At 47.1% G+C, this 70244-nt stretch overlaps 2 protein-coding genes across 5 annotated transcripts in view; one reads left to right on the top strand and one right to left on the bottom strand.

Moving 5' to 3' along the window:
- The window catches only part of HIGD1B (HIG1 hypoxia inducible domain family member 1B), a 3848-nt gene extending 1405 nt beyond the window's left edge, over nucleotides 1–2443 (bottom strand). The window contains exons 1-2 of the mRNA XM_025363817.1: nucleotides 2370–2443; nucleotides 832–1024 (exon numbers count right to left, since the gene is read on the bottom strand). Coding sequence (XP_025219602.1) covers nucleotides 832–931 — 100 coding nt within the window. The 5' untranslated portion in view covers nucleotides 932–1024; nucleotides 2370–2443. The remainder of the gene's footprint in view (nucleotides 1–831; nucleotides 1025–2369) is intronic.
- Nucleotides 2444–17878: 15435 nt separating this feature from the next.
- GJC1 (gap junction protein gamma 1) lies at nucleotides 17879–45607 on the top strand. Of its 4 annotated transcripts, none has more exons than XM_025363810.1 (3): nucleotides 17879–18070; nucleotides 40850–40925; nucleotides 42800–45607. In XM_025363810.1, exon 3 carries the CDS (start codon nucleotides 42820–42822, stop codon nucleotides 44008–44010), a length of 1191 nt encoding a protein of 396 aa, XP_025219595.1. In that variant the 5' UTR covers nucleotides 17879–18070; nucleotides 40850–40925; nucleotides 42800–42819; the 3' UTR covers nucleotides 44011–45607. The 4 variants fall into 4 exon arrangements, with proteins under 4 accessions (XP_025219595.1, XP_025219597.1, XP_025219594.1 ...); XM_025363809.1 differs by lacking the exon at nucleotides 17879–18070 and adding an exon at nucleotides 18430–18645; XM_025363811.1 differs by lacking the exon at nucleotides 17879–18070 and adding an exon at nucleotides 19013–19165.
- Nucleotides 45608–70244: the final 24637 nt, after the last annotated feature.

Below are 70244 nucleotides of genomic sequence, written 5' to 3'. Positions count from 1 at the left end.
TGCCAGGGTGTGGTGGCTCATGCCTATAATCCCAGCACTTTTTTGAGACCAAGGCAGACAGCTCACCTGAGGTTGGGAATTAGAGACCAACCTGACCAACATGGAGAAACCCGGTCTCTACCAAAAATACAAAATTAGCCGGGTGTAGTGGTGCATGCCTGTAAATCCCAGCTACTCAGGAGGCTGATGCAGGAGAATCACTTGAACCCAGGAGGCGGAGGTTGTGGCGAGCTGAGATTGTGCCACTGCACTCCAGCTGGGGCAACAAGAGTGAAACTCCGTCTCAAAAAAAATAATAATATTGAGTTGTTGCCCTTCAATGGTGTTCTCAAAGTGGCTGCCTCCCTCCAGTGACGCCCCTCCCCCAAATACAAATAGCTGATCACCACCAGTGACGCCCCTCCCCCAAATACAAATAGCTGATCACCACGACACAGCCCCTGCCCACCAATTTGCTCCGCCCTGGGCCCTTCTCCAGCCACACTGCTGGCTCCCACCTCCTGGTACAGCTGTTTTCCTACTCTACCAGGTCCGTCAGGAAGGAAGCCCTGGGGGACCCCAAGGTGTTTCTCTGACCCTTCCCACTTTGTTGTTGGTGCTCCAGGTTCCTTGTATCCCATGTGCTCGGTTGGCCGCCACCTCCACCCGTCCAGACGTCCTCATTTCATTGTAAGGGTTTGCCCCTTGGCACCTTTGCTGTTGGTTCCCTTGTTCCGTGAGTAGGACCATTTGAGTTTTCTGACCTCTGCTTCATTCTCTTTGGAGGGTACCAGGAGACATGACTGCTCAGAGAAGGCCTCCTACTTGCACCCCATTCCTTTCTTCACTTACCTATAGGCACCAGGGGAGATTCCCGAGTCTTCCTCAGGAGCTTCTCAGACACACTGTCTTTGTCGTCAGGTGGTACCCACCAGCGTCTGTTAGCAGACATAATCCTGGACCTGGATGTAAGCAGCTGGGACTCCTAGGCTGCAGCCCGGTCCTAGAGAGAGGCACTCCATAATCAGAACTCTGATTCCTCAGTCTGGAGAGGAAAGGAAGGTTACCTGCTAAGACCCTCTCTCACCATGCCCTAACACAGCCTCTGCTTGAAAAGATGTCCCTCCCAGGTATCCCATCTCAGATGGTCGGGCCACTAGTGCCATTTCTCCATCTCCATTTCCTACCATCTGCCTCTTCCCCAGCTCGTTCTGACTTCACTGTTTTCTCAGCTTCCCCTTCCCCCATCTGCATCCCTATGGGTGTGATCCTTGGGCCAAGGAAAACAGCTGGAAAAATCCACAGATGGCGGTGGGAGAAACAGTCCTTGAGTGTTGCGGCCCCCGCTGGCCTTTGGTCTGTGATGGTTGCTCCTGTGGGAGCTACAGAGCAGGATCTGGCCCCAGGGAGCCAGAACCATCCTAGACCAGATAGTATCACAGCATTGGTTACCAAATTGCCAGAGATTATAATGATCGGACATTGATTTGCATGTAATTTAGAATATATTTTGCACGTGGTACTAAAGGAACACATTCTGGTTCCTGAGCTCCTCCCGTTTTTCCAGGTCCATCTCTTTCCAAACAGGTTCTTCACAATTACCAACTGGCTACTTTCATCCCTGGGCTGGAAACAGGGGTTCTGCCAATGGGATGCCTTCTGTTTTTTGTTTTTTGGTTTTTTTTTGAGACGGAGTCTCGCTCTGTAGCCCCAGCTGGAGTAGCCATCTCGGCTCACTGCAACCTCCACCTCCCTGTTCAAGCAGTTCCACCTCAGCCTCCTAAGTAGCTGGGATTACAGGTGTGCACCATGCCCAGGTAATTTTGTGTATTTTTTTAGTAGAGACAGGGTCTCACGCTGTTAGCCAGGCTGGTCTTGAACTCCAGACCTCTTGATCCGCCCACCTTGGCCTCCCAAAGTGCTGGGATTACAGGTATGAGCCACCATGCCCTGTCCAATGGGATGCCTTCTAAGCCTAACCATAGGACAAACTTTCTTTTATTTTTTTTTTTTTCTTTTTTTTCTTTTTTTTGAGGCAGGGTCTCACTTTGTCACTCAGGCTGGTGTGCTGTGGCAATCACTGCAAACTTGACCCTCCAGACTCAAGCAGTGCTTCCACCTCAGTGTCTCAAGTAGCTGGAACTACAGGTGCGTGCTACCATGCCCAACTAATTTTTGTATTTTTTATAGAGACAGTTTTGCCATGTTGCCCAGCCAGTCTTGAACTCCTGAGCTCAGATGATCTGCCCACCACGGCCTCCCAAAGTGCTGGGATTACAGGCATGAACCACTGTACCTGCCCTTGAGTCAGCTTCTATCCTAGTTATCCCTCCTTTCCTGGAGGAGCAAGGACTGGTGGCCCCCCAGGTCATTGGCATGCTGGTGCTTACCCTAGGAGATGGCTAGAACGAGGAGCACGAGCGGCCAGGCCACGGCTCAGCATCTGCTGTTTTGAACCGGCCAAAAGCTGAGATGGAGCTGCCACTATGGGGTCAGGGAAGCAGTGACTTGGGCTTTATGAAGACTTTGAAGTCAGGGATGGAGAGGGGAGGGGAAAGGACAGGGGATCGGTCTTAACCCCCAGTTCGCTGAGTCCCAAGTCAGAGCTCCAGGCGCTGCAAAGTAAGGAAAGACCAAATGGAGGGGGGCCCCTAACTGGATTCAGTCTTCTAATTCCCATGGAATTAAGTGTCTGGATCAGAGAGAGGCTTGATGTGGAGAATGGAGATGGAGATACAGGAACAAGGATGAGCAGAAAGCCTGGGTCCCCCAAGTTACACTCCTTCGGATACTCTTATGAACAATGTGGGATGTGAATAAAATACCCTAGTTGTGAGAGACAGGCTCTCTGGGCTGTCTTTTAGTTTGGGAATTTTTTTTTTTTTTCCCAAGACGGAGTCTTGCTCTGTCACCCAGGCTGGAGTGCAGTGGCACAATCTCAGCTCACTGCAACCTCCACCTCCTGGGTTCAAGCGATTCTCCTGCCTCAGCCTCCTGAGTAGCTGGGATTACAGGTGCACACCACCATACCCAGCTAATTTTTTTATTTTTAGTAGAGGTGGCGTTTCACCGTGTTGGCCGGGCTGGTCTCGAAATCCTGACCTCATGATCCACCCGCCTCACCTCCCAAAGTGCTGGGATTACAAGCATGAGCCACCACACCCAGCCAGTTTTTGGTGTTTTTTGTTTTGTTTTGTTTTTGAGATGGGGTCTCCCTCTGTCACCTAGGCTGTGTGATCTTGGCTCACTGCAGCCTCAAACTCCTAGGCTCAAGCAACCCTCCCAACTCAGCCTCCTAATTAGCTGGGACCACAGGCACATACCACCGCACTTGGCTCATTTTTATATTTTTGGTAGAGACAGAGTTTCACCATGTTACCCTGGCTGGTCTCAGAACTGACCTCCCAAAGTGCTGGGATTACAGATGGAAGCTACGGGGCCCAGCTTCCAGAACTCTTTATACTACCTATGAGGTGATGCTCACTCAGGTTGCAGGGATAACAGTGACCAGGATTGGGGCTCTTCTGTACTCAGTATATTTCTTTTCTTTTTTTTTTTTTTTTGAGACAGAGTTTCACTCTTGTTGCCTAGGCTGGAGTGCAAATAGCACCATCTCAGCTTACTGCAATCTCCACCTCCCGGGTTCAAGTGATTCTCCTGCTTCAGCCTCCCAAGTAGCTGGGATTACAGGCGCCTGCCACCACGCCCGGCTAATTTTTGTGTTTTTAATAGAGATGGGGTTTGGCCAGGCTGGTCTCGAACTCCTGACCTCAGCTGATCCATCCACCTCAGCCTCCCAAAGTGCTGGGATTACAGGCATGACCCCCACCGTGCCTAGCCCTGTACTCAGCATATTTCAAAACTCTCAGCTATTCTATATGGTAAATAGCAGTTTGTTCACAAAGGAATGGAGCTTCAGAGAGGCTTAATAACTTACCTGAAGATACACAGCTAGTACATGGCAGTTTTGTCATCTGAACCCAGGTCAGGCTGGCTCCAGTGTTTACACTCCTGACTGCAATGCTAACCTCCAGGGGGCTGGTTAAACGGAAACCCTTTCCAGATGAATACTGAAGCTTAGGAATGCTAGTATATCCTGGCACCCTTGTTTAGGAAAAGAAAAAGTACGTGCTAAGCAAATGGAAGAAGATAGGGTGTGCTAGGGAGATCCCACTCCATCCCAGGCCTTTGTTCCTTCCCTAGAATACTCAGCCCTGTGTGTTTATCCTAAAGGGGCTTTGCAGCACTGGAAATTTGTTCGGCAGCTGATGTCCTTTTTTCTGCCCAGCATTCACTGCTCTAGGCAGAGACCCAGGGTCACAGCAACTCCCCAGGGCCTTCACATGTCCCCAGTGTCCATGGGAACTCTCCTCCCAGCCTTTCACACACACCCTCCTGTGCTGCCTCTCCAGGTTCCAGAAGTGGCTTGAATTCTCAGGAGATGGACGGTATATTCCCTTACTGGTCTAGGTCAGAAGAAGGGGGATGAAAATGTCCAGATAGGACAGGGCAGGAAACAGGATCAACTCCAAGTCCTTTGAAGAACAGGAACCAAACCATGGATAGTGAAGTCCAGCTTCTCCCTACTGAAATGATGGTGATGTTCCTACAGCATCTCAGCCCAGAGCTGAGAAATAATAATAATTGCTATGATTTACTGAGCACCTTCTCTGGGCCAAGCAGTGTGCTAATTGCTTTGTTTTTGTTTTGTTTTGTTTTGAGACAGTCTCACTCTGTCACCCAGGCTGGAGTGCGGTGGTAATCATAGCACACTGCAGCCTCAAACTCCTGGGCTCAAGGGATCCTCCAGCCTCAGCTTCCTGAGTAGCTGGGATTACAGGTGCATGCCACCATGCCTGGCTAATTTTTGTATTTTTAGTAAAGATGGGGTTTCACCCTGTTGGCTAGGCTGGTGTCGAACTCCTGGCCTCAAAGTGATCCACCCACCTCGGCCTCCCAAAGTGCTGGGATTATAGGCGTGAGCCACCATGCCTGGCCTCCTTTGTGTAGATTAATCCTCACAATAGGAATGAGGTAGGTACTATTATTATCCCCACTTCACAGACAAAAAACTGGGGCTCCATTAAGCGTTTTGCCCAACAGTAAGTGATAGAAAAAAGGCCAGATTTCTAGCTCACTACTCAGGACTAACTTGAGAGAATGTAAAGTGGAGGGGAAGTCTTGAAATAGAAGAAGTAAAATTGCTTTGTATTTCAAAAACTTCTGAGAACATACAGTAACTAAAAAAAACTTCAAGGAACAGATTTTTGTAGAGTCCTGCTTTAGTAAACAGATAAGATAAAATTATGATAGCATCATTTTTGTGAACATGCCGAGACTTTAATGTTTTCCACTTATGCATTGCTACATTAGTAATTTGTTTAGTAGACCTCTTTTTCTTCCAAATCAGGTCACATCGATAGAAATTCTGATTTAGAGGGGCCTAAATCAATGATGCAGACAGACTTAGTGTAGGCCAAAGTCAGACATGGGATCAATTAGCCCACAGACCAACCACTCTAAATATTGGGTTATGCCATTTAATCTATTAGAGTCTATGGCTTCGTTGGTAAAAATCAAGGTAGCACCTGCCCATAGGATGATCGCAAGGGTTAAAAGAGAATTGTTAGAATTCTGCTAACTCCTGCTGCTCCTCTTCCTCCAGGAGCAAGTGTCAGGGAATGGGTAGCAGACTGGGGGAAAAGCAGAGAGTCCCTGACAACAGATGGCAAAGTTACCATATTCTGTGTGGTTCCGAATTCAGCACAGCCTTTCTCATTCCCTTCCCCCAGACCCCCTCCTTCTTGGGCTTGCCCACCCTAACTGGAAGCTTCAGGCTTGTTCTCCCTGTTGTGTTAAAGAGGAAAGGATGGGGGGAAGGGGGACTAAGTCTTGAAGCTCTCAACACGATCTAAGGCACAGCTATGCTATTTATAGCCCAAGGGAGCGAGTGACAGGGAGGGGAGGGACATGCAGCTTTTGCCTTGAGCTAATGGGAGCTGTGAGTGAGGGCATGATGGAGAATGAACTAGACTAGGGACAGAGGATGCTCCCAGTTGGAGTTGGAATGGGAAGACATGGGGTTGAAAGGCTGGGAGAATCAGAGGGGAGAAAACATTAGGGGATAGAGTTGTGTCTGGGGCACTGAAAGGGTAAGGAGTGGAGTAACAAGAACAGGCAGTGAAAGTTTCCAGATAATATGGCTAGGCTGAGGCCACTTTCTGGTGGAGGCAGTCTGTAACACCCCCACCCCCACCCCCCACCCTTTTATACAGGCATTGAGTTCCAAGGACCGCTTAGCATTTGTCCAAGGACAGCTCCAAGGGCCACAGGCCTGAAGCCAGAAAGTACCTTTGGTATCCACTAATCTTTCTGAGAAGACTTCACATATTTTTTAATTTAATTTTTTTTTTTTTTTCTGAGACAGAGTCTCACTCTGTCACCCAGGCTGGAGTGCAGTGGTGCTCATTGCAACCTCCGCCTCTCGGCTTCAAGCAATTCTCCTGCCTCAACCTCCCAAGTAGCTGGGACTACCTAGCCAATTTTTGTCTTTTTGCGTAGAGATGGTCACCATGTTGGCCAGGGTGGTCTTGAACTGCTGATCTCAGGTGATCCACCCGGCTTGGCCTCACAAAGTGCTGGGATTACAGGTGCGTACCACCACACCTGGCTAATTTTTTTCTATTTTTAGTAGAGAAGGGGTTTCACTATATTGGACAGACTGGTCTTGAACTCCTGACCTCATTATCCGCCCACCTCAGCCTCCCAGAGTGCTGGGATTACAGGCGTGAGGCACCGCACCCGGCAAGAGTAATCAATAACTTCTTTAGCAATTCTTATTATCCAGCCAGTCTGGGGCAGGCAGAACTCCCTGTTCCCAACAAGCAGCATTCTCAAAACTTTTTCTGGGCCGGGCTCAGTGGCTCACGCCTGTTATCCTAGCACTTTGAGAGGCTGAGGTGGGTGGATTGCCTGAGCTCAGGAGTTCAAGACCAGCCTGGGGAACACGGTGAAACCCCATCTCTACTAAAAATACAAAAAAATTAGCCAAATATGGCAGCATGCGCCTGTAATCCCAGCTACTTAGGAGTCTGAGGCAGGAGAATCGCTTGAACCCGGGAGGCGGAGGTTGCAGTGAGCCGAGATCCGCCATTGCACTCCAGACTGGGTGACAGAGCGAGACTCCATCTCAAAAAAATTTTTTTTTTTACCTCTCTGGGCCTGTTTCCATCTTCCAAGACAGAAGAATCTGCTCTGAGTTTACCAGCCAAGTGGGGACCCTGGAAAGTGTGTAATGGAAATAGTGACACATTGCAGCCTTCAGATTGACCCTACTGTTCCCAAACCACAGAGCCTCAGGGCAACTCTCAAGTTCTCAAATTGGGTTTTGATCCTTTCCTGCCTGAGCCCCATGTGGATTAAAAGTGATGTGGTTCTCACAGCACCCAGCTGTACCACTCCCTGCCAAAGGCTGGAAATGAGACCCATTTCCCTGTTTGAAACTTACAGCTTCTTTCCCCTTCCCTCCAGAAGCGCTCTGTCTTGTTCTAGGAATGGTGAGCCTTCATTCACTTATTCACTCAGCATATACTTCCTAAGTACCTACAATTTGCTGGCCTCTGTTCTAGGAGCTGGGACACAGTGCCTCTGCCTTTGGGGAGCTCACATTGTAGCAGACACCCGGGTTTGCTCCATATCCTGGCGAATGCCTGGACCCAAGAGCCTCTAGCCTGGAATTCTGACCTCAGTTTCTCCATCAGTAATGGGATTAAAGGAAATCACTAGCTGCCAAAGTGGTAGAGGAGAGAAAGAAGTCTTGACTAGAAGACAAGAGCCTTAGGTTATATTTTCAGTTTGGGGGTTTTGGGGTTTTTTACGTTTTTTGTTTGTTTGTTTTTGAGACAGGGCCTTGCTCTGCTCTGTTGCCTAGGCTAGAGTGCAGCCCCAGGCTAGAATGCAGGTTAACTTACTGGGCTCAAGTGATCCTCCCAAGTAGCTGGGACTACAGGTGCAGGCCACCACGCCTGTTCATTTTTACATTTTTTGTAGAGACAGGGTTTCACTACATTGCCCAGGGTGGTCTCAAACTCCTGGGCTTAAGCAATCCTCCCACTTTGGCCTCCCAAAGTGCTGAGATTATAAGCATGAGCCACCATGGCCAGCCTACTTGTTTTTTAAAGTATCTACAGGTAGCCAGGTAGATACTACATGGTGGCTCATGCCTATAATCCCAACACTGGGAGGCCGAGGTGGGTGGATCACCTGAGGTCAGGAGTTTGAAACCAGCCTGGCCAACGTGGCAAAATGCCATCTCTACTAAAAATACAAAATTAGTTGGCATGGTGGCGCATGCCTGTAGTATCAGCTATTCGGGAGGCTGAGGCAGGAGAATTGCTTGACCCCAGAAGGTGGAGGTTGCAGTGAGCTGAGATCACACTATTCCACTCCAGCCTGGGCAACAAGAGCAAAACTCGTCTCAAACAAACAAACAAAAAGGTGCTCTACCAGAAGAGAGAGAGCTGCAGGCTTGGTAATAAGGTAACAAATTAGAAAGTAAATGTATCACCAGGCACGGTGGCTCAAGCCTGCCTGTAATCAATCCTAGCACTTTGGGAGGCCAAGGTGGGCGGATCACAAGGTCAGGAGATTGAGACCATTTTGGCTAACACGGTGAAACCCCGTTTCTACTAAAAATACAAAAAATTAGCTGGGCGTGGTGGCAGGTGCCTGTAGTCCCAGCTACTCAGGAGGCTGAGGCAGGAGAATGGTGTGAACCCAGGAGGCGGAGCTTGCAGTGAGCCAAGATCATGCCACTGCACTCTAGCCTGGGCAACGGAGCCAGATTCCATCTCAAAAAAAAAAAAAAAAAGAAAGAAAGAAAGAAAAAAGAAAGTAAATGTATTGTTCCCAATCTCTAGGAAGAAAGAGTAGGCAATGCATTTTGGGAGGGGGAGACAGGAGGATTGACTGAGCTCAGAAGTTCGAGACCAGCCTGGACAACATAGGGAGACCTTGTCTCTATTAAAAATTAAAAAATTAGCCAGGCATGGTGGCGCATGCCTGTAGTTCCAGCTACTCGGAAGGCTGAAGTGGGAGGATCACTTGAGCCTGGGCGGTTGAGGCTGCGGTGAGCTGTGATCATGCTGCTGCATGTCCCTGTCTCAAAGAAAACAAAAAGAAAAAAATGTTTTAATACCATTTTGGCTCACTGCAACCTCCAACTCCCTGGTTCAAGTGATTCTCCTGTCTCAGCCTCCCGAGTAGCTGGGATTACAGGTGTGTGCCACCACGCCCATCTAATTTTTGTATTTTTAGTAGATACAGAGTTTCACCATGTTGGCCAGGATGGTCTCGAACTTCTGACCTCGTGATTCACCTGCCTTGGCCTCCCAAAGTGCTGGGATTACAGGCGTGAGCCACCGTGCCCGGCCAAGTTTTTTTTTTTTGAGACAGAGTCTCCCTCTGTTGCCCAAGCTGGAGTATAATGGTGTGATCTTGGCTCACTGCAACCAACCTCTGCCTCCCGGGTTCAAGCCATTGTCCTGCCTCAGCCTCCCGAGTAGCTGAGGCGTGCATCACCATGCCTGGCTAACTTTTTTGTATTTTTAGTAGACGGGGTTTTGCTGTGTTGGCCAGGCTGGTCTTGAACTCCTGAGCTCACTTGATATACCCGCCTTGGCCTCCCAAAGTGCTGGGATTATAGGCATGAGGCACTGTGCCTGGCCTTAAAGGTTTTCTTTTTTTTTTTTGAGATGGAGTCTCACGCCTGGACTAAAGGTTTTCATTTGTCTTAATATGCCACAGAAAAGCACACTATCAAAAGTGTGCAGCTCAGCCGGGTGTGGTGGCTCATGCATGTAATCCCAGCACTTTGGGAGGGGGGCAGCAGTGGGGCAGGGGGAAGATCACCTCTGGCCAACATGGTGAAACCCTGTATTTACTAAAATTACAAAAATTAGCTGGGCGTGGTGGCACACCTGTAATCAAGCTACTCAGGAGGCTAAGACAGGAGAATCAGTTGAACTCAGGAGGTGGAGGTTGCAGTGATCCCAGATGGAGCCACTGCACTCCAGCCTGGGTGATAGCATGAGACCCTGTCTCAAGAAAACAAACAGGCCAGGCTCAGTGGCTCACACGTGTAATCCTATCACTTTGGGAGGCCGAGGCAGGTGGATCACCTGAGGTCAGGAGTTTGAGACCATCCTGGCCAACATGGCGAAACCCCGGCTCTACTAAAAATACAAAAATTAGCTGGGTGTGGTGGTGCGCACCTGTAGTCCCCAGCTACTCAGGAGCCTGAGGCAGGAGAATCGCTTGAACCCGGGAGGCAGAGGTTGCAGTGAGCTGAGATTGCGCCATTGCACTCAAGCTTGGGCGATAGAATGAGAGTCCATCTCAAAAAAAAGAAGAAAAATAAAACAAATCAACCAAGTATGCAGTTCAGTGTACTAACTGAACACACCTGTGTATTCAGCTCCCAGATCAAGAACAGTGAACCACCCGAAGAGTTCATCTTGCCCGCTACCCAGAAAAGCTGATGCACTGCAAACAGCAGGTTTTCCCAATAGAGAAAGAATTTAATGAATGTAGAGGTGGCTACACGAGAGACTGGAGTTTATTACTGAAATCAGTCTCTCCCAAAATTCAGAGACTAGGGTTTTTTAAGGATAATTTGGCGGGCAGGGGGCTAGGGAGTGGGGAATGCTGATGGTTGGGTTGGGGATGAAATCATAGGGGGTTGAAGCTGTCTTCCATTCCTGGGTGGGATCCAGAACTAGTTGAGCCAGTTTACTGATCTGGGTGGTACCAGCTGGTGCCTCAGAATGCAGGATCTGAAAAAAATATCTCATACCAATCTCAGGATTTTTCTTTTTCTTTTTTTTTTTTTTGAGACAGGCTGTCACTCTGTCGCCCAGGCTGGGGTACAGTGGTGTGATCATGGCTCACTGCAGCCTCGACCTCCCTGGGCTTAGGAGATCCTCCCTGCTCTGCCTCCCAAGTATCTGGGACTACAGATGCATACCACCAAGCCCAGCTATTTTTGTATTTCTTTTGTAAAAACAGGGTTTCACCATATTGCCCAAGCTGGTATCGAACTCCTGGGCCCATGTGTTCCACTCACCCTGGCCTCTCAAAGCGTTGGGATTACATGCATGAGTCACCATGCTGGGCAATATTGTGTTTTATAATAGTAATGTCATCCATAGGAGCAAAGGAGCAATTGGAGATGTTAGGAATCTTATGGCCTCTGGCTGCATGACTGCTGACCCCTAATTTCTAATCTTGTGGCTGATTTGCTAGTTTTACAAAGGCAGTCTGTTCCCCAGGCAAAGAGGGGATTTATTTTGGGAAGAGACTGTTATTATCTTTGTTTCCAAATTAAACTATAAAGTCAATTCCTCCCATGAACTCAGCCTATTCCCAGGAATGAACAAAGGCAGTTTGGAGTTTAAAAGTAAGATGGAGTCGGTTAGATCAGATCTCTTTCACTGTTGTAATTTTCCTGTGTCAGATTTTTCTTTCTGTTGTTTTTTGAGACAGTCTCTCTTTTTTGCCCAGGCTAGAGTACAGTGGCGAGATCTTTGCTCACTGCAACCTCTGCCTCCCGGGTTCAAGCGATTCTCATGCTAAGTAGCTGGGATTACAGGCATGTGCAACCACTCCCGGCTACTTTTATTTTATTTTATTTATATATTTATTTTAGACAGAGTCTTGCTCTGTCACCCAGGCTGGAGTGCAATGGCGCAATCTTGGCTCATGCAACCTCCACCTCCTGGGTTCAAGCAATTCTCCTGCCTCAGCTTCCTGAGTAGCTGAGATTATAGATGCCCGCCACCACGCCTGGCTAATTTTTTGTATTTTTAGTAGAGACAGGGTCTCGCCATGTTGTCCAGGCTGGTCTCGAACTCCTGACCTCAGGTGATCCACCCGCCTCAGCCTCCCAAAGTGCTGGGATTACAGGCGTGAGCCACCGCACCCAGTCTTTTTTTGTATTTTTAGTAGAGACAGGGTTTCACCATGTTGGCCAGGCTGGTCTTGAACTCCTGATCTTAGGTGATCCACCCAACTTGGCCTCCCAAAAATGCTTGGGATTACAGGCGTGAGCTACTGTCCCCAGCCTGTGTCAGATTTTTCTCACTGTCATGATTTTTGCAAAGGCAATTTCAACAGAACAGGGCCAGCCCCCTTAAAACCCCGTCATGCTCCCTTCCAGTAACTATTCTGCCTGCCAGGTAACCACTATCCTTACTTCTTCTTTTTTGAGATAGAGTCTTGCTCTGTCACTCAGGCTGGAGTGCAGTGGCGGGATCTTGCCTCACTGCAACCCCTGCCTCCTGGGTTCAAGCAGTTCTCACAGGCACATGCACCACGCCTGGCTAATTTTTGTATTTTTAGTAGAGACAGAGTTTCACCACATTGGTCAGGCTGGTCTCAAACTCCTGACCTCAGGTGATCCACCTGCCTCATCCTCTCAGAGTGCTGGGATTACAGGTGTGAGCCACTGTGCCCAGCCCACTGTCCTTACTACTTCTTCTTCTTCTTTTTTTTTTTTTCTGAGACGGAGCCTTGCTCTATACCCAGCTGGAGTGCAGTGGCACAATCTCCGCTCACTGCAACCTCTGACTCCCTGGTTCAATCAATTATCCTGGCTCAGCCTCCCGAGTAGCTGGAATTACAGGCATGTGCCACCACACCCAGCTAATTTTTGTATTTTTAGTAGAGATGGGGTTTAGTGCTCGGATTACAGGTGTGAGCCACTGCATCCGGCCTATCCTTGTTGCTGCTGCTGCTTTTTTTTTTTTTTTTTTAGTTTCACTCTTGTTGCCCCAAGCTGGAGTGCAATGGCACGATCTCAGCTCACTGCAACCTCTACCTACTGGGTTCAAGCAATTCTCCTGCCTCAGCCTCCTGAGTAGCTGGGATTATAGGCGTGTGCCACCACACCCAGCTGATTTTTTTTTTTTTTTTTTTTTTTTTTTGAGACGGAGTCTCGCTCTGTCACCCAGGCTGGAGTGCAGTGGCCGGATCTCAGCTCACTGCAAGCTCCGCCTCCCGGGTTTACGCCATTCTCCTGCCTCAGCCTCCCGAGTAGCTGGGACTGCAGGCGCCCACCACCTCGCCCGGCTAGTTTTTTGTATTTTTTAGTAGAGACGGGGTTTCACCGGGTTAGCCAGGATGGTCTTGATCTCCTGACCTCATGATCCGCCCGTCTCGGCCTCCCAAAGTGCTGGGATTACAGGCTTGAGCCATCGCGCCCGGCCGATTTTTTTGTATTTTAAGTAGAAATGGGTTTTCACCATGTTAGCCAGGCTGGTCTCGAACTCCTGACCTCAGGTGATCTGCTCACCTCGGCCTCCCAGAGTGCTGGGATTACAGGCATGAGCCACCGCGTCCGGCCAACTGTCCTGACTTCTTTTTTTGTTTGTTTGTTTGTTTTGTTTTGTTTTGAGACGGAGTCTCACTCTGTTGCCCAGGCTGGAGTGCAGTGGCACAATCTCAACTCACTGCAACCTCTGCCTCCCAGGTTCAAGTGATTCTCCTGCCTCAGTCTTTCGAGTAGCTGGGACTATGAGGCACCCGCTCACCACGCCCGGCTAATTTTTTGTATTTTTGATAGAGACGGGGTTTTGCCGTATTAGCCAGGATGGTCTCGATTTCCTGACCTCGTGATCCGCCCACCTCAGCCTCCCAAAGTGCTGGGATTACAGGCGTGAGCCACCGTGCCCGACTTTTTAAAATTATTTTGTTTGTTTGTTTGTTTATTTATTTATTTATTTTGAGACAGAGTCTCACTCTGTTGCCGAGGCTAGAGTGCACAATCTCGGCTCACTGCAAGCTCCGCCTCCCGAGTTCATGCCATTCTCTTGCCTCAGCCTCTGGAGTAGCTGGGACTACAGGCGCCCGCCACCATGCCTGGCTAAATTTTTTTGTATTTTTAGTACAGATGGGGTTTCATTATGTTAGCCAGGATGGTCTCGATCTCCTGACCTCATGATCCACCTGTCTTGGCCTCCCAAAGTGCTGGGATTATAGGTGTGAGCCACCGCACCCGGCCAACTGTCCTTACTTCTAACTGCATGGATTAGTTTTGCCTGTTTTTTTGTTTTTGTTTTTGTTTTTAAACACGGTCTTGCTCGGTCACTCAGGCTGGAATGCAGTGGTGCAGTGGCGTGATCACAGCTCACTGCAGCCTCAACTTCCCCAGGCTCAAGTGATCCTCCCACCTCAGCCTCTGGAGTAGCTGAGACTCCAGACATGTGCCACCATGCCTGGCTAATTTTTGTATTTTTTGTAGAGGTAAGGTTTTGCCACATTGCCAAGGCTGGTCTTGAACTACTGAGCTCAAGTGATCCGCCCACCTTGGCCTCCCTAAGTGCTGGGATAACAGGCATGAGTCACTGCACCTGGCCTGTTTTGCCTGTTTTTGAACTTTTTGTAAATGGAAACTTTTGTGAGATCCATCTTGTGTGTAAATGTAGATTGTTCATATTCATTGCAGCATAATGTACTATTATGTGAACATAACACAATTTATCTAGCCATTCTACGGTTGACAGGCATTTTGGGTAGTTTCTAGTTTTTTGGCTTATTATAAATAGTGCTGCTATGAATACTCTAGGACAAGTATTTTGGTGAACATTTGTACACATTTTTGTGGAATTGCCATAGAATTCCAAAGTCATAGTATATTCATAGGTTCAGCTTTAGTAGTGTAGTGGCGGAAAGGTGTGATACCTTTCCTCATCCATCATAAGGGTCATAGCTGACACTCCTATAACAAAAGCCAGATTAACAAGAGAAGGGCATAACCAAGTTATTTAACCAAAGTTTTATGTAACACAAGAGCCTTCAGAAATGAAGACCTCAAAGGGCCAGGTGCGGTGGCTCATGCCTGTAATCCCAGCACTTTGGGAGGCCGAGGCGGGTGGATCAGGAGGTCAGAAGTTCAAGACCAGCCTGGCCAACATAGTGAAAACCAGTCTCTACTAAAAATACAAAAAAAATTAGCTGGACATGGTGGCGGACACCTGTAGTCCCAGCTACTTGGGAGGCTGAGGCAGGAGAATCGCGTGAACCTGGGAGGCGGAGGTTGCAGTGAGCTGAGATTGCACTACCGCACTCCAGCCTGGGCAACAGAGTAAGACTCTGTCTCAGAAAAGAATAAAAATAGAAGACCTCAAAGGGCCGGGTGCGGTGGCTCACACCTGTAATCCCAGCACTTTGGGAGGCTGAGGCAGGCGGCTCACCTGAGGCAGGCAGATCAGGAGTTCGAGACCAGCCTGGCCAACATGGTGAAACCCCATCCCTACAAAAAATACAAAAAGTTATCCAGGCGTGGTGATGTGCTCCTGTAGTCCCAGCTGCTTGGGAGGGTGAGGCATGAGAATCAGTTAAATATGGGAGGCGGAAGTTGCAGTGAGCTGAGATCATGCCACTGCACTTCAGCCTGGGCGATGGAGAGAGACCCTGTTTCACCAAAAAAAAACAAAACAAGGCCGGGCGCGGTGGCTCACGCCTGTAATCCCAGCACTTTGGGAGGCCGAGACGGGTGGATCCTGAGGTCAGGAGATCAAGACCATCCTGGCTAACACGGCAAAACCCCGTCTCTACTAAAAATACAAAAATTAGCTGGGCGCGGTGGCAGGCGCCTGTAGTCCCAGCTACATGGGAGGCTGAGGTGGGAGAATGGTGTGAACCTGGGAGGCAGAGCTTGCAGTGAGTGGAGATTGCGCCACTGCACTCCAGCCTGGGCGACAGAGCGAGATTCCATCTCAAAAAAAAAAAAAAAAAAAAATCTCAAGACCCAAGGACAATTGTCAGCTTTTATGCTTAGGTTCAATGCAGAATGGACACGCCGTGTAGAAATGTGATCAGACAAAAGGGGTATGATGTAATGTAACAGACTGAGCGGGGAACCCAACAAGGCTTGTCAGTTCAAATTCTTCTTGGCCTCCCAGTGTAACATTCCTTCCTCCGGGGTATTCCTTCCTGGTTCCTCTGGAATGAGGGTCTTCAAGGGGGAAGAGAGAGGGGGAAAGTGACCTTTCTGGTTTCATGGCTTGCTTTGGGGGAGAGGGGTTCTAGTTTCTGTGACCTGCCTTGGGGAAGAGGAAATTTTATTTCTATGACTCGCTTCAGGGAGAAAGGGGCGGGAGACACGAGGGCAGGAGAAGGTCAGAGAGAGACTTTGCTTCTGAGGCCTTCCAATCTCCTTTAGTTCAAAGCACTCAGCACACCAAAGCTCCATACTTTGGGACATTGTTTTCTTTCCTTCTTTTTTAAAGAGATGGGGTCTCGCTCTGTCTTCTAGGCTGGAGTGTAGTGGCATAATCATAGCTCACTGCAGTCTCCTGAGTAGCTGGGACTACAGCCACCACACCCTGGGATATCATTTTCTGAGCCTCAACAGTAGATATTGCCAGTTTTGCATAGTCCGCTGGGTGCGGTGGCTCATGTCTGTAATCCCAGCTCTTTGGGAGGCCAAGGCGGGGAGATCACTTGAGGTCAGGATTTGAGACCAGCCTGGCCAACATGGTGAAACCCCATTTCTACTAAAAATACAAAAATTATCCAGGCATGGTGGCGGGTGCCTGTATTCCCAGCTACTCCGGAGGCTGAGGTAGTAGAATCTCTTGAACCTGGGAAGTGGACATTACAGTGAGCCGAGATCACCCCACTGCACTCCAACCTGGGCGACGGAGTGAGACTCTGTCACAAAAACAACAAAGTGATTTATACTAGTTTACAGTTGCAGGCTGTGAGAATTTTAATATTTTATTCAACAGGTACAATGATGTTGTTTACTGTGTTATTTTAGTTACATGTTATTTACTATTATTTCCAGGTATTTTCAGGGTTTCCACCCTGGTCATTTTATTTTTTTCACTTAGTTTTTTGAGACAGGGTCTCACTCAGTCGCTCAGGCTGGAGTGCAGTGGCGCGATCTCAGCTTACTGCAGCCTTGCCGGGCTTGAGCGATCCTCCCACCTCATGCTTGGAGTAGCTAGGATCACAGGTGCGTGTCACCACACCCGGCTAATTTTTATATTTTTTGTAGAGATGGGGGTTTTGCCATATTGCCCAGGCTGGTCTGGAACCCCTGGGCTCAAGCAATCCATCTGCCTAGGCCTCCCAAAGTGCTGGAATTACAGGCGTGAGCCACCGCATCCATCCCACACTTGTCATTTTAAATACATCTGTAGAGAGGCAATGTGATAAGACGTGGGGACAGACTACAGCAATCACAGGGAGAAGTACTTAAATGCTCCTAGACCAAGCAGGTCATGAAATGATTTAAGTAGCTGAGTGGGGACATTGCCTACCCGGACAAGGTGACTCAAGAGGAGCTGCCATGTGAAAAGAGCAGCTCAAAGTAAGCACGTTTTGACTTTTTAGGGAGGCCAGAAATCTGGATTTTAATATTTTGGTAATTAATTCATATTTTTGGAAAACACCATACTGGCCACAAAAAACTGGTCAGTGCATTAGATGCCTAGCCTTCAAGTTTTCCACTCTGCGGCTAGCCCTTAGGGCTTGGCTTTGGGTTGGGGAGTTTGACTTGCAGCAAGTAACCTCACTTGTTAGCGCTTAATTTCCTCTGGTCAAAAGGGCAAAATAATAAAAGCCTATCCATCGGCATTCTGATGCTCAGATGAGATAATTCCAGAGGTCGCCCATCTCTTTACTAAGCCTTCCTTTATTAGCCAAAGTCTCACTCTACTTAAAGCATTTGGAGAATTTTCGGTTTCCTACTGGGCATTTTAAAACTGGGGATTCCTATGCATGAAAAATTTTCCCAAGTCCTCTGAATGGGACCCTGCTGGGATGCAAAGAGTTAAGAGGAAATAGCCTATTAGGGTCTTGCTAATCCGAGAAGTTCAGGACCTGAAAAGTATCTAGAGCACTTCTAAGAGCCCCGACTCAAAGACGCTAGGGTAGCTAGATCTACCCAGGGCCCGCCAGATCCTCGAGGAATTGTAGAGCAGAACCTAGGAGGAGACATTAGCATCCCGTGCTACAATGGACCAAGGCCTCGGCGGAGCGCGCAGAAGACAACTCTGGGCCCGCTGAACCAACCCAGGATACCCAGGTAAGGCGAGAACCCACGGCGCCGTTAGCGGCCAGCTCAAACTGAGGCGCGGCTAGCAGGGGACTCTCGCCCGAAAATCAGCTTGGAGGAATGAACTGCCCGGAGCAAAGTCTGCGCCCACCCGGGGTCCAGACTCCACGCGGGTGACTCACACGCGCGCCGCGCCTCCCCCGCGTCCCGGACTATCCGAGAGCACGGCGAGGACTCGACCGCGGAAAGTTGGCGCTCCCGTCGCTTCCCGCGCGTTCCGGGGCGCCCCCTCCCACTCGAGCGCCACGTGCCGCGCGCCCCCCGCTCCCGGGCCGCGGCGGGATGCCCCCGCCCCCACCGCAGCGTGCAGTGCGCAGGCGCCTTCCCGCGGGTCCCGGCGGCGGGAGCGGGAGCGGGAGGCGGCGGCGGCGGGAGCGGCTTCTGCCTCGGCTGGAGACTGAGGCGAAGGCGGCAGCGGCGGAGGAGGTGGAGGAGAGGCGAGGGTGAAGGCGAAGGCGATGGCGACGCTAGGCACATGAGGCCGCGGCCGGCGGGACGGGCCGAGGCCCGGCGGAGGAGGCGGCTCCGGGGGAACCCGCCGCCGGGTGAGGGGCGGCCGCAGGGCCGGCTGAGGAGAAGCGGGCCAGGGGCGGGGTCCCAGGGGGAGGCGGGAGAACTCGTGGGGAGCCCGAAGATGGGCCGAGGAGCACCTCCGGAGGTCCGGGGAAGAGCGCGGCCGGAGCGGGGGGAGGAGGGGGGCGCCGCCGAGGGGTTCCCGCCGAGTCCGGAGGGGCGTCGCCGGCCCGCGTCCTGCCACTGCCCCCGGCGCACCCTCCCTCTTTGTCCCCAAGCGCGCGGCTCCCAAATCCGGAGGGAAACGGCTCGGGGGTGTCTTGGGCCGCGGAGTTGTCGGGGGACTGTCGGGGAGCCCGGGCAGAGGCGGCGCGCACTCGGCGGCGCCCCGGCGGTGCCGACAACTACCCGGGCGGTTAGGGGCGCAGGGCGGAGCCGGGCCGCCCCTCGCCACCCGGGCGCTTCGCGGGCTGCTCTTTGTCTCCCCGACTTCGGTCCCTGAGTCTCCGTCCGCTTTCCGCATCTTCCCGCTAGAACTCCTGCCTCTCGGGGGTTAGAGGAGAGTTAGTTCGAGGGCTGGAAGTGGGAAAGCGGGGCGGAAGGACTGGGCTCATCGCCTCCTGATTAACTCGTTTTCTTTACTTAAAATGACTTTTCCCCCACTTTGTCAAACTTTAGAGAACGTGTGTGTGTGTGTGTGTGTGTGTGTGTGTGTGTGTGTGTGTGTGTGTATCCTTAGGTCTCTACTTCAAAATTAAGAGTAGGCGCTACCGCTGTGATTGTGGGCAGTTGTGTGGTTGTCGACTGCGTTTGGAGCTCTGAGTTGAAAAGATTTACGTGAATGTATGGTTGAGATTTTTTTTCTTTTTTTGCGATTGTCTGATTGGGAGTACTTTTCCCTTGCGAAATGGGCGAATTTGGTTTTTCTTTTTGTTCATTGAGAACTGGTAGTAATACGGATTTCATTGTGCTCATGCTTAATTTTGTTAACATCAAGACGATGTGAAATCGAGTAAGTTTGAATAAGTTCTGGCTGAGGGTATGCCTGATAAGTCTAAATTTGTTGTATGTTTGTGTCGTGTACACGTTCAAGTGAGTATATGAAAACGCTATAAAAAATCAAACTACATAAATGAAAGGGATTTTAATTTCCTGATAAGCAGGAAACAGCATATCTCCAGTACATTAATATCTGTAGAAAAATGCGTTAATAATGTCATTTAGGAGTAAAATATTTCTCTCCCTAGGGAGGGTTTAGGTATTATTCAGAGTAAAAGAGTAAAAAAATTTCAACCTCAGAGGGTATGGAAAAAAACAGAAAAATACCCTTACTTCCAGAACTCCTGATTAAAATACTGTGAGTTGTGGGTTAAGTTTACTGATCTTTTTAAAAACTTAGCATAGAGTTGTATCACTGCAGTTGCTTTGGATGTCTTAAGTACTGTGTAATGGCAGAATTAAAGAAACACGAACTCTTCTGGGTAGAAGGTAAAAAGCTCCGATAAACAGATCTTAGTTTTAAGTTTTCCCCAGATTTTTGTGTCCTGAGTGCTGTAGGCAAAGGGCGTATTGAAGAGATACATAGAAGTTATATGCAAGGTCTGTTAATATTTGTCCTGTCCTGATTTGTAATGGCTTAGTATTATTTACTGCTTCAACTGTTGTGCATTTTTCCAAAGCATTTCAAACATCCTTTTCAAAAGTTAGCACTTTTAACTTTTGAGGTTGTGTGACTTAAGAATTGTTTTCTACCAGGTAGCCACCACAGTTCTCTTAAAAAAGAGCAAAGGACCTGGTAATTTTCTCTCTAATCAATTCATGAAGGTAAAACTGAGTTTTAGCTTTTAATTCAAAGGACTTAAGTTAACACATCTCCAACATAACAATCTTACTTATAAGCTATTATCCTTTGTCAATTAAATTTTATTCTTTTATTTGTATAAGTCAGCCAAAGGGAAGGAATGCAAGGTTCTGTTTCTGATTAGTCCACTTCCCCCCAGGTCCAGGCTTGCCTATCAATCAGTTCAGTAACGAGGATCTTAGAATACAGGATATATAATTTAAATCCAGAGCATCATTATCTTAACAAATGAGTAGTGTTTGTTCCATGCCTAATTCAATGCAAAGTGATGAGTTCCAAAAAACTATTGCTTTATTTGCATTTCGTTCACATTTCAAAATTGGTGAGGTGTGTCCTTTTTTCTTTTTCCTTTTTCTTTCTTTCTTTCTTTTTTTTTTTTTAAGACAAGACGTTGTTATGTTGCCCAGGCTGTCATAGTACATTGCAGCCTCAAATTCCTGGGCTCAAATCATCCTCCTGCCTCAGCCTCCTGAGTATACCCAGCTAAGTTCTTTTTTCCCTTCCTTTCCTGTCCTGTCCTTCTTTCCTATAGTTAAGCTTGACTAGGGGGTATGATTACTTATTTCTGAACTTACGCTTTTATTGTAGTGTAGAAATACATGTGGCTTCTGTTCAAAATATTTGATAAAAAATTAGGCAAAGAAAAAGTAGGTTTTTTTTTTTTTTTTTTTGAGATGGAATTTAGCTCTTGTTGCCCAGGGTGGAGTGCAGTGGCACTATCTTGGCTCACTGCAACCTCCACCTCCCAGGTTCAAGCGATTTTCGTGCCTCAGCCTCCCAAGTAGCTGGGTTTACAGGGATGCCCCACCACGCCCAGCTAATTTTGTATTTTTTAGTAGAAACAGGGTTTCACCATGTTGGTCAGGTTGGTCTCCAACTCTTGACCTTGGGTGATCCACCTGCCTCTGCCTCCCAAAGTGCTGGGATTACAGGCATGAGCCACCACACTCGACCAGATTATTATTTTTGTAAGACCATTCCTTTGAGAATAGGTATGAGAAGATAGATTTTGGCTGGTATCATTAACCTGAAATTTAGACAGAGAAAACAGTTCTGAGCTGTTAATATCAGCTGAGTGGCAACAGTTGTTTTTCAAACATACTACTATAGCTGATGAGTTCAGCTTGTGTTGAAATAAGGACCTATTAAAATGTATTTTTAAAAATATTTTTTAAGATTTGGCCGGGCACGGTGGCTCAAGCCTGTAATCCCAGCACTTTGGGAGGCCGAGGCGGGTGGATCACGAGGTCAGGAGATCAAGACCATCCTGGCTAACATGGTGAAACCCCGTCTCTACTAAAAATACAAAAAACTAGCCGGGCGTTGTGGCGGGCGCCTGTAGTCCCAGCTACTCGGAGGCTGAGGCAGGAGAATGGCGTGAACCCGGGAGGTGGAGCTTGCAGTGAGCCGAGATCGCGCCACTGCACTCCAGCCTGGGCGACAGAGCGAGACTCCGTCTCAAAAAAAAAAAAAAAATATATATATATATATATTTTTTTTTAAGATTTAATGCAAAAAATTTTAAGTACAAAAAACTAGCTGGGCGTTTGAGCATTGCTATTTTCTACAACTCCAAAGAATGAATGACCTGTTAGTACTGGCTGGCATACAGTTATACATTCTTGAATTTTACAAGTACTGTAGTTGGCTGAGAGCACTCCTTGGCAGTAAAGGTTTATCTTTCAGACCTGTGGAATATGTTGCCCAAAGAGTTTTCCTAAAACAAGAATATGATTATCTCTTTGCAGGTAGCATTTTACTTCTAAAGAAATGAAATGGGGCCAGGAGTGGTGGCTCATGCTTGTAATCCCAGCACTTTGGGAGGCCGAGGCGGGTGGATCACCTGAGGTCAGGAGTTCAAGACCAGCCTGGCCAACATGGTGAAACCCCATCTCTACTAAAAATAGAAAAAATTAGCTGGGTGTGGTGGTAGGCATCTGTAATCCCAGCTACTCAGGAGGCTGAGGCAGGAAAATGGCTTGAACCTGGGAGGTGGAGGTTGCAGTTAGCCAAGATCGCATCACTGCATTCCAGCCTGGGTGACAGAGTGAGACTCTATCTCAAAAAAAAAAAAAAAAAAAGAGAGAGAAAGAAATGAAGTATTCTGGGAAATGAATTCTTTTCCAGCTCTCAGTTGAAGCTTTGTTCCTGAGGCTATATTGCTTGTAACACCAGCACAATTTGGACAAAAGCATTCTGGTGCCCATTAAGTCATTCAACTTCTTTTTTTTTTTTTGAGACTGAGCCTCACTCTGTCACCCAGGCTGGAGTGCAGTGGCAGGATCTTGGCTCACTGCAACCTCTGCCTCCTAGGTTCAGGCAATTCTCCTGCTTCAGCCTCGTGAGAAGCTGGGATTATAGGTGTGTGCCACCATGCCCGGCTAATTTTTGTATTTTTAGTAGATAAAGGGTTTCACCATGTTGGCTAGGCTGGTCTCGAGCTCCTGACCTCAGGTCACCGCAGCCTCTCAAAATGCTGGGTTTACAGGCGTGAACCACTGTGCCTGGCCCTTTTATTTGTTTGAGACGGAGTTTTGCTCTTGTTGCCTAGGCTGAAGTGCAGTGGCGCAATCTCGGCTCACCACAACCTCTGGCCCCTGAGTTCAAGATTCTCTTGCCTCAGCCTCCCAAGTAGCTGGGATTACAGGCATGCCCCACCATGCCCGGCTAATTTTGTATTGGTAGAGGCGGGGTTTCTCCATGTTGGTCAGGCTGGTCTCCTGACCTCAGGTGATCCACCCGCCTCCGTCTCCCGAAGTGCTGGGATTATAGGCGTGAACCACTGCGCCCAGCCCCTTTTTTTTTTTTTTAAATAATTGAGACAGAGTCTTGTCCTGTTGCCCAAGCTAAAGTGTAGTGGTGCTCTCAAGAGATCCTTTCACCACAGCATCACGAGTAGCGGGGACCACAGGCCCACACTGCCATCACGCCCAGTTAATTAAAAAAATTTTTTTTGTAGAGACAGGGTCTTCTTGTGTTGCCCAGGCTGGTCTTGAACTCCTGGGCTCAAGCAGTCCTCTTGGCTTCTCAAATATGGGGATTACAGACCAAGGCACCTGGCTCCTTTTTTTTTCCCCCCCAAAACATGTAAGCACTTGATTAAAACAAAAAAAAAAAATAGTTGGACTCTTTCTTTTCCCCTTTCTCACTATTGCACTTGACTAATTTTTTTTTTTTTCTTTTAAGACAGAGTCTTGTTCTGTCATCCAGGCTGGAGTTGCAGTGGTCCGATCTCAGCTCACTGCAACCTCCGCCTCCCGGGTTCAAGCAGTTCTCCTGCCTCAGCCTCCCAAGTAGTTGGGACTACAGGCACACGCTGCCACGCCTGGCTAATTTGACTGGTTTTTTTTTTTGAGACAGAGCCTCACTCTGTCACCCAGTCTGGAGTTCAGTGGCACACATGTAATCCCAGCACTTTCAGAGGCTGAGGCTAGAGGATACCTTGAGCCCAGGAGTTTGAGACCACCCTGGGCAACATAGTGAGGGCCCTGTCTCTGCAAAAAGTAATTTGAAAATTAGCTGGATGTGGTGGCATACACCTGTGGTTTCAGCTACTCGGGAGGATGAGGCAGGAGGGTTTTTTGAGCCCAGAAGTTGAAGGCTACAGTGAGTTGCGATCATACCATGCACTCCACCCTGGTTGACAGAGTGGGACAGTCTCTATTTGCAAAAAGAAAAGAGGCCAGGTTGTCAACCCGGGAGGCGGAGCTTGCAGTGAGCCGAGATTGCGCCACTGCACTCCAGCCTGGGCAACAGAGCGAGACTCCGTCTCAAAAAAAAAAAAAAAAAGAAAAAGAAAAGAGGCCAGGCATGGCGGCTCATACCTGTAAACCCAGCACTTTGGGAGGCCAAGGCAGGCGGATCACGAGATCAGGAGTTCAAGACCATCTTGGACAACATAGTGAAACCCTGTCTCTACTAAAATACAAAACATTAGCTGGGAGTAGTGATGCGCGCCTGTAATCCCAACTACTCTGGAGGCTGAGGCAGGGGAATTGCTTGAACCCAGGAGGCGGAGGTTGCAGTGAGCCGAGATCGCGCCACTGCACTCCACCCTGGCGACAGAGCAAGACTCTGTCTCGAAGAAAGAAGAAAGAGCCCGGCACAGTGGCTCACACCTTGTAATCCCATCACTTTGGGAGGCCAAGGTAGGCAGGTCATGAGATGAGGAGATCGAGACCATCCTGGCTAACACTGTGAAAACCCCGTCTCTACTAAAAATACGAAAAATTAGCCAGGTGTGGTGGCGCATGCCTATAGTCCCAGCTACTTGGGAGGCTGAAGCAGAAGAATCGCTTGAACCTGTGAGGCGGAGGTTGCAGTGAGCCGAGATCGTGCCACTGCACTCCAGGCTAGGCGACAGTACAAGACTCCATCTCAAAAAAAAAAAAAAAAGGAAAAAGGTGCCAGGCATGGTGCCTCACACCAGTAATCACAGCACTTCAGGAGGTCAAGGCAGGAGGATTGATTGAGCCCAGGAGTTCAAGACCAATCTGGGCAATATGATGAGACCCTGTCTCTACAGAAATAAGAAATTAAAAAAAAAAAAAAAAAAAAAGAGGAAAGAGGTCAGGCACGGTGGTTCATGCCTGTAATCCCAGAACTTTGGGAGGCCGAGGCGGGGGGAATCATGAGGTCAAGAGATAGAGACCATCCTGGCCAACATGGTGAAACCCCGTGTCTACTAAAAATACAAAAATTAGCCAGGCATGGTGGCACACACCTGTAGTCACAGCTACTCGGGAGACTGAGGCAGGAGAATCACTTGAACCTGGAGGTTGCAGTGAGCCAAGATCACACCACTGCACTCAAGCCTAGTGACAGAGCAAGACTCCATCTTAAAAAAAAAAAAAAAAAAGGCCGGGCACGGTGGCTCAAGCCTGTAATCCTAGCACTTTGGGAGGCCGAGACGGGCGGATCACGAGGTCAGGAGATCGAGACCATCCTGGCTAACACGGTGAAACCCCGTCTCTACTAAAAATACAAAAAACTAGCCGGGCGAGGTGGCGGGCGCCTGTAGTCCCAGCTACTCGGGAGGCTGAGGCAGGAGAATGACGTGAACCCGGGAGGCGGAGCTTGCAGTGAGCTGAGATCGCGCCACTGCACTCCAGCCTGGGCGACAGAGCGAGACTCCGTCTCAAAAAAAAAAAAAAAAAAAAAAAAAAAAAAAAAAAAAAAAAAAAAAAAGGAAAGAAATGCATAGGGTTTCAGAATAAGTTTTGATGTTTTTCCTCTGTATAAATGGGATAAACTTCACACACCCCTATTCTTATCCTCTAATCTCTAAACTATGTTCAACTCCCAAATAGTTACAGAGATTATTTTCATCCACATCTGTGTAGTATTTATCAGTTTTGGCTTGATTGTTATTACTTAACTAATGAGTGATAACATTCCTTTTGGGAATGTTCAGAGTAAATTAGAGCTGAACCCTATTTTTAGGAATTCCCCTTGAGTCATTCGTGGACTTGGAATTCTTTTTTTTTTTTTTGAGACGGAGTCTCTGTCACCCAGGCTGGAGTGCAGTGGCCGGATCTCAGCTCACTGCAAGCTCCACCTTCCGGGTTTACGCCATTCTCCTGACTCAGCCTCCTGAGTAGCTGGGACTACAGGCGCCCGCCACCTCGCCCGGCTAGTTTTTTGTATTTTTTAGTAGAGACGGGGTTTCACTGTGTTAGCCAGGATGGTCTTGATCTCCTGACCTCGTGATCCACCCGTCTCGGCCTCCCAAAGTGCTGGGATTACAGGCTTGAGCCACCACGCCCGGCCGGACTTGGAATTCTTAATTGCCCATCCAGAGTAGGTGTTTATTTGGATTCAAAATTTTCCTTCCTGAAATTATCCATTCTGTGGCTTCGGTTACCATATATATTTTGAATACTGCCACATTTTTATCTGTAACCAGACCTCTTTTTTGATCCTGGCTGCCTGTTCAACATCTCCACGGAGATACTCAGAGGAGGTAATTTGAATTGCGTTGTCCAAAGTGAGCCCTTGATCTTGGCCCCACACCTAGACTTTCTTCAGTGTACTCTATTTTTATTAAGTGGCTCTATCATACAATTTACTGAAGCCGGGCTCTGTTTTTTTTTTTTTTTTTTTTTGAGATGGAATTTCGCTCTTGTTGCCCAGGCTGGAGTGCAATGGCATGATCTTGGTTCCGTGCAACCTCTGCCTCCTGGTTTCAGGTGATTCTCCTGCCTTAGCCTCCCGAGTAGCTGAGATTACAGGTGCCTGCCACGACGTCCAGCTAATTTTTTATATTTTTAGTAGAGATGGAGTTTCACCATGTTGGTCAGGTTGGTCTCGAACTCCTGACCTCAGGTGATTCACCCGCCTTAGCCTCCCAAAGTGCTGGGATTATTTATAGGCGTGAGCCACCACAGCCTAATTTTAGAATATTTTTATTCTGTCAATAAGAAACCTGATACCCATTAGCAGTTACTCCCTATTCCCCCCATAATGGTTGTACAATATTCCATTATGGAGGTTATACCATGAATTATATACGTTTCTTATAATAAATGCCCTGCATTTGTTTAGGGTAAATTACTAAATGTGGAATTATTGATTAAAGGATATAAGCACTTTAAAGTTCTTGATAACTATTGCAAAGATGCCTTCCAGAAAAGTTGTACCAGATGACGCCATTGGTGTATGATGGCATGGGTGTTTTGTTTTGTTTTTTTTTTGAAACAGTTTCCCTCTTGTTGCCCAGGCTGGAGTGCGATCTTGGCTCACTGCAACCTCCACCTCCCGGGTGCAAACGGTTCTCCTGCCTCAGCTTCCCGAGTGGCTGGGATTACAGGCACGCACCACCACGCCCACTAATTTTGTATTTTTAGTAGAGACAGGATTTCGCCAATGTTGGTCGGGCTGGTCCCGAACTCCTGACCTCAGGTGATCCACCTGCCTCGGCCTCTCAAAGTGCTGGGATTACAGGCATGAGCCACCGCGCCCGGCCGATGGTATGGGTTTTTAAAAAGAAATTGTGTATCTTAAACGTAGTCATATTGGAAAATCATACATTTATTTTTGTCTTAGACATGTTCGTTTTTCTAGACTGAGGGTTGTTCAGAACAGTTGGTTTGACCTAATCTTAGGCTGTTTTGGACATATGTTCCAATATTGTCCTCTTTGCATGAAGACAGTTCCACTTAGGATATGTTGTGAATGAATATATTATCCCTATCCCAGGTTCCTCATACTTCTCCAGCTGGTTCCTGAAGGTTCTTACATTCAAATAGAATGGCTTTTTGCCAGCGAAAATTGGCACTTCAACCCACAATGGTGCCTTTTGTTTCCTCATTGGTTGATACAGCCAAGATCTCAAACTACTGTCTCCATGAGGTTTTATGATTTGATTCAACACAAATTATATTTTAGGTTTTTCAAATATTGTTCATAGCCAAGAGCTCTTTTGAAAACAAGTTGTTTTCATGTTTGTAGCACATAGATTACTATTTGCTGTTTTGCTGCCATAATGCTTTTGCTTAGAAATTGTCACTAGCTAGTTATTAAACATCTATTATCACTCATGTGGAATTAACTTCCACTTAAAACGTTCCAGTTAAACAACACTTCATTGTAAACCCTTTAATTGATTCCTTGTCTCTGCACATAAAGCAGTCGCGTTCAGGGGTATGAGTCACTAGCGCGATTCTTAGTGGATTGCTCAGCTCATGAGCTGGGATGCCTAGATTATTAATACCTACTTTGGAATTACAGTGAGTCAATATTGAAATTTTTTAGTTTAGTTCAACCACAAATTTTCTGAAATGATTGTTTGGGAAGTGCCTTTTTAAAATTTTAACATCTTGTTATATTGTTTTTTTTTTGTTTGTTTTTTTTTTTTTTTTTTTTTTTTTTTTTTTTTTTGAGACGGAGTCTTGCTCTGTCACCCAGGCTGGAGTGCAGTGGCCGGATCTCAGCTCACTGCAAGCTCCTCCTCTCGGGTTCACGCCATTCTCCTGCCTCAGCCTCCCGAGTAGCTGGGACCACAGGCACCCGCCACTTCGCCCGGCTAGTTTTTTTTTTTTGTATTTTTTAGTAGAGACGGGGTTTCACCGTTTTAGCCAGGATGGTCTCGATCTCCTGACCTCATGATCCGCCCGTCTCGGCCTCCCAAAGTGCTGGGATTACAGGCTTGAGCCACCGCGCCCGGCCTATATTGTTTAATTTTACTGCCAATACTTTGCTTTTTTCCTATCCCTAGAGTTTTAAGTTCCACATAATTTATCAGTTTGGTGAATTTTACTGTGAGATAGTTTTCATCAGATGTAAATGGAAGAGATTTTAGAAATCATCTAACTTGATATTTTTCATTTATTACAGAAATTAGGATATGGAAAGAACTTATTTCTGAAGTGCATGGATTACATTCTGGGATTAGAATCTCTTGCCTTCTAGTCCATTGCTTGCTTAGTTTCACAAAATTCAAGGTTAAGAATCACTTTTCGCCCAGGCGCCGTGGCTCACGCCTGTAATCCCAGCACTTTGGGAGGCTGAAGCAGACGAATCACCTGAGGTCAGGAGTTCGAGACCAGCCTGGCCAACATGGTGAAACCCTGTTTCTACTAAAAATACCAAAAAAATTGGCCACTGTGGAAAACAGTGTAATGTTCCTCCACCAATTAAAAATTACCATATGATGGAGCAATTCCACTTCTGGATGTTAAAACAAAAGAACTGAATGATCAGTCAGGTGTGGTGGTGCATGCCTGTAATCCTGGCTACTTGGGAAGCTGAGGCAGGAGAATCACTTGAACCTGGGAGGCAGAGGTTACACTGAGCCGAGATCATGCCACTGCACTACAGCCTAGGTGACGAGGAGAGATTCTGCCTCAAAAAAAAAAAAAAATTGAATTGAATGATTTGTTCACCCATGTTCATAACAGCATTATTCACAGTGGCCAGAGTTGTAGACAACCCAGGTGTCTGTCAACAGATGAATGGATAAAAAAAACGTGGTATGTACATACTATGGAATATTTATTCAGCCTTAAAAAGGAAGGAAATTCTTTTTATTTTATTTTATTTTATTTTTTTTTTTTTGAGACGGAGTCTCTCTCTGTCACCCAGGCTGGAGTGCAGTGGCGCGATCTCGGCTCACTGCAAGCTCTGCCTCCTGAGTAGCTGGGACTACAGGCGCCCGCCACCGCACCCGGCTAATTTTTTGTATTTTTAGTAGAGAGGGAGTTGCACTGTGTTAGCCAGGATGGTCTCGATCTCCTGACCTTGTGATCTGCCTGCCTCAGCCTCCCAGAGTGCTGGGATTACAGGCATGAGCCACCACGCCCGGCCGAAGGAAGGAAATTCTGACACATGCTATGACGTAGATAAACCTTGAACACATTATGCTGAGTGAAATAAGCCAGACACAAAAAGAGAAATACATAATTCCATTTATATGAGATAATTAGGTAGTCAAAACCATAGAGAAAGTAGAATGGTGATTGCCAGGGGCTGGGAGAAGGGGAAATGGGGAGTTACTGTTTCTGGGTCTAGAGTTTCAGTTTTACAAGATGAAAAAAATTCTGGAGGTAGTGGTGATGGTTGATAATGCTATGAATGTATTTAATACTTCAACTGTACACTTAATAAGATAGTACATTTTATGTGTATTCTACCACAGTAAAATAGTAAAAACAGGACGCAAGTTAATGGGGGGTTTTTAGTGCTTGATTTGAAAAACTTGAGAGGTTTTGTTTTTTGTTTTCTTTTTTTAAATAGAGATGGGGTCTTGCCATCTTGTCCAGGCTGGTCTTGAACTCCTGAGGTGAAGTGTTCCGCCCATCTCAGCCTCCCAAAGTGCTGGTATTACAGGCGTAAGCCATCACTCCCAGCCAGCTTCTTCCCGCCCCACACCCCCAGATGGAGTTTTGCTCTTTTGCTGTATTGCTCAGGCTGGAGTGCAGTGGTATGATCTTGGCTCACTGCAACCTCCGCCTTCTGGGTTGAAGCAATTCTCCTGCCTCAGCCTCCTGAGTAGCTGGGATTACAGGCGCCTGCCACCAGGCCTGGCTAATTTTTGTATTTTTAGTAGAGACTGGATTTCATCATGTTGGCCAGGCTGGTCTTGAACTCCTGACCTCGTGATCCGCCTGCCTCAGCCTCCCAAAGTGCTGGGATTACAGATGTGAGCCACCATGCCTGGCCTTTTTTTTTTTAAAACATGAGACTATTAGAGACTTTTCCAAAGATACACTTAAAAGTGAATTTTTTAATTAATAGTGGTTTTGTGATCTTCCTATTCTCAATGCCCAAATAAATTATCCTTCTTAATTAAATCATTTTTGTCAAAGATACTATTTATTCCTTCCTCCCCAGCTATGAAGAAAGCTTGTTTTATTTCGCTTTTAAGCCTTCATTCCATTTTACATTTTAAGATCTTAAACTCTGAAATTTATTTATTTTCTTTCTGGTGTTTGTGCGTTTTTTTTTTTTTTTTTTTTGGAGACAGAGTTTCACTCTTGTTGCACAGGCTGGAGTGCAATGGCGTGATCTTGGCTCACTACAACCACCACCTCCCGGGTTCAAGCGATTCTCCAGTCTTAGCCTCAGCCTCCTGAGTAGCTGGGATTATAGGTGCCTGCCACCACGCTCAGCTAATTTTTGTATTTTTAGTAGAGAGGGGGTTTTACTATGGTGGCCAGGCTGGTCTCAAACTCCTGATTTCAGGTGATCCACCCACCTCGGCCTCCCAAAGTACTGGGATTACAGGCCTGAGCCACTGTGCCCAGCCTTGTGCTTTTCTTTCACAGCTCTGATCCTAAAGATTGGGATTAGGGTCACATAGAACCTGTACATAATTCCATCTGTAATGTAATTCTTTTTTTTTTTTTTTTTTTTTTTTTTTTGAGATGGAGTCTCACTCTGTCGCCCGGGCTGGAGTGCAGTGGCCGGATCTCAGCTCACTGCAAGCTCCGCCTCCTGGGTTTATGCCATTCTCCTGCCTCAGCCTCCCGAGTAGCTGGGACTACAGGCACCCGCCACCTCGCCCGGCTAGTTTTTTGTATTTTTTAGTAGAGACAGGGTTTCACCGTGTTAGCCAGGATGGTCTCGATCTCCTGACCTCGTGATCCACCCGTCTCGGCCTCCCAAAGTGCTGGGATTACAGGCTTGAGCCACCACGCCCGGCCTGTAATGTAATTCTTTACTAGTGAGTGGTCAAGAAAGAGCCCAAACTCTAGTGCAAGACTGCCTGACTTCTAATTCTGGCTTCATTACTTAATAAGTAGACGATTTTAGGCAAATAATAAAGTTTTTTGGTTTTTGGTTTTTTCTGAGATGGAGTTTCGCTCTTGTTGCCCAGGCTGGGGTGCAATGGCACGATCTCGGCTCACTGCAACCTCTGCCTCCTGAGTTCAAGTGATTCTCCTGCCTCAGCCTCCCAAGTAGCTAGGATTACAGGCCTGCACCATCACACCTGGCTAATTTTGTATTTTTAGTAGATAGGATTTCTCCATCTTGGTCAGGCTGGTCTTGAACTCCTGACTTCAGGTGATCCGCCCACCTCGGCTTCCCAAAGTGCTAGGATTGCAGGAGTGAACCACTGCGCCTGGTCGGCAAATTATAAAGTTTTTTTTTTCCTTTCTTTCTGAGATGGAGTCTTGCTCTGTCATCAGGCTGGAGTGCTATGGTGAGATCTCAGCTCACTGCAACCTCCGACTTCCTGGTTCAAGCGATTCTCCTGCCACAGCCTCTCAAGTAGCTGGGATTACAGGCATACACCACCATGCCTGGCTAATTTTGTATTTTTAGTAGAGGCGGGTTTCTCCGTCTTGGTCAGGCTGGTCTCGAACTCCTGACTTCAGGTGATCCGCACGCCTCGGCCTCCCAAAGTGCTGGGATTACAGGCGTGAGCCACTGTGCCTGGCCGGCAAATTATAAAATTTTAAACCTAATTTCCTCATCTTTAAAATGAGTTTAATATTAGAATCTACCTGCTGAAATAATTCAAATAGTGTTCATTACATTCGATCTTCAAAAATCCTATGAATTCGGCTGGGCGTGGTGGCTCTCGTCTGTAATCCTAGCACTTTGGGAGGCTGAGGCTGAGGCAGAGGGATGAGTTGAGGTCAGGAGTTCGAGACCGGCCTGGATAACATGGTAAAACCCTATGTCTACTAAAAATAGAAAAATTAGCCAGGCGTGGTGGCAAGAGGCTGTAATCCCAGCTACTTGGGAAGCTGAGGCAGGAGAATTGCTTGAACCCAGGAGGCAGAGGTTGCAGTGAGCTGAGACTTCGCCATTGCACTCCAGCCTGGGTGACAGAGCGACACTCTGTCTCAGAAAACAAAAAATAAAACTATGAATTCTGTTTTACAGAAAAACATGGTGTTTTTGTTTTTGTTTTTTTGAGACGGAGTCTCGCTCTGTCGCCCAGGCTGGAGTGCAGTGGCCGGATCTCAGCTCACTGCAAGCTCCGCCTCCCGGGTTTACGCCATTCTCCTGCCTCAGCCTCCCGAGTAGCTGGGACTACAGGCGCCCGCCACCTCGCCCAGCTAGTTTTTTGTATTTTTTAGTAGAGACGGGGTTTCACCGTGTTAGCCAGGATGGTCTCGATCTCCCGACCTCGTGATCCGCCCGTCTCGGCCTCCCAAAGTGCTGGGATTACAGGCTTGAGCCACCGCGCCCGGCCGTTTTTTGTATTTTTAAATAGAGACGGGGTTTCACTGTGTCAGCCAGGATGGTCTCGATCTCCTGACCTCGTGATCCGCCCGTCTCGGCCTCCCAAAGTGCTGGGATTACAGGCTTGAGCCACCTCGCCCGGCTGGAAAAAAACGCGGTGTTAATTTGATTCTGTTTGGATATAACCTATAGAAAACTCTTGAGATAAGAATTTGAGAGAGAATTACGTAATTTATTACCATGTTGATGCCAGCCCATTTTTTAAATTCTGTTTTCTAGTGTAAGACAAGGTAGATTTGTGTCAAAGTTATTAGGAAAATAGACTAAAAATAGCACATTTGATTTCTAATAAATGTTATATAAGCAAACATGATTTTCTTCAGTATTTAGGTTTTCTTTGTGTGAGTGAATCCTTTTGAATTATGGGCTACCATGAATTGCAGTATTCTTTTTAAAAAATAGAAGCCACTTTAGAAAAAAACAACTTTTTAAACCTTCTAATTTTTTAAAGAATTGATACGATTCTATAAAAATAATAAAATTTGAAGGAAGTCGATAAAATAAACTGAGATGTTTATATTAAATGTCAAATAATCAATGCCTATACTATATCAAGAGTACCTTCTGTAGACAAATAGGTAAAAGGATGGAAATAACCCACAAAGAGGTTGGATATATGAGGGGGAACGTATCCTCCTGTCTTAGAAACATACAATTGACATGATTTTGAAATGCCATTTTGCATTTAGTAAAGGAGCATAATGCCAGTGCTGAAGAGGTGGAGGTGAAGTTGTTTTAAGTATACATTCATTGCCAGGCACTGTAAATTACTAGTGCCTTTTTTGAAAATCAAATGACAGTACAAAGCAAAAACCATGCAGATTTACATTGCCTGTGACCTAACAATACCACCTCCTAGAATTTATAGATACAAACTCAACTTGAGTTGACAAGGCATTTAGGATGTATTCACGAAGATATTAAGTATAAAAGTACATATAAATCAGTTGGATCCCAGCTACTTAGGAGGCTGAGGCAGGAGAATCATTTGAACCCAAGAGGTGGAGGTTGCAGTGAGCTGAGATCACGCCACTGCACTCCAACCTGGGTGATGGCGAGACCCAGTCTCAAAAAAAAATAATGAAAAATTGGGGCTTTACTAATTAGCAAAAGACATTGAGATATTTGGCCTCTACCCATCTCCACCTCTTGACTTGTGCTTCCATGTCATTTTCTATTTGTAGATGGAGTATGGAGAAATGATTTTTTATTCATAAGAGCCATTCACAGCTGACTCTCAGACTCTCAGCCCTTACACTATAACCGAGTTTGTTTTCAGAAGCAGGGAAGCCAGAGAAGACAGGTCCTGAAAAAAATTTTTTTTTTTTTTCTGTGACTGAGTGTTGCTCTTTCACCCACGCTTGAGTGAAGTGGCGCCATCTCGGCTCACTGCAACCTCTGCTCTCCGGGTTCAAGTGATTATCCTGCCTCAGCCTCCAAGTAGCTGGGATTACAGGCACATGCCACCACACCCGGCTAATTTTTGTATTTTTAGTAGAGATAGGGTTTCGCCATGTTGGCCAGGTTGGTCTCAAACTCCTGACCTTAGGTGATCCACCCGCCTTGGCCTCCCAAAGTGCTAGGATTACAGGCATGAGCCATTGCTCCCGGCCCTATGTCCTGAATTTTAGGCACCTGTTCAGGTCCCTTGTGTAGACTATTTCCTCACTTGTGCACTGATCAGTTCTGAAGACTGAGGGGCCCCTCTGCAGATCTCCAGGGTTTTTTGTGTGTGAGTGAGTGAATCCTTTTGAATTATGGGCTTCCATGAATTGCAGCATTCTTTAAAAAAATAATTTAAGAAGCCATTCAAGAAAAAAGTAGATAAAATAATGGTTCAGGGCTGGGTGCGGTGGCTCATGCCTGTAATCCCAGCACTTTGGGAGGCTGAGGTGGGTGGATCACAAGGTCAGGAGATTGAGACCATCCTGGCTAACATGGTGAGGCCACGTCTCCACTAAAAATAAAAAAATTAGCCGGGCGTGGTGGCGGGCGCCTATAGTCTCGGGAGGCTGAGGCAGGAGAATGGCGTGAACCCGGGAGGCAGAGCTTGCAGTGAACTGATTTCATGCCACTGCACTCCAGCCTGGGAGACAGAGCAAGACTCTGTCTCTAATAATAATAGTAATAATGGTTCAGGAGAAAGGAAACTTCAGCGGAGCAAGAACCGGCTTTTCTTCATAGTGAGACCACAATTGGTAGTGACATATTCTATTTAGAAATGTTAATTCCAGAACCTGCCTTCTACTTCTTGAAATGATCTTAATTTCTCTGGTGGAGTATTGTACTCTGTAACATTGTAAGCCAATCCTTAATGCTTTGTTAATACATAGCTGCTGGGGAGGGGGCTTGCCTAGAGAATGAGTGACCCATTACAGAAATGAGGACTAATGTTTTCAAAATGTTTCCCAGACCACAGTCATCCCCCAGGAATTATTTGACATTTCACTGAGAGTAAGAATGGATAACTTGTGGCCAGGCATGGTGGCTCACGCCTGTAATCCCAGCACTTTGGGAGGCCGAGATGGGTGAATCACCTGAGGTCAGGAGTTGGAGACCAGGCTGGCCAACATGGCGAAACCTCATCTCTCCTAAAAATAACAAAAATTGGTTGGGCATGGTGGTGTGCACCTTTAGTCCCAGCTACTCGGGAGGCTAAGGCAGGAGAATTGCTTGACTCTGGGAGACGAAGGCTGCAGCGATCACAGTACTGCGCTGCAGCCTGGGCAACAGAGACTCTTGTCTCAAAAAAAAAAAAAAAAAGTAACTTGGAAGGAGAGGAAAGGGAAGAGTATCAAAGAAAAACTTACTGACTCGACGGGTAAAAACAGTGGTGATACAGCCATTCATTTTAGGAAGCCCATGGTTCTTTATTTTAGAAAGACAGTTGTGGCTGGGTGCAGTGACACACCTGTAATCCCAGCACTTTGGGAGGCAGAGGCGGGCGGATCTCCTGAGGTCAGGAGTTCAAGACCAGACTGGCCAACGGGGTGAAACCCCGTCTCTGCTAAAAGTACAAAAATTAGCTGGGCATGGTGGTGTGCGCCTGTAGTCCCAGCTACTCGGGAGGCTAAGACAGGAGAATTGCTTGAACCTGGGAGACAGAGCTGCAGTCAGCTGAGATCGTGGTACTGCGCTCGAGCCTAGGCAACAGAGAGAGACTGTTGTCTCAAAAAAAAAAAAAAAAAAAAGGGAGGAAAGGAGAAGGAAGGAAGGAAGGTTAGTTGCTCATCACCCATTTTGTGAGATGTTGGAGTTAAGTTGGTAAACATATTTACACAAAAAGAAATACAAATAGTAAACAAGTGTAAGAGAAGTTTGGCTGAGCATGGTGGCTCACGCCTGTAATCCCAGCACTTTGGGAGGCTGAGGTGGGCAGAACATGAGGTCAGGAGATGGAGACCATCCTGGCTAACATGGTGAAACTCTGTCTCTACTAAAAATACCAAAAATTAGCTGGGCGTGGTTGCGCATGCCTATAGTCCCAGCTCTTCGGGAGGCTGAGGCAGGAGAATGGTGTGAACCTGGGAGGTGGAGGGTGCAGTGAGCTGAAATTGTGCCACAGAACTCCAGCCTGGGCGACAGTGAGACTCTGTCTCAATTTAAAAAAAAAAGAGAAAGCCGGGCATAGTGACTCACGCCTGTAATCCCAGCACTTTGGAAGGCCAAGGCGGGCAGATCACAAGGTCAGGAGATCGAGACCAACCTGGCTAACACGGTGAAACCCCGTCTCTACTAAAAATACAAAAAATTAGCCGGGCGTGGTGGTGGGCGCCTGTAGTCCCAGCTACTCGGGAGGCTGAGGCAAGAGAATGGCATGAACCTGCGAGGTGGAGCTTGCAGTGAGCCGAGATTATGCCACTGCACTCCAGCCTGGGCTACAGAGCCAGACTCTGTCTCAAAAAAAAAAAGTTCATTTTTGCTACTAGATCCCTTTGTAAATTAATGTTTTTTGGAAAGAGTATTCATTTAGATAAAGACTAGAAGGACATAAGGAAAACCAAAACATTTGTAAGTAGCTGTGATTATGGGGTTTTTTGTGTGTTTGTTTCTTTTAACCCATTTATGTCTGAGATTGCAATTTTTTGAATTTGAAAAAATCAGACCTTGGCAATGATCTTGAGAAGTAGGATATAAATAACTCCCACATGCTTAGCGTTCCAATAATGGAACAATAGGCATACATGGGTTTTAATGTTATGGGCGTTTTGTTTTGTTTTGTTTTGTTTCGTTTTTTGAGACAGAGTCTTGCTCTGTTGCCAGGCTGGAGTGCAGTGGCGCAGTCTCGACTCACTGCAACCTCTGCCTCCCTAGTTCAAGCCGTTCTCCTGCCTCAGCCTCCTGAGTAGCTGGGACTACAGGTGTGTGCCACCACACCCGGCTAATTTTTCTGTGTTTTTAGTAGAGACACAGTTTCACCATGTTGGCCAGACTGGTCTCGGTATCCTGACCTGGTGATCCATCCGCCTCAGCCTCCCAAAGTGCTGGGATTACAGGCGTGAGCCACCGCACCCAGCCGGGTGTTTTTTTTTTTCTTTTTTTTTGAGATGGAGTTTTGCTCTTTCCCAGGGTGGAGTGCAATGGCACGATCTTGGCTCACTGCAACATCTGCCTCCCGGGTACAAGCCATTCTCCTGCCTCATTCTCCCGAGTAGCTGGGATTACGGGCACGCGCCACCATGCCCGACTAATTTTGTGTTTTTAGTAGAGACAGGGTTTCACCATGTTAGCCAGGCCAGTCTCAAACTCCCGACCTCAGGTGATCCACCCGCCTCAGCCTCCCAAGGTGCTGGGATTACAGGCGTGAGCCAGCGCGCCCGGCCTATTTTTTTCCCCACAGAGTTATATTAAGAGAAAGAGACCGGGCACAGTGGCTCATGCTCGTAATCCTAGTACTTTGGAAGGCCGAGGCAGGCAGATCACTTGAGCCCAGGAGTTGAGAACCAGCCTGGGTAACATGGCAAAACCTCTTCTCTACAAAAAATACAAAAATTAGCCAGGCATGGTGGCATGCAACTGTGGTCTCAGGTATTTGGGAAGCTCAGGTGAGAGGATCACCTGAATCTGGGGAGGTTGAGGCTGCAGTGAGCTGAGATCGTGTCGCTGCACTCCAGCCTGGATAACAAAGAGACCTTGTCTCCAAAAAAAAAAAAAAAAAAAAGGCCAGGTTCGGTGACTCATGCCTGTAATTCCAGCACTTTGGGAGGCCGAGGCAGGCGGATTACCTGAGGTCAGGAGTTCAAGACCAGCCTGGCCAACATGGTGAAAACCCCGTCTCTGCTAAAAATACAAAAATCAGCCGGGTGTAGTGGCTCACGCCTGTGATCCCAGCACTTTGGGAGGTGGAGGTTGCAGTGAGCTCCAAGGCAGGTGGATCATGAAGTCAGGAGATCGAGACCATCCTGGCTAACATGGTGAAACCCAGTTTCTACTAAAATATACAAAAAATTTAGCCGGGTGTGGTGGCAGGCGCCTGTAGTCCCAGCTGCTCGGGATGCTGAGGCAGGAGAATGGCATGAACCTGGGAGGCGGAGCTTGCAGTGAGCCAAGATCGTGCCACTGCACTCTAGCCTGGCTGGCAAAGCGAGACTCTGTCTCAAAAAAAAAGATACACATTTATCTTTGTGGATGGAGATATAACAGATGAGTTAGTTCTAACTAATTGTATTTTCATAATTTTGGCTTATTGGAACAAATAGAAATTTCAGGCTTTAGGGAAAATCTGAGCCTGCAGAGAATTTGTGGATTGAATCATGGAGTTCTGTGTTGGAAACCTGGCTTAAATCACCGTTTAAAGATTTTATATTATTTACTTCTTGTTTTGAGGTTCTATAACTTGTGTATTCAATGAGAAAAGAGGTGGTGAGCTCAGTTGGGAAGCAGGGCTAGACATGGGAGCTATACTGGAAATTCTATTGTGTTAGAGTCTCCCTCTTTCGCCTAGGCAGGAGTGCAGTGGTATGATCATAGCTCATTGCAGTCTTGAGCTCCCAGTTTCAAGTGATCCTCCTTCCTCAGCCTTTCAAAGTGCTGAGATTACAGGTGTGAGCCATCATGCTCAGCTGGATTCTTTTGTTTGTTTTGTTTTGTTTTGAGATGGAGTTTTGCTCTTGTTGCCCAGGCTGGAGGGCAATGGTGCGATCTCAGCTCACTGCCACCTCCACCTCCCAGGTTCAAGCGATTCTCCTCCCTCAGCCTCCCAAATAGCTGGGATTACAGGCATGCACCACCACACCTGGCTGATTTTGTATTTTTAGTTAGTAGAGACAAGGTTTCTTCATGTTGGTCAGGCTGGTCTTGAACTCCCGACTTGAGGTGATCCACCCACCTCGGCTTCCCAAAGTGCTGGGATTACAGGCATGAGCCACCACGCCTGGCCTGGATTCTTCATATGTAAATCTTTTTGCTTCTTTGTTTATTTATTTTTTTGAGGTTTCGCTGTCACCTAGGCTGAAGTGCAGTGGCACGATCACAACTCACTGCAACCTCTACCTCTTGGGCTCAAGTGATTCTTTCACTTGAGCCTCCCGAGTAGCTGGGACCACAGGTGTTCATCACCATGCTAATTTTGGTGGGGGGTGTTGTTGTTGTTGTTTGGTGAAGACTGGGTTTCACATGTTGCCCAGGCTGGTCTCAAACTCCTGAACTCAAGTGATCCCCCCTCCTTGGCCTCCCAAAGTCCTGGGATTACAGGCTTGAGCCACTGTGCTGGGCCGTGTGTGTGTGTGTGCTTGTGTGTGTGTGTAAGAGGGTGTTGTTCTGTCTACCAGGTTGGACTGCATTGGCCACCACTGCCACCACACCCAGCTAATTTTTTTAAAATTTGGAAAGATAGGGTCTCACTATATTGCCCAGGCTTATATGCAAATCTTTATGCAGCTTCATGCCTGCACTTTTTTTTCCCCATTGGTCCTTTGGAAATTGTTCCAGTTTTTTTTCCCTGTATCTTTAAACAACAAAACAAAGCACTCTTTTAATTTACTATAAACACATAACAGTCAGGAATTGTTTTAAATTTATTTTCTCGCCTTACGGATGACATTTGGCCAGAGGTATGCAGAGTTGCCAGAGCTTGATAATGAGCATAATTCATCTTGGAAACTTTTCTGTTTTGCTGTTTAATCCAGTACAGATACAGGTGTTTTCTTTCTGTGACTTTTTGTCAGTAGTTGTATCTGTAAATCACCTCCTATGGAGACGGGTGTTCCTGTGACTGAGAGCCAGCTGTTGGGTGTTTTCGCTAAACAGCTTGCTCCTGGTTAGCTGCTTAAATCCCCCTGAGAGGCGTATTGGCTGCTTCAGGGAATACTGCAGACGGGGTGAAGGTTTTTGCAAGACCTTTAGTGACCCACTTTCAATTTGCTGCAATTCTTCTGCTTTGGCTTTTTCCTATAGGTGCCAGAGTTCATCTGCTTCATGCTTTTACTACTGACTCATCTTCCTGTTGTATATTCTTGGACTGGTGACTTAAGAATCTTTAGGTCACCTGTTATGTAGTTTCTCCTGCCACCTGTATGGGGAGGAGAAAACTGGTATTCAAACTGAAGCCTGTTTCCATCTTATTCTCATTGATTTTTATGGTACATAGAAAACTTTGTTTCTTTCTGAAAATAGCATTTTAGTGACTCATTGTTTTCTGTGGCAGGAAGCTTATGACCTGCTCTTTTCTTTTTCCTTTCCAGAGGGAATCTGGAAAAATTGCAATCAAAACATCATTTCTCTAAGAAAATTTTGGGTAACAGAAGCTCTGGACAACAGGTAAAGTGTATTTAAACTTAGGTGGTGCTGACAAATCATCTGTAATCTGCAGAAGTAAACTGGGAGAGGGAGGGAAGACAAGTTAAAAGTTAAGTCTACTTTGTGTTGGGGTTCTATTGGGGATTTCCCATATATTACCTCATTTAGGTGTTTTTTTTTTTTTTTTTTTTTTTTTGAGACGGAGTCTCACTGTGTCTCCCAGGCTGGAGTGCAGTGGCGCGATCTCGGCTCACTGCAAGCTCCGCCCCCCGGGTTCACGCCATTCTCCCGCCTCAGCCTCCCAAGTAGCTGGGACTACAGGCGCCCGCTACCGCGCCCGGCTAGTTTTTTGTATTTTTAGTAGAGACGGGGTTTCACCATGTTAGCCAGGATAGTCTCGATCTCCTGACCTTGTGATCCACCCGCCTCGGCCTCCCAAAGTGCTGGGATTACAGGCTTGAGCCACCGCGCCCGGCCTCATTTAGGTGTTTTTTACCTGGATCCTGGATGTAGATCTGGGAATCTCAGAAAGAAACTATCCTTTAAAATGCTATTTTAAGTGGATTTGCTGTTGATTGAATTTAATGTCCTCACAATTCAGTTTGGCAATCATTTTTTAATGTCTGCCATAAATAAGGTACAGAAGTATAATTTGTAGATTCTGTTATATAGTAAAGGGGTATAATATTTATTGCAAAACCATTCACTGTGGGCTTCTAAGTGAAACCAAAATCTGGTATGCTATACAGTCTAGCTAGGGAAGATCTTCCTAGTTCCCTTCGTCTTTTTAGTTCTTAATGATTGCCAGCAGTTTGTAGCTGTACCATCTTCTTAATCCCTTTTAGCACTTGTCTAAAATTTAAGTTTCCTAATAAGTCACCCCTTCACAGTGGAGTCTAGCCAAGGTGTCCCCTTCATGTTCTCCGTGGTGGTTTTTCTGTGATTGGACCGAATAACTATACCTGTGTGTTTTTTTAATCTCTATCTCACAAAATTCTGAAGGTCTCATGAAATAATAGTATGTGTAAAGAACCTGGGTATGGCCAGGCATGGTGGCTCACACCTGTAATCCCAGCACTTTGAGAGGCCAAGGCAGGAGGATCACCTGTGGTCAGGAGTTCGAGACCAGCCTGGCCAACATGGTGAAACCTCATCTCTACTAAAAATACAAAAATGGTGGTGCATGCCTGTAATCCCAGCTACTCGGAGGCTGAGGCACAAGAATCACTTGAGCACAGGAGGCAGAGGTTGCAGTGAGCCAAGATCACGCCACTGCACTGCAGCCTGGGTGAAAGAGGGAAACTGTCTCAAAAAAAAAAAAAAAAAAAAAAAAAGAACCGAGGTCTGAGAAATACATCTCGATAAGTAGTAGCTACAAGTTTACCTTTCAAACCAGAGGAGATATGAAAGTAATCCATACTTTCTAGGACCTTGTAGGGCCAACAGGTGTTGACTGAGGTGAATTGACCTGCCTGAAGATAGTTGAGAGTGAGATGCTGTTTATTCTTTTTTTTTTGAGATGGAGTCTTGCTCTGTTCAAGTGATTCTCCTGCCTCAGCCTCCTGAGCAGCTGGGATTACAGGCACACACCACCGTGCCCGGGTAATTTTTGTATTTTTATAGAGACAGAGTTTCACCATGTTGACCAGGCTGGTCTTTAACTCCTGACCTCAAGTAATCTGCCTGCCTTGGCCTCCCAAAGAGCTGGGATTACAGGCGTGAGCCATCGCACCCAACCGAGATGCTGTTTATTCTAACATTTGTTCCACTGTGAACCTTGAAGTTAGATTTCAAGTATTCAAAGTAGTAGTTCCTAGAGATATCATAAATTAATAATTAAATTAAGATTTAATATATTTGTTGATTTTCTTTTGGTATTTTTCCACTTTTATCAGGGCATACCAATTCAATCACCATGAGTTGGAGCTTCCTGACTCGCCTGCTAGAGGAGATTCACAACCATTCCACATTTGTGGGGAAGATCTGGCTCACTGTTCTGATTGTCTTCCGGATTGTCCTAACAGCTGTAGGAGGAGAATCCATCTATTACGATGAGCAAAGCAAATTTGTGTGCAACACAGAACAGCCGGGCTGCGAGAATGTCTGCTATGATGCGTTTGCACCCCTCTCCCATGTACGCTTCTGGGTGTTCCAGATCATCCTGGTGGCAACTCCCTCTGTGATGTACCTGGGTTATGCTATCCACAAGATTGCCAAAATGGAGCACGGTGAAGCAGACAAGAAGGCGGCTCGGAGCAAGCCCTATGCAATGCGCTGGAAACAACACCGGGCTCTGGAAGAAACAGAGGAGGATAACGAAGAGGATCCTATGATGTATCCAGAGATGGAGTTAGAAAGTGATAAAGAAAATAAAGAGCAGAGCCAACCCAAACCTAAGCATGATGGCCGACGACGGATTCGGGAAGATGGGCTCATGAAAATCTATGTGCTGCAGTTGCTGGCAAGGACCGTGTTTGAGGTGGGTTTTCTGATAGGGCAGTATTTTCTATATGGCTTCCAAGTCCACCCGTTTTATGTGTGCAGCAGACTTCCTTGCCCTCATAAGATAGACTGCTTTATTTCTAGACCCACTGAAAAGACCATCTTCCTTCTGATAATGTATGGTGTTACAGGCCTTTGCCTCTTGCTTAACATTTGGGAGATGCTTCATTTAGGGTTTGGGACCATTCGAGACTCACTAAACAGTAAAAGGAGGGAACTTGAGGATCCGGGTGCTTATAATTATCCTTTCACTTGGAATACACCATCTGCTCCCCCTGGCTATAACATTGCTGTCAAACCAGATCAAATCCAGTACACCGAACTATCCAATGCTAAGATCGCCTACAAGCAAAACAAGGCCAACACAGCCCAGGAACAGCAGTATGGCAGCCATGAAGAGAACCTCCCAGCTGACCTGGAGGCTCTGCAGCGGGAGATCAGGATGGCTCAGGAACGCTTGGATCTGGCAATTCAGGCCTACAGTCACCAAAACAACCCTCATGGTCCCCGGGAGAAGAAGGCCAAAGTGGGGTCCAAAGCTGGGTCCAACAAAAGCACTGCCAGTAGCAAATCAGGGGATGGGAAGACATCCGTCTGGATTTAATCCTGGCGGGCTTAAAACCTGTGCTTTTCATAGTTTATGGTAAGCAGCAGCTCACTGAATAATGACTTCCATTGAGTAAACATTTGGCTCTGGTTATCTTCAGGGATGCTGTTGGCTCATGATCCAAGCTCAGGGGACTCTGGAGGCGGGGCTGGGCTGAGGGGGAGAAACGGAAACACAGTGTTCCTGGGCACATGTTCTTAGCAATAATACAGTTGCAGAACTTTACATTTGTGTCTTCCAGATCTGGAGAAGAACAGACATATTTAAATCATTCTTGTTGAACAGTTTTTGTATGTACAGTATTATGGTACTTTTTTTTTAGTATGAGAACTTTTTTTGTATTTGTACATTGAACTGCTGTAGTTATACTTTTATATTAAAGGGGAAAAAGTCCTTATAAGTAATGCCTATTAGGCTAGTGCTATTACTTTGTTCAGCAAATTCTACCCTGGCTTTAGAGTTTTTAATAGATGCTACACCTAATAAAAGTGCCTCTCATATTGCAGGAATGATTTCAGATGTGTAAGGAGACTGAAGAGGAGATACCAGTTTTTAGTCTTGGAAAGCAAGTTCACAGTATAAGGAGGTTGAGATCTTTCTTTTACATGAGAAATATTTGAATCTCATTCATGCAGTCAGAGTTGTAGCCAGTTTTTGAAAACCTTATTTTCAAAGGAAGTAAATGATTCACTGTAGGATTCCTTTAAATATCAAGCATCACCAGTATATGCTTTGACGGTGTGTGTATATAACTTAAAGTTCTTTCAAAAGCCTGATACAGAAATGTGTCCCCAGTTTGGTAGCAATGTGGAAAACCTGGCTTGAGATGATGTGGAGCTGTCCCTCAGAAAACAAAGCCATGCCTGGAATCCCTAATAGGATGCTTAGTTGTGAACCTGTTTGATTTGCCTTAAACCTCTATCCAGAAACCTGCCCGCTTCTCTCCCTCTGGTTAAGAAGCCAGTGGTGGATATTTTCTTTGTTAACATTAGAAATGCAAACATTCCTTTGTCAACCAAGAATACTCAAAGCTACTTGTATTGGAAATGGCAGAAGGCTTAAATCCAAATTTCTTATTTTTTATAATTTACCACAGAACTTTTGTGATTAAACATATTCTGCCAGTGGAGGTTTATACCTGAAAGGTCATGGAGTCCTCTCTGTAAATAGACCTAAAGAGAAGTGCAGTATTTATTCCTTGTAGGCATAATGTGTTTGTCACTGACAAGCATTCATGTTCATCCCACTAGTCTTTTATCGCAGTCTTTTATCGTCATTTTCAACCTTATGTTGCAGAGCTTTGCTTTCTCATCATGTTCTCATTGTCTTAAATTTTGTGAGCTTCTGAGAAAGAGCTTGGTAAAGGTTTAAAGGGGCCTTCGTTCCATCAGGGAGCATTTTATTTGTGCGTCTCACCCTTTTCTAACGAAAGCTATTGTAAGCCACCTCTGACTTGGAAATTCTGAAAGTATGAATATTTTTTATATCTTAATTGTAAAATGCCAGTTCTCCATTATTTAGATGAACACTAGAACACTGCACCCTTTGTGCAGTGTTTTTCTTTGTTTCTCCATTGCATTCCTACCCCCACCAAGAAAATAAACTTAAGGAAATTTTTTTTGAGACAGGGTCTCCCTCTTTCACCCAGGCTGGAGTGCAGCAGCATGATCTCAGCTCACTGCAGCCTCTGCCTCCCAGGCTCAAGCGATCATTCCACCTCAGCCCCCTGATTAGCTGGGACTACAGGCATGTGCCACCATACTCGGCTAATTCTTTTTTAAAAATTTTTTTTTGTAGAGATGAGGTCTCACTATGTTGCCCAGGCTGGTCTCGAACTTTTGGGTTCAAGTGATCCTCCCGCCTCAGCCTCTCAAAGTGTTAGTATTATAGGCATGAGCCACCATACCCAGCCTAGAAAATTTAGCCTTATCTTTTAGCCATTCATTTACTTTTATTTGCTTTAAAAAAAAAAAAAAAAAAAAAAAACTTTAAATTTTAGCCCAGAGAAGCACCTCAGGAACTCTAAACATCTTAAGCAAAAATTAAAGGAGACTGAAGGAGAAGTTTCAGAAAGTAATACACATGTATATCATGGGTAATTAATAGACATGCACAGCTTCCTTCAAATCAAATGCTTAATAAGGAAATTCATATAATTCCAAGAAAACAGGCAAAATTTTGAATACATAAGCCTAGGTAAGATAAAGAACTACCAGTTAATTCTTACGTCAATGGAGCTTCAAGCAGGTTTTTTAATTGAAGGACAAAACATGTCCATACATTTGTGTTATCTATTCAGAGCCTGAGGGAGAAGAGAGTGGTTTTGCCAGTGGAAAGGTTGGGGATTTGAGAATGATACAGAGGGAAGGAGTCAAGCAGAAACGCCAGGAAGAACCAGGCAAAGACATTTGGCGCCAGAAGCATCCACTTAGTTTCTATGAAGAGTGCCCCTGTTGTTTCATCTTGGCCTGTTCTGATGAGAATGTTACCTTTTGTGTCTGGATAACTCGTCAGCTTCTTAAAGTACATATAAAGATACACTGTCACCTCCCCACATGCACACACTTTTAAAATCTATTTTTATTCTCTTGCTAAAGTTGTAATTATGTCAAGAATTTTCTAGCTCTAACTGCCTTCTTAGTACATATCTTTCTGCCTTTAAAGCATATGAGTTTGCCAAAGTCATTTTCCCCTAATGACATATTGTGAACTTACATTAAGAAAATGGGCCAGGCGTGGTGGCTCATGTCTGTAATCCCAGCATTTTAGGAGGCCCAGGCTGGCGGATCACCTGAGGTCAGGAGTTCAAGACCAGACTGACCAACATGGTGAAACTCCGTCTCTACTAAAAATACAAAAATTAGCCAGGCGTGCTGGGTGGACGCCTGTAATCCCACCTACTTGGGAGGTTGAGGCAGAAGAATTGCTTGAACCCAGGAGGCAGAGGTTGCAGTGAGCTGAGATCACACCATTTCACTCCAGCCTGGAAGACAGAGTGAGACTCTGTCTCAAAAAAAAAAAAGAAAGAAAATGAGCCTATTCATGTCTGCCTAACCCATTGGTGGGGTCTGCATTGAATCTCTAAGAATATTGTTCTGAAACATGCAGGTGGGGTTTGTATAAAAAGCCTGTCCAACATTTAGTTCCCCACCCCATCAGAATCATACTGTTTTGAATTGCCATATAAGACATGCTCCATCATGACACTTGCTTCTACTCCAAATATAAGTTGAGTTCTTAGTCCTTCACCTGCTAGAATCAGGATACAATCAACATGATTATGTTCCTTAACACACTTTGATTTATGCAGATGTGGTGTGTCCTTTGCTCTTCATTTTTCTCTTAAGACGGAGTCTTGCTCTTGTCACCCAGGCTGGAATGCAATGGCATGATTTCAGCTCACTGCAACCTCCACCTCCTAGGTTCAAGCGATTCTCCTGCCTCAGCCTCCCGAGCAGCTAGGATTACAGGCGCCGTCATCATACCCGGCTAATTTTTTTTGTATTTTTAGTAGAGACAGGGCTTCACCATGTTGGCCAGGCTGGTCTTGAACTTCTGACCTTGTGATCTGCCCACCTCAGCTTCCCAAAGTGCTGGGATTGCAGGCGTGAGCCACCGTGCCCGGCCTGCTCTTCTTAAAACCCGTTATTCAGAAGAGATTTGTAAAAGAAATACGCTTTTTTTTTTTTTTTTTTTTTTTTGTTAATTCAAACTTGAGGGGAAAATTAGATAGCATTTTCCCCTAAAGAAATGTTAATGTTCATTTCTGTGGCTTTGTTTTTGCTTATTTAGTTTTGCCTGTTTCTTTATGTGTTCATTTAAAGCCACAAGTATGTTACATCATTTTAAGTCAGTTTTTCTGGGGATTTTCCTCGACTAATGTCTATAGAATTATTTACTCTTGATGCAAATGAACTTTGCCATCCAGAATGATTCTCAGTTTCGGACTTCCACATAATGTGTTTTTTTTTTTTTTGGAAGGACATCTGTATCTTTAAAGGGGAAAAAATCAGTATTAGGTACTTTATTAACTCATTTATTCATGATATGAAATTAGGCAGATCACTTTACTTTTCCAAGGTTCAGGAGCCATGTACCTCTCAAAAGTGTTACGAAGTGGTTAGAAAAGGCCTCTGGTAAAAGGTGTTCAAGGACCAACCATTATTGGTCACTTGTTTGAACTTGGCGCTTAAAAAAAAAGTTGGACTGTGACGCTTGGTGCTGTTTATCACAGACATCAGTAATGGTCTGAAACACTCTTTAGCAGTTTATACCAAAAATGGACTTAATTTGTTATCAGTTACACCCATGATTTACTCGTTCAGCTTGTACAAGTCCATACTTCATGCTTTCTGTCTCATTTAAGAGACAGTCCACTTCTAAAAATAACATCAATAGTTGATGATACGTTTTTGGCTAGCCAGCTTTCTGTAAAAGGCAAGAATGTTAGACATGCACAGTTTCCTTCAAATCAAATGTTTAATAAGATACTTCAAGAAACGCCTTTTTAAAAATCAAAGGTTTTGGCCAGGAGTGGTGGCTCACGCCTGTAATCCCAGCACTTTGGGAGGCCAAGGCGGGCGGATCATGAGGTCAGGAGTTTGAGACCAGCCTGGCCAACATGGTGAAACCCCATCTCTACTAAAAATAACAAAAATTAGCCGGGCGTGGTGGCGGGTGCCTGTAGTCCCAGCTACTCAGGGGGCTGAGACGAGAATCGCTTGATCCCAGGAGGTGGAGCTTGCAGTGAGCCGAGATTGCATCATTGCACTTCAGCCTGGGCAACGAGTGAATCTCTCTCTCAATAACAAAGTCCTGGCATGCAGTTTGGAAATAAAATTTAAACTCATCTATATATAATAAATACGTAATAATTCACAGTCACCATCAAATGTTGGAATCATTGAATTGCATAATTGTACTCATTCCGACCACATCATGAAGAGTTTAAAGATTTGTATTTGCTGTTGTCCCTATGTAGTTCTATCGATGTTTGGTTTTGTTTTTTGGGGTTTGTTTTGAGAAAGGATCTGTTGCCTAGGCTGGAGTGCAGTGGCATAATCTCAACTCACTACAGCCTGGACCTCCTGGGCTCAAGCAGTCCTCCCACTTCAGCCTCCCAAGTAGCTGGGCTGCAAGTGCTCACCACCACACCTTGCTAATTTTTGTATTCTTTGTAGAGACAGGGATCTCTGTGTTGCCCAGGCTGGTCTCAAACTCCTGGACCCAAGCAATCCTCCCGTCACAGCCTCCCAAGGTGCTGGGATTACAGGCATGAGCCACTGTGCCCAGCCTGTTTTTAATAATGATATTAAGTGAGTTTGGTTCCTGTGTTATTAATCAATGTTAATAATCGTACTTTTTTTTTTTTTTCTTTTAAGAAACCATGGTATTCTAAAATCCAGGAGTCCAAATAAAAGAAAGTTCTCGGCTGGTGTGGTGGCTAACGCCTGTAATCCCAGCACTTTGAGAGGCTGAGGTGGGTGGATCACTAGAGGTCAGGAGTTTGAAATAAGCCTGGCCAATATGGTAAAACCCCCTCTACTAAAAATACAGAATTTAGCTGGTCATGGAGGTGCACGTCCCAGCTACTCGGGATGTTGAGGCATGAGAATTCCTTGAACCCAGAAGGCAGAGGTTGCTGTGAGCCAAGATTGTGCTACTGCACCCCAGCCTGGGCGACAGAGTAAGACTGTCACCAAAAAAAAAAAGGGAAAAAGTGCACCAGTGCCGTTTCTGCAGAGATAAGTAATAGTTCTGGCTGGGTGTGGTGGCTCATGCCTGTAATCCCAACACTTTAGGAGGCCAAGGCAGGTGGATCACATGAGGTCAGGAGTTCGAGACCAGCCTGGCCAATGTGGCAAAACTGTCTCTACTAAAAATATAAAAATTAGGTATGGTGGCACGTGCCTGTAATCCCAGGTACTTGGGAGACTAAGGCATGAGATGAGAATCTCTTGAACCCGGGAGGTAGAGGTTGCAGTGAGCTGAGATTGCACCACTGCACTCCAGCTTGGGTGACGGAGTGAGACTCAAAAAGGTACTAGTTCTGCATTTCAGATTTGGCTTGTTGAACCAGGCTATATGCTTCCAAGATTTAAAATGTTTTTCTGTATTATACTCTCAATTGTGTTTTCAAAAATATCTTACAGAAATCTCTACCTCAGGCACTAAGTGTTATGACGTGGGTAGCATATTGATACCGAAAACTTAGCTAGGACTTCCAGCCTTTTAAGATAATTTAAATGTAAAATTAAACGGTTAACCAGCAATCTAATGTCATGTGGTGTACAGTTTGGATATTGCATGAACAGCTAAGGAATCACCTGTTCTAGTGCCAAAGATCACTCATTGCTAATTTTGTTCTGTACAGCTTATGTAAAACTTTCATGGTGGAGACAGACTCTGTGCTCAGGGCCTTGTCTCTAGGAAGATTTTGTCAATTCCAAATACAGTTTTGAAGATTCTTTTGTGGTTTGTGCTTCCTTTCTCAGAATTCGAAACCAACTGAAAATCAGCTGCCAGGAAATGTCATGTTGAGGATTTTACCCTATTCATATAAAATAATACCCAAGAGCTTAGTGATATACACAGGAAACCTAATATGAAAATCTCTTCCTCATACATTTCACCTGTAAGTTGATCTTGGTGGGAATACTTGAGCAGAAAAATTTCCAACTAAAGGTTTGGGCGTGAAAGATGCCTTTTTTCAGAGCTGATTTGAAGCTCTTCTGGGACTACTGTGGCTAAATAGGTCAGCATATTTGTGGCGTCGCAATCTGGAGAATATAGGTAGCCTGGTGGGGGAGGCTGGGGTCTAAGCTCAGAAGCTGGGAATGCACCCTTGACATCCCTCGGTTCTGGAGGCCTTTCCTGGAGTGCCTTCTGCAAGGGACCCTTTGTGGCAGCAGAGTGAGCAGTGTCATTGGAAAGCCTAATCCACCTCCTGAGAAGGAAACAGCAATGCCCTTTTGTTCCTTCAGACACGGGATAGCTGACTGGTAGGTCACGAACAGCTCACCCTCAGCAGCGCAGATTGTAGACTGGTCAGCCAACCATATTTGGTAATGAACTTGTGAGCTGTTTGAAAGCTATTGGAGCAGTTAAATCACTCTGGATCTGTTAGTTTTGAAAGCAGATTCTTTGGCAGATAAATCAGTAGGGAGACTAATACCTGAAAAAGGTATTGGCATCAAATATGTTTTCTTTGCTACACAGAGTTTGAAAACTGTTTTTAAGGTTTTAAGGGCTTATATGATACTTTTAGGGTTTGTTTCCTTTAGATATCTCCCGTTGGAAGCAGGTTACACAGGGGCATGAACAACATGGAGGTGGAGGCAAAGTTGGGAACAGAATCCAGGTCTATACAATCCAGTATCCTTTGTTCTTGCAAGAGGAGGGTCCAGAAGCAGCTGTTAGCGGGTGCTCACAAGGGTTTGGGGGCATATTTGCTGGGTGGACCTTGTATCTGTCTATTACAATACTTTCTCAAAATGTAACCATTGGACCATTGGACTACTTGTTAGAAGTAACAGGAATGCTATTAAAATATAGATTTTTAGGCCGAGGCGGGTGGATCATGAGTTCAGGAGATCGAGACCATCCTGGCTAACAGTGAAACCCCGTCTCTACTAAAAATGCAAAAAAATTAGCCGGCTGTGGTGGTGGGCGCCTGTAGTCCCAGCTACTTGGGAGGCTGAGGCAGGAGAACGGCGTGAACCCAGGAGGGGGAGCTTATAATGAGCCGAGATTGTGCCACTGCACTCCAGCCTGGACAACAGAGCAAGACTCCGTCTCTAAATACTATATATACATGCATATATATATATATATATATATATAGAGAGAGAGAGAGAGAGAGAGAGAGATATAGATATATAGATTCCTAGTCTGGGCAACATAGTGAGACCCTGTCTGTACAAAAAAAAAAGGAAAAAACTAGCTGGGCATGGTAGTACTCACCTGTAGTCTGAGCTCCTTGGGAGGCTGAGGCAGGAAGATCGGTTGACCGCCGAGGTGGAGGCTGCAGTGAGCCGTGGTTGCACCACTGCACGCCACCCTGGATGACAGAGCGAGAGCGAGACCCTGTCTGTCTGTCTCTCTCTCTCTCTGTATATGTGTGTGTGTGTGTGTGTGTGTGTGTGTGTCTGTCTGTGTATATTCCTTAGATCCATTGCAGACCTAAATAATCAGAACTAACAAGTTCTCTGGGCAATTCATTTTTAAAAAATCTTTTATTAGCCAGGCGCGGTGGCTCACGCCTGTAATCCCAGCACTTTGGGAGGCCAAGGCGGGCGGTTCACGAGGTGAGGAGGTCGAGACCACGGTGAAACCTCATCTCTACTAAAAATACAAAAAATTAGCCGGGCGCGGTGATGGGCGCCTGTAGTCCCAGCTACTCAGGAGGCTGAGGCAGGAGAATGGCGTGAACCCGGGAGGCGGAGCTTGCAGTGAGCCGAGATCGCGCCACTGCACTTCAGCCTGGGCGACAGAGCCAGACTCTATCTCAAAAAAAAAAAAAAAAAAAAAACAACTTTTATTAAGATATAATTTACATGGAGTAAAACTGTTGTATAGTTAGAAATGCATACAGTTAAGTAACCAAACCAGAAAGATGCAGAATAGTTGCATTACCCCCAAATTATCTGGTGATTCTTATGTACATTATAGTTTGAAAACCACTCATTTTTAGGCCGGGCGCGGTGGCTCAAGCCTGTAATCCCAGCACTTTGGGAGGCCGAGACGGGCGGATCACGAGGTCAGGAGATCGAGACCATCCTGGCGAACACAGTGAAACCCCGTCTCTACTAAGAAATACAAAAAATAGCCGGGCGAGATGGCGAGCGCCTGTAGTCCCAGCTACTCGGGAGGCTGAGGCCGGAGAATGGCGTGAACCCGGGAGGCGGAGCCTGCAGTGAGCTGAGATCCGGCCACTGCACTCCAGCCTGGGCTACAGAGCGAGACTCCGTCTCAAAAAAAAAAAAAAAAAAAAAAAAAAAAAAAAGAAAACCACTCATTTTTTAAAAATTGAAGTAGGCTGGGCATGGTGTCTCACGCCTGTAATCCCAGCACTTTGGGAGGTCGAGGTGGGCGGATCACAAGGCCAGGAGATCGAGACCATCCTGGCTAACACAGTGAAACCCTGTCTCTACTAAAAATACAAAAAAATTAGCCAGGAGTGTTGGCAGGCTCCTGTAGTCCCAGCTACTGGGAAGGCTGAGGCAGGAGAATGGCGTGAACCCAGGAGGCGGAGCTTGCAGTGAGTAGAGATCACACCACTGCACTCCAGCCTGGGCAACAGAGTGAGACTCCGTCTCAAAAAAAAAAAAAAAAAAATGGTTTGAAGTAGCCAAAATAAAAGGGGAAAGAGAATTGTTTTGAATTACCTCCTCTGTTCAAGAAGGTTTAGACCTGGTATAGCACGTAAGTTTCATCTCATCAGTCAGCTCAGAATGACTGCTGGCTGCCTGGAGGGGAGGCCTACGTAGAGGATCCAGGGACTCCTTTGGGTTCAGCCAAATAATCTTATCAGTGATTTTGAGGTTGGGGCAGGGTTGATGGAAGAGTGTGCCATCCCTGACTAGATGTTAAGCATATGTTTCAAAATATCTTGGATATGGGAGTGCTGGAAAGGGAAGAGGTGGTCCCTTTAAATGATACGGAAGGGGGTAAGGGAAGTGCTGCATAGAGGAGGGCATGGTTCCTGACTAGGGCTCCACCCCCACGGACCTAGGTGAGGACTGGCATTTCCTGCCCAAATGCTCCGCCCCCATCCCCTAGACCCTAGTAGGCAGACGCAGGCAGCTGGATGTCCAGAGGAACACACCAACAGGCACTGGTGCGCTGGCAGGCCACCGACCTGCAGAAGCAGAATAACATGGAGTTTGGCCTGGGCAGTCAGAGGAGAGCCCAGGCCGCCAAGCGGCCGGACTCCAGGGGAAGACCGTCTCCCTTCTGGCTCTCCCATCTGCTGAAAGCTACTTCCACTCAATAAAACCTTGCACTCATTCTCCAAGCCCACGTATGGTCCAATTCTTCCAGTATGCTAAGGCAAGAACCTTGGGATACAGAAAGCCCTCTGTCCTTGCAATAAAGCAGAGGGCTAACTGAGCTAACACAAGCCGCCTATAGACGGCTAAACTAAAAGAGCAAAACTAAAAGCACACACTGTAACATACGCCCACTGGGGCTTCAGCTATAAACATTCACCCCTAGACACTGCCTTGGGGTCAGAGCCCCACAGCCTGCCCATCTGTATGCTCCCCTAGAAGTTTGAGGTTTGAGCAGCAGGGCACTGAAGAAGTGAGCCACTCCCCCATCGCACACCCTGCTAGGGGACAAGGGAACTTTTCCTGTTTCATCATGAAATAATGAATTTAGTGGCTGGGAGGGGTGGCTCATGCCTGTAATCCCAGCACTTTAGGAGGCTGAGGCAGGTGGATCACGAGATCAGGAGTTCCAAGACCAGCCTAGCCAAGATGGCGAAACCCCGTCTCTACTAAAAATACAAAAATTAGCTGGGTGCAGTGGAAGGTGCCTGAAATCCCAGCTACTCGGGAGGCTGAGGCAAGAGAATTGCTTGAACCTGGGGCGGGAGGGTGGAGTTTGCAGTGGCCGAGATCGCACCACTGCACTCCAGCCTGGGTGACAGAGTGAGACTCCATCTCAAAATAAATAAATAAATAAATAAATAAATAAATAAATAAATAAATAAATGAAATACGGATTTAGAACTTCTGGATCATGACTATGACTAGGCTCATGTGAAAAGAACCATCTCACCTTGTATGTAAGCAAGAATTAGTGTCATTACTTATAAATTTCTCCTCCCTACGTGTCATTACTTATAAATTTCTCCTCCCTACAGTTAATGACATCTTGGAGGAACTTAGAAACAGGAAGTGACTCAGGATTGGGAAGCACCAGGAAAAGAGCTGCTGACATGACATGGTGACAAGCATTCTTTGTCAATTCACTTTTTCTCCTGCCCCCAGGATCCTAAGGAAATGGCACAGCATTTCCTTGCCCTGCCCTTGAGGTGCTATGCCTACTCTAAGCTAGCTAGGGGCTTGTGGAAGAAAAACCTAAGGAAGACCCCTGCTCACGCCTGGAGGAAAGAACTGATGACTTCATCTTCACCCTCAGCCAAACTGCCACAAGTATCCTTGTTTGCCTGGCTCTCCTGGGGCCATCACAGAGGGCTGGGGATGCTCAGAGCCTTAAACTCCAGGCGAGGCAGAACCAAGCAGCTGTTCATAAGCGATTTCAGTGCATGTCCAGTGACCCGAACGGGACCCGACCATGGGGAAAATGATACAGAACTAGATAGCTTTCTTTAAATTTTATTTTTAGTTTGTGTACTCCTATGGAAGTGTAATTTTATCTTTGTGCTGGAAACACTGAAAAGCACTGACAGGGAGCTCCTTTGGCCTGGCCCATTTTTTCTGAAAGCGCGTTGCAGCTGTGGCTTCTGCCCAGCAGGCAGAGACTGATGTTACATCCTGTACCCAGCTGCTGCTGGGAGAAGGGACAGACTCAGCCTCTGACTGCAGGGGGATCTGCAGGAAGATCGGGGAACCTGAAGACACTTTTAACTGCAAAAGCCCTGGAAATAGTAAGTGCAAACTGTCCAGTGGATTGTTGACTTCACATTCAAATCATCGGGAAGTGATTGAGACTGGAAGCGTCGACAAGGATCCGCAGGGTCTGGGACCAGAGACCAGCTTGTGATCCTGCTGTGGAGTGCTAGGGGTCTGCTCTGGGGAGGGGAATTTGGCCTAGAAGAGACATGGTATAAGGTGGGGACTGTTACAGTCATGCAACACTTAACATCAGGTGATTCTGTCATTGTACAAATATCATAGAGTGAACTCACACAAATTTACACAGCATAGCCTGCTACACCCGTAGGCTCTGTAGTATAACCTATTGCTCCTAGGCTGCAAACCCATGCAGTATGTTTCTTTATTGAATGCTGTAGACAATGGCACCACAATGGTATTTGCATATCTAGACATATCTGAACAAAAGGTACAGTGAAAGATAAAATATATACAGTATAAAATATTTTTTTAAAAGGCTGGGCATGGTGGCACACTCCTATAATCCCAGCACTTTGGGAGGCTGAGGCAGGAGGATCACTTGATCCCAGGAGTTCGAGACCAGCCTGGGCAACATGGCAAAAACCCATCTTGACAAAAAATACAAAAAGTAGCCGGGCATGGTGGTGGGCGCCTGTAATCCCAGCTACTCAGGAGACTGAGGCATGAGAATTGCTTTAACCCGGGAGGCGGAGGTTGCAGTGAGCCGGGATGGCACCACTGCACTCCAGCCTGGGTGACAGAGTGAGACACCATCTCAAACAAAAAAGAAAAGAAAATGTGGTCCATTGGCCCGGCACGGTGGCTCACGCCTGTAATCCCAGCACTTTGGGAGGCCAAGGCGGGTGGATCATGAGGTCAGGATATCGATACCATCCCGGCTAACACTGTGAAACCCCGTCTCTACTAAAAATACCAAAAAAAAAAAAAAAATTAGCTGGGCATGGTAGTGGGCACCTGTAGTCCCAGCTACTCGGGAGGCTGAGGCAGGAGAATGGTGTGAACCCGGGAGGCGGAGCTTGCAGTGAGCCGAGATTGCGTCACTGCACTCCAGCCTGGGCGACAGAGCGAGACTCCATCTCAAAAAAAAAAAAAAGAAAGAAAGAAAATGTGGTCCATTCATACAATAGAAAGTTATTCAGCCTTGAAAGAAGGAAATCCTGACATCTGCTACAACATGAATGAGACTTGAAGACATTATACTGAGTGGATTAAGCCAGCCACAAAAAGACAGATACTGTGTGACCACTTATATGAGACTCAGAATAGTCAAAATCATGAAAACAACATAGAGCGGTGGTGGTCAGGGGCTGGAGGGAGTGGGGAACAGGCAGTTGTCAATGGGTGTAGAGTTTTAGTTTTGCAAGATGAAAAACTTCTAGGGATCTACTATACAACCATGTGCATATAGTTAATACCACTGAACTATACTTTTTTTTTTCTTTTAGAGACAGAGTCTCACTCTTTTGCCCAGGCTGGAGTGCCGTGGTGTGATCCCGGCTCACTGCAACCTCAGCCTCCCGAGTAGCTGGGATTACAGGCGCCTGCCACAACGCCCAGCTAATTTTTGTATTTTTTAGTAGAGATGGGGTTTCGCCATGTTAGCCAGGCTGGTCTTGAACTCCTGACCTCAGGCGATCCGCCCACCTCGGCCTCCCACAGCACTGGGATGACAGGCTTAAGCCACCACGCCCGGCCTAAACTTGAGAGAGTAAGTTTTGTATTATGTGTTTTTTTTTTTTTTTTTTTTTTTTTTGAGACGGAGTCTCGCTCTGTAGCCCGGGCTGGAGTGCAGTGGCCGGATCTCAGCTCACTGCAAGCTCCGCCTCCCGGGTTCACGCCATTCTCCTGCCTCAGCCTCCCGAGTAGCTGGGACTACAGGCGCCCGCCACCTCGCCCGGCTAGTTTTTTGTATTTTTTAGTAGAGATGGGGTTTCACGGTGTTCGCCAGGATGGTCTCGATCTCCTGACCTCGTGATCCGCCCATCTCGGCCTCCCAAAGTGCTGGGATTACAGGCTTGAGCCACCGCGCCCGGCCTGTATTATGTGTTTTTTACCACAATTTAAACATTTAAAAAACGTATTCAAACAAATAAAAGAATTTTGAGGCTCACGCCTGTCATCCCCACACTTTGGGAGGCCAAGGCAGGCGGATCACCTGAGGTCAGGAGTTTGAGACCAGCCTTGTCAACATGGTGAAACCCCGTCTCCATTAAAACTACAAAAATTAGGCTGGCGCGATGGCAGGTGCCTGTGGTCCCAGCTACTTGGGAGGCTGAGGCAGGAGAATTGCTTGAACTCGGGAGGCAGAGGTTGCAGTGAGCCAAGATCATGCCACTGCACTCCAGCCTGAGTGACAGAGTGAGACACTCTTTTTTTTTTTTTTTTTGAGACGGAGTTTCACTCTTGTTGCCCAGGCTGGAGTGCAATGACATGATCTCGGCTCACTGCAACCTCTGCCTCCTGGGTTCAAGCAGTTCTCCTGCCTCAGCCTCCTGAGTAGCTGGGATTACAAGCATGCGCCACCACGCCCGGCTAATTTTGTATTTTTAGTAGAGACAGAGTTTCTCCATGTTAGTCGGGCTGGTCTCGAACTCCCAACCACAGTTGATCCGCCTGCCTTGGCCTCCCAAAGTCCTCGAATTACAGGCATGAGCCACTGCACCCGGCAACACTCTGTCTTAAAACAAACAAACAGGCCGGGCGCGGTGGCTCAAGCCTGTAATCCCAGCACTTTGGGAGGCCGAGACGGGCGGATCACGAGGTCAGGAGATCGAGACCATCCTGGCTAACACGGTGAAACCCCGTCTCTATTAAGAAATACAAAAAACTAGCCGGGCGCGGTAGCGGGCGTCTGTAGTCCCAGCTACTCGGGAGGCTGAGGCCGGAGAATGGCGGGAACCCGGGAGGCGGAGCTTGCAGTGAGCTGAGATCCGGCCACTGCACTCCAGCCCGGGCGACAGAGCGAGACTCCGTCTCAAAAAAAAAAAAAAAAAAAAAAAACAAACAAACAAACAAACAAAAAAACAAGGGCCGGGTTTGGTGGCTCACGCCTGTAATCCCAGCATTTTGGAAGGCCGAGGCAGGCAAATCACAAGGCAGATCACCTGGGCAACAGAGGGAGACTCCATCTCAAAAAAAAGAAAAGAAAAGAAAATTAAGTGCCCCCATGCTCCCGAGTCTTCTCACTCCTCAAAGGTGACCACTGTTCAGTCTACCATTTCTTCCCAGAAATATCTGTGCATATACAAGCATATACATATGTCTTCTCTTTGCTTAGCGAACCATTTATTCAGCCAAATTACAATTGTTGTCTTTGGTAATAGAGCTACAGGTCTCCAAATCCAAAATTGGTGGCACCAAAATTGGAGAACTTACTTTGTCTTGAAGAGAACACTTGCGAATTGATCAGGAACCCCTGCTGCCAGTGTACGTGAATTAGACTCTTCCATAAAGACTATAGCTAAGGTGCCAGAATACACATTTTGAAATGAATGTAGGCCATCTAAAGGCATTTTTAGCTTCTAAACATTAACTTTATGGGGGCATAATTTACAGAGAATAAATATACCTGTTTACAGTGCATATAGTTCAAGTAGTTTTTTGTTTGTTTGTTTGTTTGTTTGTTTTGAGAAAGGGTCTGCTGGGCAGGAGAATGGCGTGAACCCGGGAGGCGGGGCTTGCAGTGAGCTGAGATCCGGCCACTGCACTCCAGCCTGGGCAACAGAGCCAGACTCCGTCTCAAAAAAAAAAAAAAAAAAAAGAGAAAGGGTCTTGCTCTGTTAGGCAGAAGTGCAGTAGCATGATCATAGCTCACTGCAGCCTCGACCTCCTGGGCTCAAGTGATCCTCCCACCTCAGCCTCCCAAGCAGCTAGGACTACACGCACATGCCACTACATCTGGCTAATTTTTAAATTTTTCATGGATAGGGGGGTCTCACTGTGTTGCTCAGGCTGGTCTTGAATTCCTGGGTTCAAGTGATTCTCTTGTCTCAGCCTCCCAAAGTGCTGAGATTACAAGTGTTGAGTCATTGCACCCAGCTGACTATTTTTTTTTTTTTTTTCACTGTAAATACCATTGCCTTCTTGTTCGGGGCGGGGGGAGGTTATTCTCAGTTTTAATTACTTATTGTTTTCTGGTTATGAAGATACCATGAGTTCCTTATTTTAAAATATAGACAATTCAGAAAATAAAGAGAAACCAAAAGACATCAATAATTGCCCCATCCCTCAAAAAAAAAAAAAAAAAATTGGCATTATTAGCATTGTCTTTTTAAAAGCATATATGTGGCCGGGCATGGCAGCTCTTGCTTGTAATCCTAACATTTTGGGAGGCCAAGGCAGGAGGATAGTTTAAGGCCAGGAGTTCAAGACCAGCCTGGGCAACATAGCAATACTACCATTTCCACACACACACACACACACACACACACAGACACATTTAGGCCGGGCCGGGCACGATGGATCACGCCTCTAATCCCAGCACTCTGGGAGGCTGAGGCGGGCGGATCATGAGGTCAGGAGATCGAGACCATCCTGGCTAACACAGTGAGACCCCGTCTCTACTAAAAATACAAAAAAAGAAAAATTAGCCAGGCTTGGTGGCAGGCGCCTGTAGTCCCAGCTGCTTAGGAGGCTGAGGCAGGAGAATGGCGTGCACCCGGGAGGCGGAGTTTGCAGTGAGCTGAGACTGTGCCACTGCACTCCAGCCTGGGTGACAGAGCGAGACTCCGCCTCCAAAAAAAAAAAAAAAAAAAACAAAATTTAGGCCCAAGACGATGGCTCACGCCTGTAATCCCACCACTCTGGGAGGCCAAGGCGGGTGGATCACCTGAGGTCGGGAGTTCAAGACCAGCCTGACCAACGTGGAGAAACCCTGTTTCTACTAAAAATACAAAAAATTAGCCAGGCGTGGTGGCACATGCCTGTAATCCCAGCTACTCAGGAGGCTGAGGCAGGAGAATCACTTGAACGCGGGAGGCGGACGTTGTGGTGAGCCAAGATTGCACCACTGCATTCCAGCCTGGGCAATAAGAGCAAAACTCTGTCTCAAAAAAAAAAAAAAAAAAAAATTTAGCTGGGTTTAGTGGTGGGCATCTGTAGTCCCAGCTACTTAGGAGGCGGAAGCAGGAGGACTGCTTGAGCCCAGGAGGTCAGGCTGCAGTGAGCTATGATCGCACCAATGCACTCCAGCCTCGGCAACAGAGTGGGATCTTGTGTCTATAAAATTAAAACAAAAAATAAATGCACACAAGCACTTATTCATCTGTAAACATGGGTAATAATTTCAAGTGTCCTCATATAGTAAATTCTCTGAACAAGGATTGGTATGTGGTTTTTAATTTCAGAAAAACTGAAAGCCATATTAAATTTAGCCCAAATAACTTTATCAGATTTAGCCCAAATCAAGGTAAGATGAAGGCCATTTTTTTTTTTTTTTTTTTTTTTTTTTTAGTCAGAGTCTTGCTCTGTTACCCAGGCTGAAGTGCAGTGGTGTGAGCTCAGCTCACTGCAGGCTCGACCTCCTGAGCTCAAGTGATCCTCCCACTTCAGCTTCCCAAGTAACTGGGGCCACAGGTGCGCACCACCACAACCAGCTAGTTTTTTTATATTTTATGTGGAGATGAGGTCTTGCCATGTTACCCATACTCATCTCGAACTCTGTGCTCGAGCGATCTTCCCACCTTGGCCTCCCAAAGTGCTGGGATTACAGGTCTGAGCCACCACGCCCAGCCCAAATACACATCTTTTTTTTTTTTTGAGGCGGAGTCTGGCTCTGTCTCCATGGAGTACAGTGACACGATCTCAGCTCACTGCAACCTCCGCCTCCTGGGTTCAAGTGATTCTCCTGCCTCAGCCTCCTGAGTAGCTGGTATTACAGGTGCCTGCCACCATGCCGGTCTAATTTCTGTATTTTTAGTAGAGATGGGTTTTTGCCATGTTGGCCAGGTTGATCTTGAACTCCTGACCTCAAAGTGATCCACCCACCTTGGCCTCCCAAAGTGCTGGGATTACAGGCATGAGCCACCGTGCCTGGCCACCAAATACACATTCTTTTGTTTTTTGAGACGGAGTTTTGCTCTTGTTGACCAGGTTGGAGTGCAATGGCGCAATCTTGGCTCATCGCAACCTCTGCCTGCCGGGTTCAGGCGATTCTCCAGCCTCAGCCTCCAGAGTAGCTGGGATTACAGGGATGCACCACCACACCCAGCTAATTTTGTATTTTTAGTAGAGACGGGGTTTCTCCATGTTGGTCAGGCTGGTCTCGAACTCCCGACTTCATGTGATCTGCCCACCTTAGTCTCCCAAAGTGCTGGGATTACAGATGTGAGCCACTGTGCCCGGCCAAATACCCATTCTTTTTTTTTTTTTTTTTTTTTTTTTGAGACGGAGTCTCGCTCTGTCGCCTAGGCTGGAGTGCAGTGGCCGGATCTCAGCTCACGGCAAGCTCCGCCTCCCGGGTTCACGCCATTCTCCCGCCTCAGCCTCCCGAGTAGCTGGGACCACAGGCGCCCGCCACCTCGCCCGGCTAATGTTTTGTATTTTTTTAGTAGAGACGGGGTTTCACCGTGTTAGCCAGCATGGTCTCGATCTCCTGACCTCGTGATCCGCCCGTCTCGGCCTCCCAAAGTGCTGGGATTACAGGCTTGAGCCACCGCGCCCGGCCCAAATACCCATTCTTAATGTGGTCTAATCAGAGCACAGTTATTGCTTCCTTAGAAATAAGATAACCCTCATCGAGGAGGGAAATGGGCTTAATGCACCCTGGCTCTTCTGGGCAGAATGCACTGGAGCTCGCTCTTTATTTCTGCACAAGGTACTTCAGGAGGAAGTGGGTGGGTTGGAGCCTGTTCAGAGGGCAAGGCAAGGCAGGGCTGGGCTGGGGAGGGCAGGGTAGGGCAGGGCCCATAGCTGTGAGGAGCAGCTAGAGAACCTGAAAGCCTTCTTAGCCTAAGAAAGAGAAGACGTGCACTAGGGAAACAGCATCTTTATATACTTAAAGGACTGTCCTAGGAAGCGGGCCCTGGTGTGTAGAAATTGCAGGGAGGCCAAGCTTAGACACCATTTGAGTTTTCCGAGACAGAATCTGTTACTTTTTGGGGGGCTGTGTTTCCCCTTATGGTAAGGATTTGCATAAAGCCCACGAGTTGTGGAATTCTTGCTCATGTCCCTCTTGTCTTCAGATTCTGCAATTCCATCTGAATAAACAGGATTTTAGTCTCCATCCTCTTTTCTTTCTTTCTTTCTTTCTTTTTTTTTTTGAGACGGAGTCTCGCTCTGTCACCCAGGCTGGAGTGCAGTGGCCAGATCTCAGCTCACTGCAAGCTCCGCCTCCCGGGTTCACACCATTCTCCTGCCTCAGCCTCCCGAGTAGCTGGGACTACAGGTGCCCGCCACCATACCCAGCTAATTTTTTTGCATTTTTAGTAGAGACGGGGTTTCTCCATGTTAGTCAGGATGGTCTCGATCTCCTGACCTCGTGATCTGCCCACCTCGACCTCCCAAAGTGCTGGGATTACAGGCGTGAGCCACCTCGCCAGCCCCATCCTCTTTTCAACAACACTGGTCTTTAGGCTTGATTTTCTTTTTTCTTTTTTTTTTTTGAGACAGAGTCTTGCTCTGTTACCCAGGCTAGAGTGCAGTGGTGTAATCTCAGCTCACTGCAAACTGAGTCTCCCGGGCTCAATCAATTCTCCTGCCTCAGCCTCCCAAGTAGCTGGGATTACAAGCACATGCCACCGCACCCAGCTAATTTTTGCATTTTTAGTAGAGACAGGGTTTTACCATCTTAGCCAGGCTGGTTTCGAACTCCTGACCTCTTGATCCACTCGTCTTGGCCTCCCAGAGTGCTGGAATTACAGGCATGAGTCACTGCACCCGGCCAGGAAAGAGATTTCTACAGTGTGCACGTGCCATGGGGCATGTCTCAAATGAAACTGTTTTGCCTCCACATCCCAAAGATAACTGAAATTTCAGTTTAAACTCCAGTTAAGCAGAATAGTTGTCAGCCAAGCATGGTGGCTCGTACCTGTAATCCCAGCATTTTGGGAGGCCAAGGAGGGAGGACTGCTTAAACCCAGGAGTTTGAGACCATTCTGGGCAAATATTGAGACCCTGTCTCCACAAAAATTAAAATTAAAATTAAAATTAACTGGGTCTGGGCATAGTGGCTCACGCCTGTAATCCCAGCACTTTGGGAGGCCAAGGCAGGCGGATTGCCTGAGGTCAGGAGTTTGAGAAACCCCATTTCTACTAAAAATATAAAAATTAGGTTGGTGTGGTGGCACACGCCCGTAATCCCGCTATTCGAGAGGCTGAGGCAGGAGAATCGCTTAAACCTGGGAGACGGGGGTTGCAGTGAGCCAAGATAGCCCCACTGCACTCCAGCCTGGGCAACAGAGCGAGACTCTGTCTCAAAAAAAAGAGATAAAAATAGGCCTGCCTCAGTGGCTCACGCCTGTAATCCCAGCACTTTGGGAGGCTGAGGCAGGCGAATCACGAGGTCAGAAGTTCGAGACCAGCCTGGCCAACATGGTGAAACCCTGTCTCTACTAAAAATACAAAAAAATTAGCTGGGCCTCGTGGCGGGACTCTGTAGTCCCAGATACTCGGGAGGCTGAGGCAAGAGAATCACTTGAATCTGGGAGGCGGATATTGCAGTGAGCCAAGATCGCACCACTGCACTCTAGCCCGGGTGACAGTGCGAGACTCCGTCTCAAAAATAAATAAATAAAATAAAATAATATAAGCTGGGTGCAGTGGCTCACACCTGTAATCCCAGCACTTTGGGAGGCCAAAGCAGGCGGATCACCTGAGGCTGGGAGTTCGAGACCAGCCTGACCAACATGGAGAAACCCCATCTCTACTAAAAATACAAAATTAGGCGTTGTGGTGCATGCCTGTAATCCCAGCTACTCAGGAGGCTGAGGCAGGAGAATCGCTTGAACCCGGGAGTCACAGGTTGCGGTGAGCCAGGATTGCGCCATTGCACTTCAGTCTGGGCAATAAGAGAGAAACTCCGTCTCAAAAAATAAAATAAAATAAAATAAAATAAAATAAAATAGGGGCCAGGAGCGGTGGCTTGCGCCTGTAATTCCAGGACTTTGGGAGGCCGAGGGGGGTGGATCACCTGAGTCAGGAGTTCAAGACCATCCAAGCCAACATGGTGAAGCCCCTTCTCTACCAAAAATACAAAATTTAGCTGGGCATAGTGACTCACACCTGTAGTCCCAGCTACTTGGGAGGCTGAGGCAGGAAAATTGCTTGAACCCAGGAGGTGGAGGTTGCAATGAGCTGAGATTGCACCACTGCATTCCAGCCTCGTGATAGAGCGAGACTCTGTCTTTAAATAAATAAATAAAATAAAATAGATAAACAAATAACTAAAATTAACTGGGTATGGCGGCACGCCTATAGTCCTAGCTACTCAGGAAGCTGAGGTGGAAGGATCACTTGAGCCTGGGAGGTCGAGGCTGCAGTAAGCCATGATGGAGCCACGGCACTCCAGCCTGGCCAACAGGGCAAGACCCTATCTCAAAAAATAAATAAATAAATAAATAAAAGAAAAATAAAAGAACCAATAAAAGTAAAAACAGTTGTGAGCCAGTCTGGATTTTCTGGTCCCATTTTACATTTGCCCATTTGTTCTAGTCTTGTGTAGCACTTGAGCAGTTCACAAGCATTTATTAAGCACTACTCCATGCTAGCACCAGACTCCATGCTGGAACTATGACTCTGTAACAGGCAGACCCCATCCCACTCTTCAAGGGGCTGACGCTGTCGAGCGGAAGTAGACAGGCTGTCAGGGTTCAGGGTGCTGCGTGCTTGGACCCAGGGAGCTGATCAGAAAGTGCTCCAGGAGCACAGGGCACAGGCATCCATCCAGGCTGGCTTTCTGGAGCAGTGATGGATAAATTGTGACCTAACAGATGAGTAGGAGTTAGTCGTATAAAGTGGGCTGGAGGCCGGAAGTGGTGGTTCACGCCTGTAATCCAGCACTTTGGGAGGCTGAATTGCTTGAGTGTAGGAGTTCAAGACCAACCTGGGCAACATGGCAAAACCCTGTCTCTACAAAAAATACAAAAATTAGCCAGGTGTGGTGGCACACGCCTGTAGTCTCAACTACTCAGGGGACATGAGGCAGGAGAATCACTTGAGCCTGGGGGGTGAAGGCTACAGTGAGACGAGATTGTGCCAAAGCATTCCAGCCTAGGTGACAGAGTGAGACTCTGTCTCAAAAATAAATAAAATAGGAGGAAGTCAAAAATGTGGGGGAAGGTCCAAGGGTGACAGCTTTCAGGGGACAGGAACAGAAAGAAATTCCCAAGGTAGGAGCCTAGCGGGGAAGATGGGCTGAAACAGGCTGGAGAGGTGAGCAGCGAAGGGGCAGGTGAGCCAGAGCTCTGGCCACAGCCACACTGGGAGGAGGGTCTGTGGTGCTCAGCCTGTAAGACTGGATCAGGTGGTGGCATGAGCAGGAGGCCAGTTTGGAGTTGGCAGCCCCCATTGTTTGTGCCAAGGACTGGACAGCAGTGGGAACTGTGGCAGTGGGAGCAGCAATGCCACGGTGCAATGGGGCTGCGGAGGCGCTGGGGCTGGTGGTGGTTGGGGTGGTGATTTGTGTTTAAGTATGAAAAAACCTGCGTTATGGGAAGGAGCAGGAGACATGGGGGAGAAGATTGATAAATGGCAGAACCATGGCCTGAAGTGGTACGAGGGGCAGGGGCTGAACCAAAGTGGGAGGGGTTAGCCCTTGGGGAAGGGCCTGAAGGTGCTGGGAAGAAGCAAGCAAGGAGCTGGGGAGCTGGCCTTTCTCCTAGGAGCAAGAGGGGAAAGGCCATCAGGGAGAGAAGGGGTGGGACAGGGTGAGTTCTGAAGAGAGCAGAGGAGGAGAAATTAAATGGTGGGAAGAGGGGAGGGAACACTGCGGGTGTGAAGGCCACACAGTGCCCGACGGCTGGAGGTGCTGGTTTTGCGGAGACACCTGTCTGAGCCATCCTGGGACCCCCATACCCCTTAGAGCAGCCCTACGCCTCCACCCCACTCCTGTACTTACATCCTCCACCCAGAAATGACCCTCAGATGGGAGAAGTGACAGGTGCCCCTGATAAAATGGAGTTTTCTGCAGCGAAGTCCCTACAATGGAGTCGTAGAATGTGTTCCTCGCAGAGGCCGCTGAGATGACAGCGACATGACGCTTTCGGGGGCGGCTGGGATCCAGCTCCACATGGAAGAAGTGCCTGGGATTCGGCTGGAGGAAAGGCAGATAGCAAGTTTATTTTTAAACCCAAGTGGGCACCGCGGCTGCCAGAGAGAAGCAGACGGCTCTTGGGCAGAGTGGAGATTGGCAGCCGGTCAGACACTTGTCAGGAAGCCTGAGGCTGCCAAGTGGGCAGGGGTTCAGGTGGCGGAGGGCCAGGGCTGAACAGAGGGGTCTGTGGGGGTGAGGGTAGCAGCAATTAACCCTTCGGGACCCAACACCAGCGTGGCCTAAGGAGGCAGCCAGGCCTGGAGGACTAAGCGCAGCGAGTGGGGACCTCAGGCTGGGCTGCCCCTGGGGCCACATGGAGCCAGTGTAAGTGATAACTGTCATAGTCCCTGCACCCAGTGGTGGCCCAGGCTTGGTCTCCATCTGTAGTCAGATGGACCATGTGAATAGCCTTGTGCAAAGCAAAGGAGTTTGTCGGGGACCCCTTGCCACTCCCCATGCTCTGAAGTCCCCTAGGCCCCTTGCATTGGAGTGCTCTTTTTTTTTTTGAAACAGAGCCTCCCTCTGTCATCCAGGCTGGAGTGCAGCGGCATGATCTTGGCTCACTGCAACCTCCCCTTCCCAGGTTTAAGCAATCCCTCTGTCTCAGCCTCCTGAATAGCTGGGATTACAGGTGCCAGCCACCACGCACGGTTTTCTATTTTTAGTAGAGACAGGGTTTTACCATCTTGGTCAGGCTGTTCTCAAGCTCCTGAGCTCAAGTGATCCACCTGCCTCAGCCTCCCAAAGTGCTGGAATTACAGGCGTGAGCCACTGCGCCTGGCCACACTGGGGTGTTCTGTCAGCATTCTGAAGAGCCAAGTGTCACTTAGTCCTGAGAGCTGACTTGGAATGCCGCCTGTGACTGAGGTGGAGGGCATGGCTTCACGGCCTCATCAACCTCATGGGGGCTCGGCGAAGGCTCGGTGGTGAACAGGCCTCCTGAGGACTCCTGCGCGTGGCAGGGGCTGTCAGGGCATGTTTCAGGAGCTGTTGCCAGGGATGGTCTCCAGGTTGTAACAGCTTTTGCTTCTTAGAGGACACGATCCACCGACCGGTGTTTATTTCCCACGTTTGCTTTCAACACCAAAGGCCTGAAGAGCCCAGGCCGCAGGCACCGGGTTTCTGGGCTGGGCTGGAAGTCTTCAGAAATCTTCCTCAGCACGAAGCCTCGGGCTGGGGCTGCTTCTCTCTCCTGCTGATCTTCCGGAAAGATTGACAGAAATCTTCTTTTGCCTAAAGCAAGTTCCTGGGGCCAGAGCCCCTTTCGGGGCAGGATAAATCTAGGTCTCTCACTCTAGATTAAGTTAAAATTCCTTGATCCTGCCAACATCAGCCTGACTTGTCTCTTGCCTTCTTCTTTTTCTTTTTTTTGATATGGAGTCTTGCTCTGTCACCTAGGCTGGAGTACAGTGGCACGATCTCAGCTCACTGCAACCTCCGCCTTCCGGATTCAAGCGATTCTTCTGCCTCAGCCTCCAGAACAGCTGGGATCACAGGCACGTGCCACCACGCCTGGCTAATTGTTTTGTATTTTTAGTAGAGACGGGGTTTCACCATGTTGGCCATGCTGGTTTCCATCTCCTGACCTCGTGATCTGCCCGCCTCGGCCTCCCAAAGTGCTGGGATTACAGGCATGAGCCACTGCGCCCGGCCATCTCTTGCCTTCTAGCAAGGACTGTATACACAGGTTTCCTCTGACCTTTAAGGAGGCAGCGTCTGCTGCTCCTGACCTAAGTCTTTCATGCGTAGTTGTCTGTTTCTCTTCTGTCCTTTCCTTCTTTCAAAGCTTCCTGGGTGTAAATGTTGCTTCTTAACAGTATCAGTGGCCGGGCGCGGTGGCTCAAGCCTGTAATCCCAGCACTTTGGGAGGCCGAGACGGGCGGATCACGAGGTCAGGAGATCGAGACCATCCTGGCTGACACGGTGAAACCCCGTCTCTACTAAAAAATACGAAAACTTAGCCGGGCGAGGTGGCGGGCGCCTGTAGTCCCAGCTACTCGGGAGGCTGAGGCAGGAGAATGGCGTAAACCCGGGAGGTGGAGCTTGCAGTGAGCTGAGATCCGGCCACTGCACTCCAGCCTGGGCGACAGAGCGAGACTCTGTCTCAAAAAAAAAAAAAAAAAAAAACAGTATCAGTAATAGCCACATGTAGCTGCTGAGTTTGAAATTGGGCAAACTAAGATGTGCTTTAAGGGCACAATGCATCCCTGATTTCAAAGACTTTGTATTAAAAAAAAAAAAAGGACGTACCATCTCAATAATTATTTTATATTGATTTTATGTTGGCATAAGAGTATTTTGGATGTAATAGATTTATTTAGTTATTTATTTATTTTTAGTTTTTAAAGATGGAGTCTTGCTCTGTAGCCCAGGCTGGAGTGCAGTGGCACGATCTCAGCTCACTGCAGCCTCTGCCTCCCAGGTTCAAGCAATCCTCCTGCCTGGGATTACAGCTGGGATTACAGGCACCCGCTACCAAACCCAGCTAATTTTTGTATTTTTAGTAGAGACAGGGTTTCATCATGTTGGCCAGGCTGGTCTCGAACTCCTGACCTCATGATCTCCCTCTTTGGCCTCCCAAAGTGCTAGGATTATAGGCTGAGCCACCACACCCAGCCCCCTACTAAAAGAAATTGGCCAGGCATTAGCTGGGCATGGTGGCACACACCTGTAACCCTAGCTACTTGGGAGGCTGAGGTGAAAGGATCGCTGGAACCCTGGAGGTGGAGGTTGCAGTGAGCCAAGATGGCGCCACTCACTAGGGTGACAGAGCAAGCTCAGTCTCAAAAAAAAAAAAAAAATTAGCCAGGCATGATGGCCAGCACCTGTGGTCCCAACTACTCAGGAGGCTGATGTGGGACGATTGTTTGAGCCCCAGTGTTCAATGCTGCAGTGAGCTATGATGCATTACTACACTCCAGACTGGGCGACAGACTCAAAAAAGAAAACAAAAAAGTGAGGGGGTGAGGGGGATGATTCGGAGGCAACCTGGAATGGTCATTTTATCAAAAGATTTTCTTTTCTTCTCTTTTTTTTTTTTTCTTTGAGACAGAGTCTTGCTCTGTCTTAGGCTCCCAAGTATCTGGGACTACAGGCCCGCACCACCATGCTTGACTTTTTTTTTTTTTTTGGAGACAGATTCTTGCTCTGTCACCCAGGCTAGAGTGCAGTGGCACCATCTCGGCTTACTGCAACCTCCACCTCCCGGTTCAAGCGATTCTCCTGCCTCAGTCTCCCGAGTATCTGGGACTACAGGCATGCACCACCACACCCAGCTAATTTTTGTATTTTTAGTAGAGATTGGATTTCACCATATTGGCCAGGTTGGTCTCGAACTCCTGACGTGGTTCCACCCGCCTCGGCCTCCCAAAGTGCTGGAA

This window comes from Theropithecus gelada, chromosome 16, assembly GCF_003255815.1.
Source record: "Theropithecus gelada isolate Dixy chromosome 16, Tgel_1.0, whole genome shotgun sequence".
Taxonomy (NCBI): Eukaryota; Metazoa; Chordata; class Mammalia; order Primates; family Cercopithecidae; genus Theropithecus; species Theropithecus gelada.
This window is presented reverse-complemented; position numbering and strand designations above follow the sequence as displayed.

Excerpts from the sequence above, each read along its gene's own strand:
- GJC1 (XM_025363810.1), top strand. The coding sequence starts at position 42,820 with ATGAGTTGGAGCTTCCTGACTCGCCTGCTAGAGGAGATTCACAACCAT.